Source organism: Salvelinus fontinalis, chromosome 16, assembly GCF_029448725.1.
Source record: "Salvelinus fontinalis isolate EN_2023a chromosome 16, ASM2944872v1, whole genome shotgun sequence".
Taxonomy (NCBI): domain Eukaryota; kingdom Metazoa; phylum Chordata; class Actinopteri; order Salmoniformes; family Salmonidae; genus Salvelinus; species Salvelinus fontinalis.
The window spans coordinates 34,909,337-34,981,425 of NC_074680.1; the positions used below are offsets into that span (position 1 = coordinate 34,909,337).

At 45.1% G+C, this 72,089-nt stretch overlaps 3 protein-coding genes across 4 annotated transcripts; 2 read left to right on the forward strand and 1 right to left on the reverse strand.

The window, feature by feature from the left end:
• Window positions 1–1,667: 1,667 nt before the first annotated feature.
• LOC129813068 (26S proteasome regulatory subunit 4-like) lies at window positions 1,668–6,833 on the forward strand. The gene is made up of 11 exons (XM_055865224.1): window positions 1,668–1,738; window positions 2,037–2,090; window positions 2,269–2,365; window positions 2,551–2,675; window positions 3,104–3,289; window positions 3,665–3,793; window positions 4,167–4,263; window positions 4,500–4,689; window positions 5,506–5,657; window positions 5,821–5,975; window positions 6,436–6,833. Exons 1-11 carry the CDS (start codon window positions 1,736–1,738, stop codon window positions 6,568–6,570), a joined length of 1,323 nt encoding a protein of 440 aa, XP_055721199.1. The 5' UTR covers window positions 1,668–1,735; the 3' UTR covers window positions 6,571–6,833.
• A 1,208-nt stretch (window positions 6,834–8,041) lies between these two features.
• On the reverse strand, window positions 8,042–38,032 carry LOC129813067 (nuclear exosome regulator NRDE2-like). 2 transcript variants are annotated; one of them, XM_055865221.1, is made up of 15 exons: window positions 37,896–38,031; window positions 37,252–37,368; window positions 36,445–36,547; window positions 35,959–36,147; window positions 34,851–34,994; window positions 30,822–31,308; window positions 30,228–30,636; window positions 26,889–27,022; window positions 25,321–25,444; window positions 24,977–25,149; window positions 24,464–24,853; window positions 23,248–24,224; window positions 22,947–23,088; window positions 13,408–13,479; window positions 8,042–13,282 (listed from the first exon to the last, which is right to left on the reverse strand). In XM_055865221.1, the coding sequence occupies exons 2-15, from the start codon at window positions 37,310–37,312 to the stop codon at window positions 13,157–13,159; spliced, it is 3,531 nt and encodes a 1,176-aa protein (XP_055721196.1). In that variant the 5' UTR covers window positions 37,313–37,368; window positions 37,896–38,031; the 3' UTR covers window positions 8,042–13,156. The 2 variants fall into 2 exon arrangements, with proteins under 2 accessions (XP_055721196.1, XP_055721198.1); XM_055865223.1 differs by having other exon boundaries at window positions 35,959–36,144; window positions 37,252–38,032.
• A 2,381-nt stretch (window positions 38,033–40,413) lies between these two features.
• On the forward strand, window positions 40,414–56,108 carry LOC129813069 (calmodulin-1). Its single transcript, XM_055865225.1, has 6 exons — window positions 40,414–40,528; window positions 46,364–46,394; window positions 51,083–51,226; window positions 54,025–54,131; window positions 54,302–54,437; window positions 54,947–56,108. Exons 1-6 carry the CDS (start codon window positions 40,526–40,528, stop codon window positions 54,973–54,975), a joined length of 450 nt encoding a protein of 149 aa, XP_055721200.1. The 5' UTR covers window positions 40,414–40,525; the 3' UTR covers window positions 54,976–56,108.
• The last annotated feature ends 15,981 nt before the right edge of the window (window positions 56,109–72,089 follow it).

A 72,089-nucleotide genomic window follows, 5' to 3' on the forward strand; every position in this document is an offset into this window, starting at 1 on the left:
AATACCACTGAGCAGTCCTAGACACGTCACGTGTATAGATGGGCAAAGTATACATATTTTTACAGTAACACATCCCCATCTACTGGAGAAATGATTTAGCACAACATGACGCGGGAGTGAGATATACAAACCAAACCAGGACGTTTATAGAATTCTCTCCCCTGTTGCCGACCTCAATTCTCAGATGATTACATTGTTTAAAAGAAGCTCTCTCCCCTACATATTTTCTCATCCCTCTGTACTTTGCTCCAAGCTGCAGGACAAGACAGCAGAAGAACAGGTGTGAAAATGTCTTCCAGTTAATTAGTTACTTCCTAATGAGAATATGACAAAGTGCATCTGTCTAGACCAATTCTCCCCCTAGCCTGTACATGGTCTATTATAATGTATGAACATCCATATGTCCTCATAAAAGAAAAAGGGTGGGTTGGATAGCAGGTATATGACTCCCAAAAATCTTATTTATCAATCACAGAAGTTTTCATTTTAAATGTCCCTCAGATTAATAGGCTTGCAGTGGCTTAATGTTGGGAAATGTCTGCAGCAAACGCAGACCTCACTGAACAAACGAGGCATTTCCATATTTCATCAGTTTGGAGGTGTACCTACTTACCGTATCGTAGAGCATTATTAGGTTTTATGTCCCTGAAGGCTTTGAAAAGATAAATGTGATGCTGCCGCGTCTCACTGACAGACTCTCATTATGAAATGCTAATGCTTTCAACAAATCTCCCAGTTTCACAAGGTGGAGAGGCACTTGTGGTAAAAAAAATAGAGAGGTAAAAAATAAGTACATGTGCCATGAGCATAGAGATACCCTTCATATTTTAATTAACTTGCACTTGCAGACTACAGGATTGACACTGATTGGGCTATAACACACATATTTAAAGCTGATATCCGCATAAGGTGAAACAGTACCACTGGCCCAGGCGCATCTATTGTTTTTGGCACGGGGCAGGAGCATCATAGTATATACTCTACGGTTCGAATGAAACGTGTCTAGAACATCAATATCTTATATTCTGAGAACCATGTTCTGTGTATGTTTGGTGTGACGTTGATTAAATATTTGCCTAACCATCAGAAAACTGGACACGTGAATGTTCTTTCAATGAAACGTGTCAATTCTGAGAACATGGTGAGTTCTGTTTGACATTAAAGGAATGTTATCTAATGCCAAAATATTCTGAATAGGTTCTTAGGAGGTTTTTGTTAACATATGTACATAGAATGTTTCCGTAACTAACGGTAAACTGGACACAAACATCAGGGGACCATTACGGGTAACATTACACAAACTGGCTGGCTAGCTAATACACTGTGAAGATCATCTTCAAATGCATCTTATCACAGCACACTGGCTGACCAAGGTTGACTAACTCCCAGACCAAAATGGCTGACCTTTTATTCTGTCAGACCTTTCATGTCCTTTCTAAAATTCCTAATCCTTTGATAGGCTTCATGAGCCGATTGAATGTAGCGCCTAAACAGTTTTATAGACCTAGTTGGATGTGTTGGAATTGGTGTAAAACTTAAATTAATCTCCATGAAGAACAACTTATTGATAGCTTCATATATCTTGGTTATAGTGTCTTCACCAATGATTTGGTCCTCACAGAACAGCCACAACAGGGTTTTCATCTGCGTTTTTCTTCATTTTGAAACGCTTCACTTGCCGTACTGTGACGTATTACGTGAGCGACGCTGATAGACTGTCTGATAGCAAGCAGCTATGGTAAGTGAGGCAGCAGTTTATCAAAATCAATATTTCTATAATTTTAAAGGATTTAATGACTATTTAACCTTAATTGATGATCATATTACGGACTGTCGTATTTTGTTGAACGTGTTTACAGCATTTCAACTACAATCTGCCATTTGTAGACAGTAGAAAGCTGTCAGCTAGCGTGTTAGCACTGCTAACTAGCTTGATGTCTAGTAAATTGTTATTGTTTTGGACTCCAATCAAGTTACTGTTACCAAATGCCTTTGAGTGTATCATCACTGTCTGTCCGACGTGATTTATTTGACAGGGTCAAAGTCAGAGTGGAGGACATGGACCCGGAGGAGGAAAGAAAGACGACAAGGTAAACAATCTATACTAGCTAACTAGCTACTATGTCTCAAGTCTAGTAGCTAATGTTGCTAGTTAATAATACTAACCTTCTGAAAACTTTAATATTCATCTTACCAGTTTGGTACACACCGACCCTTCCTGTTGGATAGGTGATCACAGTGTCCTGTAACTTTTGCTGCACTTTCCAGGATAAGAAAAAGAAATATGAACCACCAATCCCCACCAGGGTTGGGAAGAGGAAGAAGAAGAGCAAGGGACCTGATGCTGCCAGCAAGCTACCTCTTGGTAAGTTTAGTTGGGCTACTATTAACCTTAGACTTTTCACGATGTCATGGCAGAGTTCCTTTCTATCTACTGATGTTGAATTGTAAACCATGACAGAAAGTTGTTTACAATTTTACAACTGCCGTTTTTCCTGGACTGTTACCCATTGCATAGAACTGACTGCTCTAACTCTCTTTCTCTTTCAGTAACTCCCCACACACACTGCAGGCTGAAACTGCTGAAGCAGGAGAGGATCAAAGACTACTTGCTGATGGAGGAGGAGTTTATCAGGAACCAGGAACAGATGAAACCCCTGGAGGAGAAACAGGAGGTACTCATCACGTGACAGAAAATAAATTCAAATGCTTAGATATTTATTGTTTCCCGAAGGACACTTCATGTGCAGGCAGCGTAAGTCCTGTGTGGCACAGTCGGTAGAGCATGGCGCTTGCAATGCCAGGTTTGTGGGTTCAATTCCCAGTACATAAAAAATAATAAAAAATATACCCGCTCACTACTGTAAGTCGCTCTGGATAAGAGCGTCTGCTAAATGACTAAAATGTAAATGTAAGGAAACATAAAAATAAACACAGGACCATAGGCTATATGAACAGTTTGTATCCTATCAGTAAAATGTAATATATCAGTCGATCTCTTTGCATCACTATAAAACATAGCACTATAAAACCTTCACACTGCACCTTTTCATCTAAATATGAATTAATACACCCATCCGCTCTGCCTTCTGTTGTCCTGCAGGAGGAGAGGTCTAAGGTAGATGATCTGAGAGGGACTCCCATGTCAGTGGGGAACCTGGAGGAGATCATTGATGACAACCACGCCATCGTTTCCACGTCTGTGGGCTCTGAGCACTATGTCAGCATCCTCTCCTTCGTAGACAAAGATCTGCTGGAGCCGGGCTGTTCCGTCCTTCTCAACCACAAAGTACTAACTGAGTCTGCCATTAAGTGAATTGAATCCTCAGTTCATTGACCGATCGTGTTTCAGTCAAGTGAATTTGCTGTGTTTAGTTGTTGCCTTACTGTCATTAGCATTAATTGAAGAGCTCATCTTTACTGTGCAATGCCATTGAGTGACATGTGTGTGCATGCCTGGTTTGGTTCTAAAATCTCAAAGTCCCCACAAGGAAAATTCTCCCTCGTGGGGACCTTTCCCACATCCCCATGAGGACAAAGGCTATTTTAGGCATAGGGGTTACGGTTACAATTATGGTTAAGGTTAGGGAAAATAGGATTTTTAATGGGAAGACATTTTAGGTCCACACAAGGATAGAAGAACGTAACATGCGTGTGTTCACAGGTCCATGCCGTCATTGGCGTCCTGATGGATGACACCGATCCTCTGGTGACCGTGATGAAGGTGGAGAAGGCTCCACAGGAAACATACGCTGACATTGGTGGACTGGACCAGCAGATCCAGGAAATTAAGGTGACATTTTCAGACATAGAGATCGTAGAGAATTAGAATACACAGCAAACTTTATTGTTAATGCTCTACTTAAGCACATTGTTTTATTGCGTGAGACTCCCAAGATCTTTCCAAACTAACTGTTCTGTATGCACAATGTTAATGTAAATGGATACAGCTGGGTCAGTGGAGGTTGGTGTCACTGAGTGAGAGAGATTTTGCTAGCTGCTCCTGTAGACTTCCAGTCATAGCACTAATGCTAGTAATTTGACAAATCTCGAACTATCCCTTTAAATCGGAAGACTGGAATGGCTGGATTGGAACGATATCCAACACATGGTAACCATTTCTACTGATTGACAACTGTACTTGTGGTTCCCTATGTCCCTCTCAGGAGTCTGTGGAGCTCCCTCTGACCCATCCAGAGTACTATGAAGAGATGGGCATCAAGCCTCCTAAAGGAGTCATTCTGTATGGAGCACCAGGGACAGGTAAGACAACTGAAACAATGATGGACAAAAATAAAGACAGAACAGAATTTGGATATCTTTATTTTCTCTGGTAATACTCAAAGGGGTGGTTTCCCATGCACAGATTAAGCTTAATCCTGGACTGAAAAGCATTTTAAATGGATATTTTCCATTGAGCTTGCTTTGTAGTCCAAAACTAATTAGAGAAACCGCCTCTAAACGTGCCATAGATTGACACTGTTCCTATGGTGTGTTAGGGAAGACCCTACTGGCCAAAGCAGTGGCTAACCAGACGTCGGCGACCTTCCTGCGTGTGGTGGGCTCTGAGTTGATTCAGAAGTACCTAGGGGATGGGCCCAAGCTGGTCCGAGAGCTGTTCAGGGTGGCTGAGGAACACGCACCCTCCATCGTCTTCATCGACGAGATCGACGCTATCGGGACTAAGAGGCAAGGCTAGCTGTTCTTTAGTCAGGCCGTGGTCATTGAGGTCGTGTGCAGAGTGTGTGTAATTTGTTGACGAGGAGTAAATGAGTTATAGTGAAAAAAATACAGTAGGCTCATTTCATGCAAAAAATCCTCTATAGACTACTTTGCTACATTATTGAACATAGGGAGAAAGTGCAAACAAGTACACACTAACCCACATTCCAACCGCCATGCCATCCCCCCCAATACAACAGTTGTCAGTAAGTGTTTTACATTATCTTGAGGTTATGACTGCATTTAGACAGGCTGCCCAATTCTGATATTTTTTTTCACTAAAAGATCTGATGTGATTGGTCAAAAGACCAGTTTAGTGGAAAATATCAGAATTTGACTTCCTGTCTAAATGCAACCTATGTCAAAATAAGAAAACAATGCTATTGCACAAACTCAGTGGCCTTATTAGTGTCCGCCTTGATATTGGCAGGTTGGGGGTTCAATCACCGGTAGAGTCATACCAAAGACTCCAATGCCTCTCTGTATGCCACTCAGCATTGTTGGGTTGGGGGGAAGCGTCCTGTCCAGAGGGTGTACTGGTAGGCTGAAATCACGTTGCCTATCTCTACAGAAACAGGAGACAGGCTCCTAACGGCACTTCTGGCTTGGACAAGGCTTACTAGCTTCACTATTGCTTAGGTATTAAATTAGCAGTACAGTGAACACTGTGATTACAGTACGTTTTGTAAACTTCGATGAACTTCCATGTATAGGAGGACATCTCTACAATAGTATGGTGTGTCTCAGTGGTTGAGGCTGTGCTGAGTGCCGTGTCCTCTGCAGATATGACTCTAACTCAGGAGGGGAGCGGGAGATCCAAAGGACTTTGCTGGAGCTTCTCAACCAGCTGGATGGCTTTGACTCCAGAGGAGATGTTAAGGTCATTATGGCCACCAACAGGATAGAGACCCTGGACCCTGCACTCATCAGACCAGGTACACAATAACATGATCATATGGCTATGAATCTTCAACAGAAAATACAATACTGGCTATGCCCACCTAAATGAAGTAATGATTGGAGAGATCTTATGTGATTGCCCCATGTAGCATCTCCTCTGATTTTGATATATCTTTGTGTGTGTCCCCTACTCCTCAGGCCGTATTGACCGAAAGATAGAGTTCCCCCTGCCGGATGAGAAGACCAAGCGAAGGATCTTCCAGATCCACACCAGCAGGATGACTGTGGCAGACGATGTGATTCTGGACGACCTGATCCTAGCCAAGGATGACCTCTCCGGAGCTGACATCAAGGTGCAATACTGACGTTACAGCAACCAGCTGGGGCATAGTAATTGGACTAACTGTAAAAATGCAGCCTACTGTATATACCTCTATCTGGAAATTGTACGAATATTTTAAGATAATACACAACGCAGAGGACTAGGGGTCAATAGGGAATTAATGATCAATGGAAATAGTTGTTTTTCAGTTCCAACATCTGGTTAGAATCTGTGTAGGGGCCTCCTGAGTGGCGCAACGCACTGCATTGGGGGGTTATAAATTACATCCTGTCTGTTTGTTCTGTGGAGAATCACTGAGGACAGGGAAGAATGAACATCTACCATCTACTTCTCAGCATAACTATGATTTGTTCTCTTTGAATAAACCTATTTTTATTTTACTTTCACCTTCTGGTTTTGCTGTCATCCTGTGGTACCTCAATGCATTTTCACTGTTAGTGTTTGTAACTTTGTCTCTCTCTCTCTCTCAGGCCATTTGTACAGAGGCAGGGCTGATGGCTCTGAGAGAGCGCAGGATGAAGGTGACTAATGAGGACTTTAAGAAGTCAAAGGAGAACGTGCTGTACAAGAAACAGGAAGGGACACCAGAGGGCTTGTACCTCTAAACATGGACAGAACTCACCTCGGCAACATTCTAGTCTTTCACTTACTGCTTCGAAACTGTTATCTTCTAGTAAAACTTTCCATATGTGTTCATTGTATCGTTGTGTCTAGATGTAGCCAGCTGTTTGGTAGTCAATTCTGCAGCTATTAAATAAAAGTTGGATTTCTGAACAAATGAATGAACTGTATTATTGTCTGTTACAATAACCTTCTAAGTATTACCTCTTGAAGTACAATAATAACAAATAAACCATTTGGGAAACTGTTCTGTATTTCAGATTTTTATTTTAAGTAAAGTATATATTGATCTTTTTTTAGTTAACCATGGTCAATTCTTGTTTTACTATTTGATTAAATGAACAAGTTAGAATTCATGTTAAGAAAAACAATTTGAATATTTCCATAATGTGCAGCTGACAGCTGTTGTTTCAATCAGTGAGGAAGCAGATAAGTGGATAACAACTTTGCATGTAAATGAACTGAGCGATAACTAAAACACTTAGACAATTAACAAAACTACTACAACCAACAAAACTATTAAAGTACAATGCCACATAGTGTGTCATGGTAGCTTCTTGCTGCTCCAGGTGGTTGTCCTGCCCTTGAACCTGCATTTAAAAAATGAGAGTACCATAGAGGACATTACATTATAAGAGGTCAGATTTACTGTATCAGTCATTGTTTCTTCCCAACTGCCTCAATGACTTCAAACTGGAATCTCCTTTTCTCCAGCTGAGCTTTCTTTCCTAGCAATAGTGATGGACCAAGAGATAGGGAAAAGTTATGATGAGAGGGTAGCAGTGATATTGTACTGAATCTAGTGTAAAAGGAGTTTTGCACAGAAACACCAATAATAATGGCCAGAGGATGAGGGCAACAAAGCCTGGATTGATGGTCTTCATGTCCATGTGTGGGTGCTCATAGTGAAAGAATAGGACCTTGATGGAGTCCCTCGCCACCTCTAGTCTCCGACCATCCGTCTCGAGCCCAAATGTTTTGCTTTTCAAATAGACGGGATGGCAACATGGTTACATTTCACAGCGTAGTTAAACGAAAATATCACCAGCCAAACCAGCTTGACCAGACCGATGTACAAAAACATTACGTTGAATTATTTCTTAAAATATGAAGCCCTTGAATAGAACGCTACAAAGAGATATTCAATGACTTTACAATCAAACAGAGAACCTTTTCGAAGGTTCTGAAAGCAGATAAAGCTCTTACAATAAAATGTCTCACATCTCTCTCAATTTAGTAGGCCACAGTTGCTATGTTCAACAGCTCTTTGTCTGTCCTGTTGTCAGTCAGGCGGATGGACACTTCCTGGTGCAGCTCCTGCACTTGAGGGGGCTGACTGGCACACATTCATAAATACATCTATCTCTCACACACACAATCCCAAACAATAATGTATTAGAAAGCGTGCCTGATTACTCACACATACACTACCGGTCAAAAGATTTAGAACACCTACTCATTCATGGGTTTCTCTTTATTTGTACTATTTTCTACATTGTAGAATAATAGCGAAGACATCAAACCATGAATTAACAGATGGAATCATGTACAGTTGAAGTCGTAAGTTTACAAACACTTAGGTTGGAGCCATTAAAACTTGTTTTTCAACCACTCCACACATTTCTTGTTAACAAACAATAGTTTTGGCAAGTCGGTTAGGACATCGACTTTGTGCATGACACAAGTCATTTTTCCAACAATTGTTTACAGACAGATTATTTCACTTATAATTCACTGTATCACAATTCCAGTGGGTCAGAAGTTAACATAGACTAAGTTGACTGTGCCTTTAAACAGCTTAGAAAATTCCAGAAAATGATGTCATGGCTTTAGAAGCTTCTGATAGGCTAATTGACATAATTTGAGTCAATTGGAGGTGTACCTGTGGATGTATTTCAAGGCCTACCTTCAAACTCCGTGCCTCTTTGCTTGACATCATGGGAAATCAGCCAAGACCTCAAAACATTGTAGACCTCCACAAGTCTGGTTCGTCCTTGGGAACAATTTCCAAACGCCTGAATGTACCAAGTTCATCTGTACAAACAATAGTACGCAAGTATAAACATGGGACCACGCAGCTGTCATACCGCTCAGGAAGGAGACGTGTTCTGTCTCCTAGAGATGAACGTACTTTGGTGCGAAAACTGCAAATCAATCCCAGAACAACAGCAAATGACCTTGTGAAGATGCTGGAGGAAACAGGTACAAAAGTATCTATATCCACAGTAAAACGAGTCCTATATCGACATAACCTGAAAGGCCGCTCAGCAAGGAAGAAGCCACTGCTCCAAAACCACCATAAAAAAGCCTACGGTTTGCAACTGCACATGGGGACAAAGATTGGACATTTTGGAGAAACGTCCTCTGGTCTGATGAAACAAAAATGGAACTGTTTGGTCATAATGACCATCGTTATGTTTGGAGGAAAAAGGGGAAACTTGCAAGTCGAAGAACATTATCCCAACCGTGAAGCACGGGGCTGCTTTGCTGCAGGAGGGACTGGTGTACTTCACAAAATATATGGCATCATGAAAGAGGGACAATTATGTGGATATATTGAAGCAACATCTCAAAACATCAGTCAGGAAGTTAAAGCTTGGTTGCAAATGGGTCTTCCAAATGGACAATGACCCCAAGCATACTTCCAAAGTTGTGGCAAAATGGCTTAAGGACAACAATGTCAAGGTATTGGAGTGGCCATCACAAAGCCCTGACCTCAATCCTATAGAAAATGTGTGGGCAGAACTGAAAAAGTGTTTGTGAGCAAGGTGGCCTACAAACCTGACTCAGATCAGCTCTGTCAGGAGGAATGGGCCAAAATTCACCCAACTTTTTGTGGGAAGCTTGTGGAAGGCTACATAAAACGTTTGACCCAAGTTAAACAATTTAAAGGCAATGCTACCAAATACTAATTGAGTGTATGTAAACTTCTGACGCACTGGGAATGTGATGAAAGAAATAAAAGCTGAAATAAATCATTCACTCTACTATTATTCTGACATTTCACATTCTTAAAATAAAGTGGTGATCCTAACTGACCTAAGACAGGGAATGTTTACTAGGATTAAATGTCAGGAATTTTGAAAAACTGAGTTTAAATATATTTGGCTACGGTGTATGTAAACTTCCGACTTCAACTGTAGTAACCAATAAAGTGTTAAACAAATCTAAATATTTTAGATTCTTCAAAGTACCCACCCTTTGCCTTGATGACAGCTTTCCAAACTCTTGGCATTCTCTCAACCAGCTTCATGACGTAGTCACCTGGAATGTAGTTCAATTAACAGGTGTGCCTTCTTAAAAGTAAATTTGTGGAGTTTCTTTCCTTCTTAATGCGTTTTAGCCAATCGGTTGTGTTGTGACAAGGTAGGGGGGGGGGGGGTATACAGAAGACAGCCATATTTGGTAAAATGATTATGGCAAGAACAGTGCAAATTAGCAAAGAGAAATGACAGTCCATCATTACTTTAAGACATGAAGGTCAGTCAATACAGAAAATTTCAAAAACTTTGAAAGTTTCAAGTGCAATCGCAAAACCATCAAGCGTTATGATGAAACTGGCTCTCATGATGACCGCCACAGGAAAGGAAGATCCAGAGTTACCACTACTGCAGAGGATAAGTTCATTAGAGTTACCGGCCTCAGAAATTGCAGCCCAAATAAATGCTTCACAGAGTTCAAGTAACAGACACATCTCAACATCAACTGTTCAGAGGAGACTGTGAATCAGGCCTTCATGGTAAAATTGCTGCAAGGAAACCACTACTAAAGGACACCAATAATAAGAAGAGACTTGCTTGGGCCTAGAAACATGAGCAATGGACATTAGACCGGTGAAAATCTGTCCTTTGGTCTAATGAGTCCAAATTTGAGATTTTGTTCCAACCGCCATGTCATTGTGAGACGCAGAGTTGGTGAACGGATGATCTCCGCATGTGTGGTTCCCACCATGAAGCATTGAAGAGGAGGTGTGATTGTGCTTTGCTTGTGACACTGTCTGTGATTTATTTATAATTAAACGCACACTTAACCAGCATGGCTACCACAGCATTCTGCAGCAATACGCCATCCCATCTGTTTGGCGCTTCGTGGGACTATCATTTGATTTTCAACAGGATAATGACCCAACACACCTCCAGGCTGTGTAAGGGCTATTTGATCAATAAGGAGAGTGATGCATCAGATGACCTGGCCTCCACAATTACCCGACCTCAACCCAATTGAGATGGTTTGGGATGTGTTTGAACGCAGAGTGAAGGAAAAGCAGCCAACAAGTGCTTACCATATGTGGGAACTCTTTCAAGACTGTTCAAGATTCCAGGTGAAGCTGGTTGAGAGATTGCCAAGTGTGTGCAAAGCTGTCATCAAGGCAAAGGGTGGCTATTTTAAAGAATCTCAAATATAAAATATGTTTAATACGTTTTTGGTAACTACATGATTCCATATGTTATTTCATAGTTATGTCTTCACTATTATTCTACAATGTAGAAAATAGTAAAAATGAAAGAAAAACCCTTGAATGAGTATGTTTTCTAAAACTTTTGACTGGTACTGTAAGTATTCAGACCCTTTGCTATGAGATTCGAAAATGAGCTCAGGTGCGTCCTGTTTCCATTGATCATCCTTGAGATGTTTCTACAACTTGGATTGCACCTGTGGTAAATTCAATTGATTGGACATGATTTGGAAAGGCACACAGCCGGTCTATATAAGGTTCCACAGTTGACAGTGCACGTCAGAGCCAAAACCAAGCAATGAGGTTGAAGGAATTGTCCGTAGAGTTCCAAGACAAGATTGTGCAGTATTGAAGGTTCCCAAGAACACAGTGGCCTCCATCATTCTTAAATGGAAGAAGTTTGGAACCACCAAGACTCTTCCCGAGAGCTGGCTGCCCGGCCAAACTCAGCAGTCGGGGAAGAAGGGCCTTGGTCAGAGAGGGGACCAAGAACCCGATGGTCACTCGGACAGAGCACCAGTGTTCCTCTGTGGAGATGAGAGTACCTTACAGGAGGACAACCGTCTCTGCAGCACTCTACCAATCAGGCCTTTATGGTAGTGGCCAGACGGAAGCCACTCCTCAGTAAAAGGCACATAACAGCCCGCTTGGAGTTTGCCAAAAGGCATCTAAAGGACTCTCAGACCATGAGAAACAAGATTCTCTGGTCTGATGAAACCAAGATTGAACTCTTTGGCCTGAATGCCAAGCGTCAGTTCTGGAGTAACCTGGCACCATCCCTACGGTGTAGCATGGTTGTGGCAGCATCATACTGTGGGGATGTTTTTCAGCGGCAGGGACTGGGAGACAAGTCAAGATGGAGGCAAAGATGAACGGAACAAAGCACAGAGCTCCTTGATGAAAACCTGCTCAGGACCTCAGACTGGGGCGAAGGTTCACCTTCCAACAAGACAACGACCCTAAGCACACAGCCAATGCAGGAGTGGCTTCGGGACAAGTCTCTGAAGTCCCTTGAGTGGCCCAGCCAGAGCCTGTACTTGAACACGATCGAACATCTCTGGAGAGACCTGAAAATAGCTGTGCAGCAACACTCCCCATCCAACCGGACAGAGCTTGAGAGGATCTGCAGAGAAGAATGGGAGAAACTCCCCAAATACAGGATGTGCCAAGCTTGTAGCGTCATACCTAAGAAGACTTGAGGCTGTAATTGCAGTCAACAAAGTACTGAGTAAAGGGTCTGAATACTTATGTAAATGTAATTTCAGTTTTTTATATGCCAAAATGTATAAAAGCCTGTTTTTGCTTTGTCATTATGGGATATTGTGTGTAAATTGATGAGGGAAAAAAACTATTCAATCAATTTTAGAATAAGACTGTAACCGAACAAAATGTGGAAAATTTCGAGGGGTCTTAATACTTTCCGAAGGCGTTGTATATTTCACTAATGAAATATTACATCATAGCCTGAGTAGTATGTAGTAGATAGAGGCCAATCCAGTAAACTGACAGAGGAACATCATCATAGGTTAAAGGTCATCAGAAGCATCACTCACCCGAGACAGCCAGAGTAGATGCTCTACTACTCTGAAGGACAATCATTAAAAAGACTATACAAAGCTCCTCTACCCTCGTGTGTTTCCTCTCTTCTTCCCGGCTCTGAAGTGTACACTCAGGTGTGCTCCTTTCCACACTGTTAAGCTGTGATGATGTCGTTATCCACGCAGGAAATGCACACAAGCATCCCTCAGGGTTCACATTGGCTGAAAGCTCAGAGCTCATTCTTGTTGATAGGCCAGTAAGGTTTATTTCAGTCCATTCAAAAAATATATGTTTCAAAACAAATCTTTGACATAAAAATAGGATATTATATCCATCAAAATATGGATTAAGAATCCATAAAAAGCTGGAAATATAAAAATATGGATTTGCAATCCATCAAAATATTGAATTAACACTAATAAGTGTAACATCATTTATTCACACGTCTGTTTGAAAAGTAAAATGGTCTTCTTCATGAGGACACTTGGTTGTTCTATTGGTCAGTGCACAACTTCGGGTATCCACAGTGGAGTGTCTGAAGAAGCCAGGCCCACGGTGGGAAGGGTTTTAGAACCTCAGTCCTCCAGCAGTATGTCCACCTCCTCCATGGGAACCCTCAGTCTGAGCTCCTTCTCTGTCATCAGGTCCAGGAACTCCTGCACGTGCTCAGGGAAGAGTTGCACCGCGTCCATGTATAAACCCTTTGGATGGACAGGCGTGAGCACACACACACACGTCAGAAACCATGTCATATATTTTGACCAAAACACACCAAAGAGCTAACTAATTATCACCGTTTCATAATTTCATCAGTCACTGTGCTCACCTTGGCCCATGGGACGTCCTGTAGAGCCTTGTAGAAGATCCCTCTTCCCTTCTCCACCTTCCCCTCTGACACCTACAGCACACAACAAAACACCAGACGTCAGCTACAACACACAACAAAACACCAGACGTCAGCTACAACACAACAAAACACCAGACGTCAGCTACAACACAACAAAACACCTGACGTCAGCTACAACACAACAAAACACCTGACGTCAGCTACAACACAATAAAACACCAGACGTCAGCTACAACACAACAAAACCCAAAACGTCAGCTACAACACAACAAAACCCCAGACGTCAGCTACAACACACAACAAAACCCCAGACGTCAGCTACAACACAACAAAACACCAGACGTCCGCTACAACACAACAAAACACCAGACGTCAGCTACAACACACAATAAAACACCAGACGTCAGCTACAACACACAATAAAACACCAGACGTCAGCTACAACACACAATAAAACACCAGACGTCAGCTACAACACACAACAAAACACCAGACGTCAGCTTCAACACAACAAAACACCAGACGTCAGCTACAACACAACAAAACACCAGACGTCAGCTACAACACAATAAAACACCAGACGTCAGCTACAACACACAATAAAACACCAGACGTCAGCTACAACACAATAAAACAACAGACGTCAGCTACAACACAACAAAACAACAGACGTCAGCTACAACACAATAAAACAACAGACGTCAGCTACAACACACAATAAAACACCTGACGTCAGCTACAACACACAACAAAACACCTGACGTCAGCTACAACACACAACAAAACACCTGACGTCAGCTACAACACACAATAAAACACCTGACGTCAGCTACAACACACAACAAAACACCAGACGTCAGCTACAACACACAACAAAACACCAGACGTCAGCTACAACACAACAAAACACCAGACGTCAGCTACAACACAACAAAACACCAGACGTCAGCTACAACACAACAAAACACCAGACGTCAGCTACAACACACAATAAAACACCAGACGTCAGCTACAACACACAATAAAACACCAGACGTCAGCTTCAACACACAATAAAACACCAGACGTCATTTACAACACAACAAAACACCAGACGTCAGCTACAACACACAATAAAACACCAGACGTCAGCTACAACCCACAATAAAACACCAGACGTCAGCTACAACATAATAAAACACCTGACGTCAGCTACAACACACAATAAAACACCAGACGTCAGCTACAACACAATAAAACAACAGACGTCAGCTACAACACACAACAAAACACCTGACGTCAGCTACAACACACAATAAAACACCTGACGTCAGCTACAACACACAACAAAACACCAGACGTCAGCTACAACACACAACAAAACACCAGACGTCAGCTACAACACAACAAAACACCTGACGTCAGCTACAACACAACAAAACACCAGACGTCAGCTACAACACACAACAAAACACCAGACGTCAGCTACAACACAACAAAACACCAGACGTCAGCTACAACACAACAAAACACCAGACGTCAGCTACAACACAACAAAACACCTGACGTCAGCTACAACACACAATAAAACACCAGACGTCAGCTACAACACACAATAAAACACCTGACGTCAGCTACAACACACAATAAAACACCAGACGTCAGCTACAACACACAATAAAACACCAGACGTCAGCTACAACACACAATAAAACACCAGACGTCAGCTACAACACAACAAAACAACAGACGTCAGCTACAACACTCAACAAAACACCTGACGTCAGCTACAACACACAATAAAACACCTGACGTCAGCTACAACACACAACAAAACACCAGACGTCAGCTACAACACAACAAAACACCAGACGTCAGCTACAACGCAATAAAACACCAGACGTCAGCTATAACACAACAAAACACCAGACGTCAGCTATAACACACAATAAAACACCAGACGTCAGCTACAACACAATAAAACACCAGACGTCAGCTACAACACAACAAAACACCAGACGTCAGCTACAACACAATAAAACACCAGACGTCAGCTACAACACACAACAAAACACCAGACGTCAGCTACAACACAACAAAACACCAGACGTCAGCTACAACACAACAAAACACCTGACGTCAGCTACAACACAACAAAGCACCTGACGTCAGCTACAACACACAATAAAACACCAGACGTCAGCTACAACACACAATAAAACACCAGACGTCAGCTACAACACAATAAAACACCTGACGTCAGCTACAACACACAATAAAACACCAGACGTCAGCTACAACACACAACAAAACACCTGACGTCAGCTACAACACACAATAAAACACCTGACGTCAGCTACAACACACAACAAAACACCAGACGTCAGCTACAGCACAACAAAACACCAGACGTCAGCTACAGCACAACAAAACAGCAGACGTCAGCTACAACACAATAAAACACCAGACGTCAGCTACAACACACAACAAAACACCAGACGTCAGCGACACAACAAAACACCTGACGTCAGCTACAACACAACAAAACACCAGACGTCAGCTACAACACAATAAAACAACAGACGTCAGCTACAACACACAACAAAACACCTGACGTCAGCTACAACACACAATAAAACACCTGACGTCAGCTACAACACACAACAAAACACCAGACGTCAGCTACAACACACAACAAAACACCAGACTTCAGCTACAACACAACAAAACACCTGACGTCAGCTACAACACAACAAAACACCAGACGTCAGCTACAACACAACAAAACACCAGACGTCAGCTACAACACACAACAAAACACCAGACGTCAGCTACAACACAACAAAACACCAGACGTCAGCTACAACGCAACAAAACACCAGACGTCAGCTACAACGCAATAAAACACCAGACGTCAGCTACAACACAACAAAACACCAGACGTCAGCTATAACACACAATAAAACACCAGACGTCAGCTACAACACAATAAAACACCAGACGTCAGCTACAACACAATAAAACACCAGACGTCAGCTACAACACAACAAAACACCAGACGTCAGCTACAACACAATAAAACACCAGACGTCAGCTACAACACAACAAAACACCAGACGTCAGCTACAACACAACAAAACACCAGACGTCAGCTACAACACAATAAAACACCAGACGTCAGCTACAACACAACAAAGCACCTGACGTCAGCTACAACACACAATAAAACACCAGACGTCAGCTACAACACACAATAAAACACCAGACGTCAGCTACAACACACAATAAAACACCTGACGTCAGCTACAACACACAATAAAACACCAGACGTCAGCTACAACACACAACAAAACACCTGACGTCAGCTACAACACACAATAAAACACCTGACGTCAGCTACAACACACAACAAAACACCAGACTTCAGCTACAGCACAACAAAACACCAGACGTCAGCTACAGCACAACAAAACACCAGACGTCAGCTACAACACAATAAAACACCAGACGTCAGCTACAACACACAACAAAACACCAGACGTCAGCTACAACACAACAAAACACCTGACGTCAGCTACAACACAACAAAACACCAGACGTCAGCTACAACACACAACAAAACACCAGACGTCAGCTACAACACAACAAAACACCAGACGTCAGCTACAACACAACAAAACACCTGACGTCAGCTACAACACACAATAAAACACCAGACGTCAGCTACAACACACAATAAAACACCAGACGTCAGCTACAACACAACAAAACACCTGACGTCAGCTACAACACACAATAAAACACCAGACGTCAGCTACAACACAACAAAACACCAGACGTCAGCTACAACACACAATAAAACACCAGACGTCAGCTACAACACACAATAAAACACCAGACGTCAGCTACAACACACAACAAAACACCAGACGTCAGCTTCAACACAACAAAACACCAGACGTCAGCTACAACACAACAAAACACCAGACGTCAGCTACAACACACAATAAAACACCAGACGTCAGCTACAACACACAATAAAACACCAGACGTCAGCTACAACACACAATAAAACACCAGACGTCAGCTACAACACACAACAAAACACCAGACGTCAGCTACAACACACAACAAAACACCAGACGTCAGCTACAACACACAACAAAACACCAGACGTCAGCTACAACACAACAAAACACCTGACGTCAGCTACAACACAACAAAACACCAGACGTCAGCTACAACACACAACAAAACACCAGACGTCAGCTACAACACAACAAAACACCAGACGTCAGCTACAACACAACAACACACCTGACGTCAGCTACAACACACAATAAAACACCAGACGTCAGCTACAACACAATAAAACACCAGACGTCAGCTACAACACACAATAAAACACCTGACGTCAGCTACAACACAAAAAAAACACCAGACGTCAGCTACAACACACAATAAAACACCAGACGTCAGCTACAACACAATAAAACAACAGACGTCAGCTACAACACACAACAAAACACCTGACGTCAGCTACAACACACAATAAAACACCTGACGTCAGCTACAACACACAACAAAACACCAGACGTCAGCTACAACACAACAAAACACCAGACGTCAGCTACAACACAATAAAACACCAGACGTCAGCTACAACACAACAAAACACCTGACGTCAGCTATAACACACAATAAAACACCAGACGTCAGCTACAACACAATAAAACACCAGACGTCAGCTACAACACACAACAAAACACCAGACGTCAGCTACAACACACAACAAAACACCAGACGTCAGCTACAACACAACAAAACACCAGACGTCAGCTACAACACAACAAAACACCAGACTTCAGCTACAGCACAACAAAACACCAGACGTCAGCTACAGCACAACAAAACACCAGACGTCAGCTACAACACAATAAAACACCAGACGTCAGCTACAACACACAACAAAACACCAGACGTCAGCTACAACACAACAAAACACCTGACGTCAGCTACAACACAACAAAACACCAGACGTCAGCTACAACACACAACAAAACACCAGACGTCAGCTACAACACAATAAAACACCAGACGTCAGCTACAACACACAACAAAACACCAGACGTCAGCTACAACACAACAAAACACCTGACGTCAGCTACAACACAACAAAACACCAGACGTCAGCTACAACACACAACAAAACACCAGACGTCAGCTACAACACAACAAAACACCAGACGTCAGCTACAACACAACAAAACACCTGACGTCAGCTACAACACACAATAAAACACCAGACGTCAGCTACAACACACAATAAAACACCAGACGTCAGCTACAACACAACAAAACACCTGACGTCAGCTACAACACACAATAAAACACCAGACGTCAGCTACAACACAACAAAACACCAGACGTCAGCTTCAACACAACAAAACACCAGACGTCAGCTACAACACAACAAAACACCAGACGTCAGCTACAACACACAATAAAACACCAGACGTCAGCTACAACACACAATAAAACACCAGACGTCAGCTACAACACACAACAAAACACCAGACGTCAGCTTCAACACAACAAAACACCAGACGTCAGCTACAACACAACAAAACACCAGACGTCAGCTACAACACACAATAAAACACCAGACGTCAGCTACAACACACAATAAAACACCAGACGTCAGCTACAACACACAATAAAACACCAGACGTCAGCTACAACACACAACAAAACACCAGACGTCAGCTACAACACACAACAAAACACCAGACGTCAGCTACAACACACAACAAAACACCAGACGTCAGCTACAACACAACAAAACACCAGACGTCAGCTACAACACAACAAAACACCAGACGTCAGCTACAACACACAACAAAACACCAGACGTCAGCTACAACACAACAAAACACCAGACGTCAGCTACAACACAACAACACACCTGACGTCAGCTACAACACACAATAAAACACCAGACGTCAGCTACAACACAACAAAACACCAGACGTCAGCTACAACACACAATAAAACACCTGACGTCAGCTACAACACAAAAAAAACACCAGACGTCAGCTACAACACACAATAAAACACCAGACGTCAGCTACAACACAATAAAACAACAGACGTCAGCTACAACACACAACAAAACACCTGACGTCAGCTACAACACACAATAAAACACCTGACGTCAGCTACAACACACAACAAAACACCAGACGTCAGCTACAACACAACAAAACACCAGACGTCAGCTACAACACAATAAAACACCAGACGTCAGCTACAACACAACAAAACACCAGACGTCAGCTATAACACACAATAAAACACCAGACGTCAGCTACAACACAATAAAACACCAGACGTCAGCTACAACACACAACAAAACACCAGACGTCAGCTACAACACACAACAAAACACCAGACGTCAGCTACAACACAACAAAACACCAGACGTCAGCTACAACACAACAAAACACCTGACGTCAGCTACAACACACAATAAAACACCAGACGTCAGCTACAACACAACAAAACACCAGACGTCAGCTACAACACAACAAAACACCAGACGTCAGCTACAACACAACAAAACACCAGACGTCAGCTACAACACACAATAAAACACCTGACGTCAGCTACAACACAAAAAAAACACCAGACGTCAGCTACAACACACAATAAAACACCAGACGTCAGCTACAACACAATAAAACAACAGACGTCAGCTACAACACACAACAAAACACCTGACGTCAGCTACAACACACAATAAAACACCTGACGTCAGCTACAACACACAACAAAACACCAGACGTCAGCTACAACACAACAAAACACCAGACGTCAGCTACAACACAATAAAACACCAGACGTCAGCTACAACACAACAAAACACCAGACGTCAGCTATAACACACAATAAAACACCAGACGTCAGCTACATCACAATAAAACACCAGACGTCAGCTACAACACACAACAAAACACCAGACGTCAGCTACAACACAACAAAACACCAGACGTCAGCTACAACACAATAAAACACCAGACGTCAGCTACAACACAACAAAGCACCTGACGTCAGCTACAACACACAATAAAACACCAGACGTCAGCTACAACACACAATAAAACACCAGACGTCAGCTACAACACAATAAAACACCTGACGTCAGCTACAACACACAACAAAACACCTGACGTCAGCTACAGCACAACAAAACACCAGACGTCAGCTACAGCACAACAAAACACCAGACGTCAGCTACAACACAATAAAACACCAGACGTCAGCTACAACACACAACAAAACACCAGACGTCAGCTACAACACAACAAAACACCTGACGTCAGCTACAACACAACAAAACACCAGACGTCAGCTACAACACACAACAAAACACCAGACGTCAGCTACAACACAACAAAACACCAGACGTCAGCTACAACACAACAAAACACCAGACGTCAGCTACAACACAACAAAACACCTGACGTCAGCTACAACACACAATAAAACACCAGACGTCAGCTACAACACACAATAAAACACCAGACGTCAGCTACAACACAACAAAACACCTGACGTCAGCTACAACACACAATAAAACACCAGACGTCAGCTACAACACAACAAAACACCAGACGTCAGCTTCAACACAACAAAACACCAGACGTCAGCTACAACACAACAAAACACCAGACGTCAGCTACAACACACAATAAAACACCAGACGTCAGCTACAACACACAATAAAACACCAGACGTCAGCTACAACACACAACAAAACACCAGACGTCAGCTTCAACACAACAAAACACCAGACGTCAGCTACAACACAACAAAACACCAGACGTCAGCTACAACACACAATAAAACACCAGACGTCAGCTACAACACACAATAAAACACCAGACGTCAGCTACAACACACAATAAAACACCAGACGTCAGCTACAACACACAACAAAACACCAGACGTCAGCTACAACACACAACAAAACACCAGACGTCAGCTACAACACAATAAAACACCAGACGTCAGCTACAACACAATAAAACACCAGACGTCAGCTACAACACAACAAAACACCAGACGTCAGCTACAGCACAACAAAACACCAGACATCAGCTACAACACACAATAAAACACCAGACGTCAGCTACAACACACAATAAAACACCTGACGTCAGCTACAACACACAACAAAACACCAGACGTCAGCTACAGCACAACAAAACACCAGACGTCAGCTACAACACACAATAAAACACCAGACGTCAGCTACAACACACAATAAAACACCAGACGTCAGCTACAACACAACAAAACACCTGACGTCAGCTACAACACAACAAAACACCAGACGTCAGCTACAACACACAATAAAACACCAGACGTCAGCTACAACACACAATAAAACACCAGACGTCAGCTACAACACAACAAAACACCAGACGTCAGCTACAACACAACAAAACACCAGACGTCAGCTACAACACACAACAAAACCCCAGACGTCAGCTACAACACACAACAAAACACCAGACGTCCGCTACAACACAACAAAACACCAGACGTCAGCTACAACACACAATAAAACACCAGACGTCAGCTACAACACACAATAAAACACCAGACGTCAGCTTCAACACAACAAAACACCAGACGTCAGCTAGAACACAACAAAACACCAGACGTCAGCTACAACACACAACAAAACACCAGACGTCAGCTACAACACAATAAAACACCAGACGTCAGCTACAACACAATAAAACAACAGACGTCAGCTACAACACACAACAAAACACCTGACGTCAGCTACAACACACAATAAAACACCTGACGTCAGCTACAACACACAACAAAACACCTGACGTCAGCTACAACACACAACAAAACACCAGACGTCAGCTTCAACACAACAAAACACCAGACGTCAGCTTCAACACACAACAAAACACCTGACGTCAGCTACAACACACAACAAAACACCAGACGTCAGCTTCAACACACAATAAAACACCTGACGTCAGCTACAACACACCAGACGTCAGCTACAACAGAACAAAACACCAGACGTCAGCTACAACACACAACAAAACACCAGACGTCAGCTACAACACACAACAAAACACCAGACGTCAGCTACAACACACCAGACGTCAGCTACAACACACAACAAAACACCAGACGTCAGCTACAACACACCAGACGTCAGCTACAACACAACAAAACACCAGACGTCAGCGACAGCACACAATAAAACACCAGACGTCAGCTACAACACAATAAAACACCAGACGTCAGCTACAACACACTAAAACACCAGACGTCAGCTACAACAGAACAAAACACCAGACGCCAGCTTCAGCCATACTTCCAAGTCTCCTTCATCCCTCGGCTGTCGGAACAAACCTGAGGTTCTGATAACTGCAATGATTTAAGGGTGTTTTAAAGAGGTGTCTTAACAGGAAGTTCATGTTTTAAAGAGGCGTCTTTTTTACCAGGAAGTTCATGTACATCCTCCACAGCAACGGACAGTGGACCCCGTGCTCTGTTGCTATGGCATTCTCAAACAGCGTGCGGATACGATTGCTCAGGCCGTTCTCTGGCAGGGTGGAGAGGGTGTCGCCATAACAACCAGACCTGCCAAGAAGAAAACAATAACTAATGAAAAGACTTCCACAAAATGAATCTAAATGTCAGCTACTACAGTAGTTCTATTCCTTTTTTGTGTTTGTGTGTTCTGTTATTGACATTAGATTAAGTGATACTGATTAGAGCCTTCATCTTCAGTGTTCTCACCTCTGAACAGAGTCCACTAGCTGCTTCCTTTGCTGCTCTGCGCTGATGGCGAACAGGCGTGGCACGACACTGGCACTAGCCTTGGTCACGCTGTGGAAGAAGCGGCGAGCCCTGCCGGCGCTGTGGTAGCGGTTCTCCACCTGCACATACAACTGCCACAGAGAAGTGCTGGAGGCAAAGTGGGCCAGGGCCGAGGTCAGCGCCAGTCTGATATGGCTAAGTGGGTACACGTTGGTGCTGGTGTGGTAGCGCAGCAGCGCCACCTGCTGGACAGCCAGGGCCTCACACTCTGAGACAGAGCTCAGTGTCTGTATGTCACACATAACTTCACTGCTAGCTGACTCCTGGGCTGACAGACTGGAGTGTTGCTCCAGCCTCTTCCTGGCCAGGTTGTAGACAGCATCAGCAGCATCGACCCCCACAGTCAGGTACTGGAATAGGGCGTAACACCCCACCAGACCTTTGACCCGCCTGGAGTTCTTGGATTGCCCCTGCCCCGCAGCCCCCTCCTCCAGCCCAGGCAGGGAGCTCACCACAGCCTGCTCATAGGCCTTCCTGGCCTTCAGCACGGCCACTGGAGCCAACTGTCCCAAGAAGGGGGCATACGAACTACCCTCTGCTAGCTTGGTGAGGATATAGACCGCTGGTGAAGACATGGCGGTCCTAACAATCGTCCCTGCCCCGCCCGTATCCCTTCGCCCGGCCTCCTCCACCTCCAGCTGGGCGTAGAGCAGGCAGAGGTCACACAGGGCAGGGTCTGCCAGCCCTCCTGCCACGCCCAGTCCCAGGGCTGTGTCAAACACCTTGTGGGCTTCGTCCAAATTCCCTAGCAGCCACTCCAAGTGGGCGTACTCCCTCCACAGGCTGAGGCGGCCCCGGTTCTCTGGCTCCTTCAGCAGGCGCTTGGCCAGGCGCTTGCTCCTCTTCCCCTGGGATTTCACACGCTTCTTGTTCCTGCCGCGCGCGCACCTCAGCACCTTAATGTTACATACAGAGAGGAAGGACAGGAGAGACATGAGCATTAGAGGGAGAATCTCAATGGAGAATGAGAGGGGGAAGGACACAAAGTTCAGCAATACAATGGAATGAAAATACGTACATTTCATCCTGACTACAATTAACTTAAAATTCCTTCACGATTACCAAAGTAATTGAACTTGGCTGAGCATATGCTTGCCTGGCTCTAAAGCTTATAGCTGGGGTAACCTGGGTTTACCTTGAGCTTCTCATACTGGATCCAGTGTAGTGAGAGGACAGCTCTCTCCTGAGCAGAGAACAGAGGCAGAACCATCTGGAACACGTTGTCTACAAACTCCTCTCCCTGCTTACACAGCCCCACCCCCCTCCTGGCCCCCTGCAGGGAGGTCATGTGACCCACGGGGCTGACCCCAGGAACAGGGAGGGCATAGGAGGTCAGTGGTGAGTCAGGGTGGTGAACGTCCCCCAGTAGATCCTGATCATCCAGCAGCAGGCTACAGGAGGGGGCGCTGTAACACGAAGTGTCAGCAGGCAGACCCAGGAAGTGCAGGAAGGACAGAAGAAGACATAGCTGGAGTTCTGGGCGGACAAGCCGGATCATAGACGGCCCAATGTCATCAAACAGCACCTACATAGAACACACACATGCAGGCAAGTGGTAAGACATAAATAGCAACAGTAAAAACCCATTTTGTAATGGTAGATATATCCCAGTTTTGGCACCACTATCACCAGTAATCACACCCAATACCTGTCGGTCCGGGTCCTCACAGTCCTCCACCGATTGGCCCTTGGTTTTGTCCGGCCTCCACGGCAGCCAATGGATGGCCTCACGTGACGTCTCCACATCCAACCAGATCCTCCACTTGGGCCAGGTTTTATCCTTCACCTCCAATTCCTCCTGATCTTCTTCATCTCCATCATCTGTCACACAGAGGTTCCAAAGGTTAACATTACAACACTATGACTTACGTCGTCAAAACATCCTAATGTTATGCTGCTACTAGCGTAATTACGGTGTTATAACACAGACATAAGAGCAACCATGTAAAGTGTTAGCACAGGTTTTAGTACAGGCAAGGCTATAAAGTAAACCTTGTTCACTGGGTTGGAGCCAGCCCCCTCTCTCCTGCTGGGTCATCCAGGCTCTCCATCCCCTGGCCCCTCTCTCCCCGACACGGGGCTCCCCACTGTCCCAGAATGGCTCAAAGAACTCCACCTGGAGGACCACAAAGGGCAAAGGCCAAAGGGATGGTTTAATACAACACAGATATTTATATCAATCACTCAATACTACAGTAATTAATACTGTATAATCACACAGAGGGTGGAGAAGAGGGAATGTTGGGTATTTCAATTTCATTTGTAAACATATCATGTTTGATGGGTTGATGGGCAGTTGTCTCCATCTGCGCTGAGGTCAGCAGTTCCCCTGACAGGAAGAACAACAGACTGAACTGCAGGACAGCCTGCAGGACAATAACTAGATGGAATGAATTAGTCCCTCCATGGTAGTGCATGCCTCTCTCTGCCGTCAACACAGTGCTGCAGTGATCAGCAGACCAGACCTCCATGGAGAACAGCAGAAACTCATTACAGTGTGGAATAAAAGGTGGTCCTGTTTAATACTGCATTCGTTTCCGGAGGACACATTGCTTGGATCATTTTCTAATAATCAGATGATTACAGAGTACAGCCACATGGAGTCTCTCTCGTCATCGTTAAGATTCATTTATTTTGCCTGAAAAGGAGATCTTCTAATTACTTGGTGACGAATCCAAAAGCTGAAGGATTTTATATATCCATATAGTAATGTTAGATTTAGTGGCAGCGTTGGGATCCAACCTATTTACATTCTTATTAAATATCACTGTCTCTGAGACAAAAGACAGACAGAGCTTTGGGCATGTGTACTTCCAAATTCGGTAGAGAAATCCTGTATGGTGTGATATCTTAACAATACAAAGCTCAATTGACCTAGACTATTTTCCAATAGCCACACTATCCATACCACTTGAAATGCATAGCCAATACTTATTGCTTCATTATAGCGCTACGCTAGTATAGGCCTTGGAACAGAGACGTAGTGTTAAGGGACGGTCTCTCATCAACAAATACAACCCTGATCAATTAAAACAGTTAATTAAAGCTAATGCTGTGTTTACCATGCGGACACACACCTAGCAACATGCCCTTGCTTCATTTGAGGTATTATACATTTAGAATTATTTCTCCATTATGTAATGTTGCTGGTGCTGGGAGGACAGTGAGCTGTGAGCCACTGCAGAATTTCTGACAGAAGAGCAAACAGGCCATTATGTGTTCTCTCGAATTAGAATGCCCCACTGCTGGAAAAATGTCTCTATTAAAACCTGGTCATGCATTTTAAACCGACCCCCTTTGCAAAGTTTCCATGTAGTGTGTAAAGTGACAAGGCCCAGACCAGTCTGAAGGGCACTCTCTGGAGGGCCCCAGCACTGCTTTAATGCCAGTGACAAAAAACAAACAGCATTGGTGCACTGGCTTTGGATAAACAGCCAATACAGTAACACCAATTCATCGTCAGTCTATTCTGGAGGGAGCTACCAGCTGTATATGAGTACATGTGTTGGAACATGTGTGTTCTTTGCAGAGGAATTTGGGGAATGACTGTGTGTGTGTACCTGTTGTCTGGTGGGTAGGTCCTTGACAGTGTCTGGCTTGAAGAAGGTGAAGTCTAGTAGGCCCTGGAACAGACACACAGCTTTCTCTGAGTGGCCAGCCTGCCTGAGGAAATGACACTGCTGGAGGAAGATGGCTGCAGAGAGAGGAGAGCATACAATACCACATCATTAATTATAATTCCTCACACAGAGCACCCAGTTCAGTTCCACCTATTAGAACCAGCAAGTGTGCATTAGTTTAGTATGAGCTCTTAAAGATGAATTCATTGAAAAATCCTCAGACTTTGAGAGAAAAAAATAGTATGATTAGGAAGAAAGTGAGAGATATCTTTTTTTAAAGTAATAACAGATAGATAATCTTCCCTGAATGAAAAATTCAGCAGGCGAATTAAAGCTGCACATCCCTGAGGTTACATGATATGTCAGCTTCTCAAAAGCTGTTTATTGCCCCTCACAGTAGTCTTCATTATTCTGAATAATTATCAAGTTATAATTAATGCAGCCGTCTCCTGCAGATGTTCCCTTTAATTTGGGGTTACATTGCCCTGACTTGTAACCTGGTCCCAGATCTGTTTCTGCTGTCAATGGCCATAGGAGTTGGCAAGACAGCACAAACAGATCTGGGACCAGGCTACCTGCCTTGTACTGCCAGTACAGAGACCGTCTGCAATTTCTAAAAGGAACCAAACAGTCAAAAAGACCAACAGTCTTCCTCAGAGGTCAGGTGGAGATATATGCTCAACACTGCAATGTAAGCAGAGGCTATGGTCAAATTCTAGTGCATACGGCGTACATCTCCCACACTGTTTGATCCGTCCACAGTGCAGCTTCAGATATGCAAGAAATATGTACTATTCAACCACAAGAGGGAGTCTGGGACCATCATCTTATAACAGTAAAATCACACAAAAATTGAAGAGCTTCTGTATCTATTAGGTCGAGTTGAGAATACCAAAGATGTCATGAGTGATGACATACATGGATTGAACCTGAAACAGCTAGCCTATTTTCTATGGTTGAAACAGCTAGCCTATTTTCTATGCCTGAAACAGCTAGCCTATTTTCTATGGTTGAACCTGAAACAGCTAGCCTATTTTCTATGGTTGAACCTGAAACAGCTAGCCTATTTTCTATGGTTGAACATAAATCAGCTAGCCTATTTTCTATGGTTGAACCTGAAACAGCTAGCCTATTTTCTATGAGTTGCAGTAGCTGAGCTATAAACCTAAATAGTTCCAGTATGTTCAATAAAATTCCAGGTGATTTCAATAAGCGAAGCATCACTGGATAACATCAAATCCATAACAGATTTTTCTACCCTTACATAACAGTTAGCTGTGGTCAACAGATAGGACTGTTTGAGTGGGCTAAAGCAAGGTCCTGGGACCGAGTTTGGGAAACCCTGGGCTAAAGAATGTGAGGAACTCGCTTCTGTTTCTGATTGTTTAAACCTTCTCATTACCTTACCATTATTTTTCATTAAATTAAGGCTGTATTCTAAATGCTCCTGGAGTGCATCCCATCCTTATCATTGTTCAGCAGGCTAAAGCCCTGACAAGACAGTTCCATGTCCAGCCCAGCAGCCCAGACTGACCACTGGCCAGCTAGTCTAACTAGATGATAGATTCATTAGGCTAATTGAGGGGCAGATGCCAGAGGGCCAGGAGGCTAGTCCAGGACTGTAGTACTCATATCATGGCTAAGCAGCATGGACACTGGAGTGGACATCCATGATCCTCTCTCCCTTTCTCACCCTCCTTCTCCCCTAGTCCATCTGTTCCTCATCTCCTGTCAGTGGTCAGAAACATTACGCAGCACAAACCTGTTTAGGGGTCTGTTCAAGAGAATGAAAGATGTTATAGAACATTGCAGATAGATGTGTACTGTGAAAACAGATATAATTATCAGTCATTGGGAAAAAGGAATCTTGTCAGTTCTATTTATGACATTTCTAGCTGCAAAATTCCACATTTGCCTACTGAACGAGGCCCTGTGCCACACCCACAGACATCTGGCAATGACATCATGATACATATAACCAGTTAGCTAGCCAGCTAACTAAGTTTAGTCTGTCACGACAGATTATAACCACATCAAATCCATACCAAAGACTTCTGAAAGGAGTTTAAAGGAGATACAGTGCCGTGAAAAAGTATTGTCCCCTTTCTGAATTTCTATATTTTTTATACTGAATGCTATCTTCAACCAATATCTAATATTAGATCAAGGGAACAGAGTTTACAAATAACACCCCAAAAAATGTATACTTATTTAATTAACAATATTATGCAACACTCAATTCCCCCGTGTGAAAAGGTAATTGCCACCTTACACTCAATAACTGGTTGTGCCATCTGACATTCTCCTGTAGAATTATCTGATACAGAGCAGAATTCATGGTTCCTTCTATTAAGGCAAGTCGTCCAGAACCTGAGGCAGCAAAGCATCTCCAAACCATCACACTACCACCACCATGCTTGACCGTTGGTATGAGGTTCTTACTGTGGAATGCAGTGTTTGGTTTTCGTCAGACTTAATGGGACCCATCTCATCCAAAAAGTTGAGTCACGTTTCCCAAAAAACACCTGGAAGCACCTGGATGATCATCAAGGCTATTGGAAGAATGTTCTATGGCCAGATGATTAATAGCGTAACTTTTTGGGTGTATGGGGGCAATTACTTTTTCACAGAGCAAATTGGGTGTTGCATAACTTTGTTATGTGATACATAAAATAAGTAGCACTTTTTTTGTTACTTGCAAACTTAGGTTCGCTTTATCTAATATTAGGTTTTGGTTAAAGATCTGATAATTCAGTTTGAAAAATATGCAAAAATAGGGAAAATCAGAAATGGGGCAAATACTTTTTCACAACACATAAACACACACACACTCCAGCAGAGACAACAGCACCTTTCACTTCCAATAGAATGACAACTAATCCACTCTTCTCTTCAACTCTTATGGTCACAGACACAGTCCAAACATGCATAATGAACCACATACAGTTCAATACAGCAGCAGGACAGGAAACAATGAAAAGGGGAAACCTGAACCATAATACTCGCTCTCTGCTCGCCTCTACAAATATTTACATTGGCTAATGCTTCTCAAGTTTCAGACCCTCTGCGAGCCAGCCATGTGCCAGTGAATAAAAGATGAGAAAGCAAAAACCAATGACTTTCCATCACAACCAAACAGAACAAGTTTGTGAGTTAGTGCACATATCAGTAGTCCTCTGTCTATAATGTAGAAGCTATCTCTGGGGAAAAGTCCTTAATAAGTTATTCATACATACATTATTATATATAAAGTATATAGTATGTGTCTTGGACCATTACCCAGCATGTGTTCATCAGTGCCCGGCAGCACCTGGTGAGAAACCATGCTCCCATCCTGCACCGCCGCCAGAGTGCTCAGACACTTCCCGTATACCGTATTGACCTTTGACACGGAGAAGGTACTGAAGTGGCTCTGCATGAACAGCAGGTACTTCCTCCACAGGGGGGCGCTGTTGGGGTGCAGGAACACCAGCTTTTTCCACTCCTTCAGCAGGGCTGCCGGCTCCCACAGCTCCCTACAGAGCCGCAGTCGCTCAAGCTTCAGTTCCACGCAGCTCGGGTTATTCTCCACTGCTCGATCCAAAATGGCTACCTTCTTCTCTAGCGTCGCCCGCACTGACCTCTTCCGCCGCTCGTTCTCGTTCTCAGAGATGTCACCAAACACCCCAGGCGCCCCAGCTACCTCGTCCTGTAATACAGTTATGGAAGTTATTATGTGATTTGTTGTATCAAGATACATGCCAGGGACTGGAATTTTTCTTGACACGTTGAAATGTCCCGGAAAAACTCTTGGCCCTACTAAAATGTAATGTGATTTGAAGGGACTGATTGGTGTGGTGTGTAATTATGGCGTTTTAACATTGAGTAGTGTACCTGGAAGAGGACAAACTGAAGCCAGGTGTGTGTGTCTGTGGGGGTTTCCCTCAGCCTCCTGTTGAAGTCCTCCACCCGTTCAGCCAGCATGACGGCAGCATTGTCCCTGGGAGTAGAAGGTTGTTCCTCTGCCTTGCCATGCTCTGCCTTTCCCTTCCCCTGGAGCCACAGGGAGGTGGAGGAGTCATACACCCCCAGGGGGTTGATCCAGGAGCCCTGGCCTTTGGCAGAGGCACCCCCCTCTGCCTCACCTTCCAGACAGGAGGGCACAGGGATGAAGGGTAAGGTGGTGGTGGTGCACTCTTGTGGAGGTCTGGGCAGCGTGGGTTTGCCATCAGACATCAGCAGCTGGCGGTTGGTGGGGGAAAAGTAGCGGTTGGGTCTCTGTCTCCTGTCCACTCTCTTCTTCTCTGAGCCAGACTCAGCCCAGCTCACGGCCTGAGACCGTAGGTCCAAACCCAGAGAGGAAGAGCCTTTCCTTTTGTACCTTTAAAGACATTACAATCATTACAGTCATGTGTAGAATCCCTGTTATGAGAAAAGGCAATGTATTGAGAGTGTTTTGAACTGGGGTGCAGCTCAGTAAGGGAGGGCAGGGTGAGAAAGAGAGAGATAAGTAGAAATAAACAGAATTGTCTGCGTCACCTGACCTCCTCCAAAAAGGAAGTCCCTTTGCAGCAATACACCAAGCACCAGTCCAATCATGGCTATATTGATCACATTTCACTTAACTTGCTGTGGTGTGTGTGTGTATTGACTACACATTAAACCCGATATCATCTGAAACTCAATTTGTTGCCCTTGTGTAGTTAATAAAAAGATCAGTGGGTCCTACTACACCGCTTCTGTGGACATGCATACGTATATAGACACATACTTAGAAATATGCTAATGAAGACAACTATACTCAGAAGCAAACTGAGTTAAAAGAAGACACTACATGGCCAAAAGTATGTGGACACCTCCTCGTTGAACATCTCATTCCAAACTCATGGGCGTTAATATGGAGTTGGTCCCCATATGCTGCTACAACAGCCTCCACTCTTCTGGGATGGCTTTCCACTTGATGTTGGAACATTGCTGCAGGGACTTGCTTCCATTCAGCCACAAGAGCAATAAGGATGTCGGGCACTGATATTGGGCGATTAGGCCTGGCTCGCAGTCAGCGTTCCAATTCATCCCAAAGGTGTTAGATGGGCTGGAGGCCAGGGCTCTGTGCAGGCCAGTCAAGCTCTTCCACACCGATCTCGACAAACCGTCTCTGTATAGACCTCGCTTTGTGCACAGGGCCTTGTCATGCTGAAACAGGAAAGGGCATTTCCCCAACTATTGCCACAAAATTGGAAGCACAGAATTGTCAAGAATGTCATGTATGCTGAAGAGTCAAGATTTCCCTTCACTGGAACTAAGGGGCCTAGTCCGAACAATGAAAAACAGCCCCAAACCACGATTCACTATGCCACTACGCATTCGGCAGGTAGCGTTCTCCTGGCATCCGCCAAACCCAGATTCGTCCATCGGACTGGCACATGGTGAAGCGTGATTCATCACTCCAGAGAACGCGCTTCCACTGCTCCAGAGTCCAATGGCTGCGAGCTTTACACCACTCCAGCCGACGCTTGGTATTGCGCATGGTGATCAGAGGCTTGTGTGCGGCTGCTCGGCCATGGAAACCCATTTCATGAAGCTCCCGACAAACAGTCATTGTGCTGACGTTGCTTCCAGAGGCAGTTTGGAACTCGGTAGTGAGTGTTGCAACTGAGGACAGACGATTTTTAAACGCTACGTGCCACCAGTGCCATTCTGTGAGCTTGTGTGGCCTACTACTTCGCGGCTGTGCAGTGTTTGCTCCTAGACTTTTCCACTTCACAATAACAGCACTTACGGGTGACCAGGACAGCTCTAGCAGAGCAGAAATTTGACTGACTTGTTGGAAAAGGTGGCATCCTATGACAGTGCCATGTTGAAAGTCACTGAGCTCTTCAGTGAGGACATTCTACTGCCAATGTTTGTTTATGGAGATTGCATGGCTGTGTGCTCGATTTATACACCTGGTGTGGCTGAAATAGCCAAATCCACTAATATGAAGGGGTGTCCATATAGTGTACAGTGCATTCGGAAAGTATTCAGACCCCATCCCTTTTTCCACATTTTGTTTAGTTACAGCCTTATTCTAAAATTGATAGTGCATGTCAGAGCAAAAACCAAGCCATGAGGTCGAAGGAATTGCCCGTAGAGCTCCAAGACAGGATTGTGTGGAGGCACAGATCTGGGGAAGGGTACCAAAAAAATGTCTGCAGCATTGAATGTCCCCAAAAACACAGTGGCCTCCATCATTCTTAAATGGAAGAACTTTGGGATCACCAAGACTCTTCCGAGAGCTGGCCGCCCGGCCAAACTGAGCAATCGGGGGAAAAGGGCCTTGAACCCGATGATCACTCTGATGTAGCTCCAGAGTTCTTCTGTGGAGATGGGAGAACCTTCCAGAAGGACAACCATCTCTGCAGCACTCCACCAATCAGGCCTTTATGGTACAGTGGCCAGACGGAAACCACTCCTCAGTAAAAGGCTCATGACAGCCTACTTGGAGTTTAGCAAAAGGCACCTAAAGGACTCTCAGACCATGAGAAATAAGATTCTCTGGTCTGATGAAACTAAGATTCAACTCTTTGGATGAATGCCAAGTGTCACATCTGGAGGAAACTTGGCACCATCCCTATGGTGAAGCATGGTGGTGGCAGCATCATCATACTGTGGGGATGTTTTTCAGCAGCAGGGACTGGGAGACTAGTCAGGATCGAGGGAAAGATGAACAGAGCAAAGTACAGAGAGCCTTGATGAAAACCTGCTCCAGGGTGATCAAGACCTCAGACAGGGGTGAAGATTCACCTTCCAACAGGACAACGACCCTAAGCACACAAACAAGACAATGCAGGAGTGGCTTCGGGACAAGTCTTTAAATGTCCTTGAGTGGCCCAGCCAGAGCCAACTGAAAATAGCTGTGCAGCGATGCTCCCCATCCAACCTGACAGAGCTTGAGAAGATCTGCAGAGAAGAATGGGAGAAACTCCACAAATACAGGTGTGCCAAGCTTGTAGCTTCATACCCAAGAAGACTCAAGGCTGTAATCACTGCCAAAGGTGCTTCAACAAAGTACAGAGTAAAGGATCTGAATACTTATGGAAATTTGATATTTCTTGGGTGGTTTTATAATAAATTTGCACAAAATAATTTATGGGGATTTGTGTGTAGATTGATGAGGGGAAAAAACTATTTAATCAATTTTAGAATAAAGCTATAATGTAACAAAATGTGGAAAAGGGGTCTAAATACTTTCCCGAATGCACTGTACGTATGGCAACAATATATACCCCACGGCGAGCGTACATCCTAGGCACGTCATTATTCAACTCACTAAGTATGTAGGGCATAGAGTGCGCTCTGACATGAAGGATGGAATTTACAGCAGTTAAGAGCTTTGATTTCAGCACCCTGACTGTGACTACGGGCTGAGGGCAGTCAGAGGGCTGAAGTAGTAAAACCACCTGTGAGAGATGGATTACTGCAGCTCTGCAGACCCAAAACTCTGTGCAGCTTTTATTATCACCCCCCCCCCAACCCCGCCCCCACCCTCTGGCCACCCAAGCCCCCGTGTGATGATGTGTACTGTAATGGAGCTGACTGACTCCCTCTCTGACTGACCTTGCGTTGGGAGCAGAACCAGGCTGGGGGGTAAACTAAACACTGCTGGCCAACAGATACCCTTTCAACACTATCGTGCCAACCTGAACCGTATGGTTATTTTCGCATTGTCCTTTCCAGCGCGTGTCCAGCAACAGTGGTGGATGCGCAGCCAGGCCAGTGCAGTATAGCTCAGCTCTGTCCAAGTCAGTGGTGTGGACAGGGTAAGAGTGGGTTGATGATGGCTGATGGACAGCTACACCAGAGCTGAGATGGCAGTAATGGTGGTGGTGCAGAGGTGAGGGGTGTTAGAGTGGGGAGGCGGAGGGCGGAAGGAAGATTACATACCTAGCGATATCTCCTCTGTAAAGTGATTTGTACTCCCAGTTGGCACGGTCTGCTCTCCTGTCCACGCAAAAGGGCCGATCGGTGGGGGTCTGGAGGTCATCCAACCACATAAAAGACCCCTCCACCTGAAACTGCGCCTCCTCACTACAGACAGAGATAGTCAGGATCAATGCAGAGTATAGGGCACACCTCTAAAGAGGGGTGGGTGATGTAGCGAGCCAGCGTTTTCATGATTGGAACAAAAGACAATATAGGGTTAGTGGTGCTACCTCACACAAATATGATGCCATAATGGAAATTGATAAGAAAGCTTTTCGTAAAACAGACATAATCGTTAAACATTGACAGTACAGTAACAGATTAGTCGTTAAATATTGCCAGTATAGTACAGATAAAAAATAATGGCAACATTAGGATAATTTGACTTTAGCTTGAAGGATAAGTTACACAAGTCTCCTGTGGAGGAGCCAGTCCTTGAATTGAGAGAAAGAGAGACAGGTGTGTGTGTGTGTGTGTGGACGTGTTTAACTATTCTTGTGGGGACCAGAAGTCTCCACAAGAATAGTAAGCCGAACAAAAATTTGACCAACTGGGGACATTTTGTTAGTCCCCACGAGGTCAAATGCTATATCTAGGGGGTTTAGGGTTAAGGTTAGAATTAGTGTTAGAATTATGTTAAGGGTTAGTTTTAGGGTTAAAGTTAGGGTTAGGGTAAGAGTACGGGTGGGGGGTAATTTCATTGGCAGCTCAGAGACTAGCCAGGCTTGCTGTCGCAGTTGAATTCTGAGGCAAGAAGAGCTACTCCAACTGGCAGTCAGGCAAGACCCCCAGAGTATACCTCCCCTAACGCACTGAGACACAGACAATGAATCTCCCTCCTACCTGGCAACACTTACACCCTAAAACAGAACAACTACTACAGTAATACCAGCCATGGGCAAGTATTTAAAAAAGCATCTTACGGTAGGAGTGCTGGTCTAGGATCAATCCCCCCCCTGTCCAAACACTCTTATTCATTAAGATATAAATTGCAAAACTGATCATATATATATTTCTACTAGAGCATGTATCCTGGGTGTCACTGGGAACAAAATTAGTGAGGTCATACCTGGGAGGAGTGCTCTCAGCCTTTTTTAGGAGGTCACTGGGGTAGATAGTATCTGAATCTGAGCCACTGCTTGCTGTAGAGGGTTCTCCACTCTTCTTCTTGTGCTTCTTCTTTTTCTTCTTCTTCTTCTTTTTCTTCTTGTTGGATTGGACGTCATTCTTATCCTCCCTCTCTGGTATAACGAGTCTGCTGAGAAATGTTAGTAGTATACATTTAAGTACAAATATCACAAGCTGTTGATTTTGGGGTGAAACTACAACCGAGTCAATGCTGAGATCATATGTTCCCACAAAAGTATAAGATATTTGGAGGTAAACTTCTTATAATTGTGTAGTAAAATTCAAAGCTACTCAATAAAATCTCCAGTGCTTCTCAAAGGGGCAGAATGCCTTATCCTGTCTCCTGTACAATGGAGCATGTAATACTATTGAGTCACAGTGAAAGGGAAATAATTGAATAACGATTAAACACGTATGATAATAACACCTTGTTTCTGCCGATTGTGTTTCGTTGGCTTTCTCAGTGGCTCGTTGGTGAAGAGAGAGAGCGTCGTCAGTGCGGAAACTTTGATTGCTCAGCCATTCTAGTTCTGAGGAGAGAGAAGAGGAATGTCAAATCAATCGCAATCAGTTCTCTAGGGCTTTTAAGCACAGGAATTAATCAGGTTTAGCGACAGCTTTTTTCAGAAGGAAGCCCACTGATACAGTAAATGCACTAAAGATAAAATAGTTCTATGTCAAAGAGTTGTCATATCGCATTGTGCCAATGGGTTTAGAGTTGAATGTTATAAGGACATTATATAGTACACCTTTTTGGTTAGATTAAGGTTATGGTGAGGGCCCAATGGGCCAATGCACTGCTGACCTACAGTAAGTGAGTGTAGGTACATTGTTTATCATGCTTACTCACTTGGCCACACCAAATCAAATCAAATGTATTTATTCTTACATCAGCTGATATCTCAAAGTGCTATACAGAAACTCAGCCTAAAACCCCAAACAGCAAGCAATGCAGATGTAGAACCACTGAGGAACTAACGTTAATGTTTATCAAATTATAGTTACGGATGCATATTTTGGGGGATGTTATGTTACGAGCAAAGACACTTAACTAGCTATAGTATAATTGTGTTGTGACCAATGAAGCTAGCAAAACTAGGACACTGACACTTTCAAGCAGGAACGTTGCACTTACGTTTAATTTCACTAGATCTCTCTTTGAAAAGCCGTCACAGAACGGTGACTAACTGGTTGACACATCCACTAAACATAAATAAACATTTGTGGGTCTTACCTTTAGGTGCATTCTCAGCTTTTGTATTTGATAATCCTGCAAAAGCTGGAAATAGTGCCATGTTGATAGCCTCTGCGTGTAAACAGTCGCATTAATATGACGTCATCTCGAACGCGCCTGTGGTTTGTTGGAGAGGTAGAATTTTAGGAATCGCATAATTTTAGGCTGCTAAAATCCTGTTCTCTTGAATGCAAATTGTATGATTTAGTTTGGCTTATTTATTCTTGAGCATGAGCACACAAACTCACTTCCATAGACTGATTAAACCGTGAATATGCCTGGGACATATTAATTGTTGCAGACTGCGAGATTATTGCCTAAAAGTAAATCTTAGTTTGAATGCAGTAGTTTAATTCACAAAATAGACTCAATCAGCACAGGATTTCTAATATTTTAATTATATATTCCCTCATTGATACACCTGTCATTTTCAATTCCGCGACTAAAAGTAAATAGTTCCGTGTATGCTTGCGGTGACCAATCTCCGATCACCACCATTCCTCCCAAAAAACGAATCGAGCCCCTGCCAGATGAGGATGTATGATTTTGAGGAACTAGACAGACTGAAAAAAACGTCTTGTCGACAGCAATAATTATAGTATTACAAAATGATCTGTGATACAAAGTAGACTGTCCGGCCATACCGTTTTCCTAAACCACTCGGGTAATATTAGGCGCCATTGCTTGACGCATTGCAGATCCAACGTAGCCAATCCTGGGCTCCCGTACAATGAGCAAAATATTGCAGGTCCACTGTATCCAATGAGAAGCGCCGTCTCAAAAACAACTGCAATTTCTCCAGCGTCAACAGACACTGGCCAGTGTATTTGAGTATTCTTCCGCAGAGATAAAACACTGCGTTGCATAAAGTAGAGCGCCATGTTCCAGCTCGAGCGCATCAGAAACCTGTAAATACATAGGCACGGGATGCAGTGAGTAGTCACTGGACAGACCGGAATGTGTCGAATTATACTACACCTGCACTGTTGGCCACATGACCAAAGCCAATGTCACAACTTATTGTGTGCCTATGTATGTCAATCATTTACAGATTTTTGTATTTACTGTTTCGTTTGTAAATATGACACCTTATTAGGTTTTAGTTTTTTTATAATCACAAAACAGCATGCAGAATTTGGATAATCAACCTAGCAATTATTTTCATAACCTGATCAATTTACAAATGCATGAACTGAATATATGCTTTTCACTTTATTTGAGAATAATAAAATATAGGCTATAGATATTGAATAGTGATCCCCTGAAGGTATGCTCCTTGTAATTTCATTATTAGAAGAAATTATATATTTCGGATATCATGACAAATGCTGAAACAAGTTGATTCTGAGTTTGAAAAAACATTGGAAATAAATATGACATTTTCATCAGTTTTATACCCAAATAGTCCAACTACAAAACTGCATTATTGGTCGTTTTTGTCAATGACTGATATTGGGTAATTAATATTAATTCAATATGACAAATAGGCTAGCCTAAATAAATCTCTTATTATCACCATCGGCCTATTTGTTTTAATGTAATAATGTAATGCACATTTCATAGCTTCAAATATCATGAAGTGATGATTGAATGCCAGCTATTCTACCAACAACATCTTATGTGCGCTTTTTATTTTTAATACTCTGTCTGGTGTTGCTTATCTCCAATGCAACAATAACTCAAGGAATGGCTGGTCAAATGCAAATGTATTAATATATGAGTAGGAGTACTTGTACCAGTAAGTGTCAGATACTGTCTGTATGAAATAATAAATAAACACATGTGGTGAGTGCTTATATTTGTCCTATTTCACATATGTAGGCTACAAGTGTGTATTATATGCATATGTGAATTGGAAATGTTTCTTTTTTTTGTGTATCCTAACTCCCATGAGACACTCTTGGAGAGTATATCAACAGCTACCCTGGAGCAATTAGGGTTAAGTGCCTTGGCAGTTTGTTCACATTGTCGGCTCTGAGATTCAAACTAGTGACCCTTTGGTTACTGGCCCATTGCTCTTACCGCTAGGCTTCCTGCCGCCAAAGGCAAATTGTCACTGGTCTGTGTTGTTCTGTGTGTGGCTTTAGGTTTTTGTGCCACTGCACTGTACACTGTCCTTCTCTCAGCACATATCAAAGCTGCAGGCTAAAGTAAAATCTAGACTTGGTTTCCTCTATCGTAATCGCTCCTCTTTCACCCCAGCTGCCGAACTAACCCTGATTCAGATTGCCATTTTACCCATGCTAGATTACGGAGAAGTAATTTATAGATCGGCAGGTAAGGGTGCTCTCGAGCGACTAGATTTCCTTTACCATTCGGCCATCAGATTTGCCACCAATGCTCCTTGTAGGACACATCACGACACTCTATACTCTTCTGTAAACTGGTCATCTCTGTGTACCCATCGCAAGACCCACTGGTTGATGCGTATTAATAAAACCCACTTAGGCCTCACCGCCCCTATCTGAGATATCTACTGCAGCCCTCATCCTCCACATACAACACCCGTTCTGCCAGTCACATTCTGTTAAAGGTCCCCAACATCTCTGGGTCGCTCGTCTTTTCAGTTCACTGCAGCTAGCGACTGGAACGAGATGCAACAAACACTCAAACTGGACAGTTCTATCTCAATCTCTTCATTCAAAGACTCAATCATGGACACTCTTACTGACAGTTGTGGCTGCTTTGTGTGATGTATTGTTGTTTCTACCTTTGTTCCCTTTGTGCTGTTGTCTGTGCCCAAAAATGTGTGTACCTTGTTTTGTGTTGCTACCATGTTGTTGTTATATTGTGTTGCTTTCATGCTGTGTTGTCATGTGTTGCTGCCATGCTATGTTGTTGTCTTAGGTCTCTCTTTTTGTAGTGTTGTGTTGTTTCTCTTGTCGTGATGTGTGTTTTGTCCTATTTTTTTATTTAATAGATTTTTTATTTTTAATCCCACCCCCCTTCCCCGCAGGAAGCCGTCATTGTTAATAAGAATGTGTTCTTAACTGACTTGTGTAGTTAAATAAAGGCTTTTTTTAAATACAAAAAATAACAACTCTGTCAGGCAAGTTTTCTGAGAAGGGAGGGTGGGAGGGATACATGCTGCCTGTCCTGCAGTGGGAAAATGCGGAAGTGAGTGAGGAGGGTTTTCAGCGGCGGAGGAATACACCAAGCTATATAGACAGAGATCGCGAGAGATACACACCTTCAACCCATCAGTAGAGGTCCCGGGAACTGGTCAATCTCGTAGTCTAGTTTTAGAAAACTAACACATTCAGCGCCGACAGACATGGTGAGTATTATATCATGTGCCACGTTGGAAATATTATTTTGAATGAAATATAATTTAAGCAAGCAATGGTAAGGTTTCCTCGTTGCATGAATGCATGCTTTTCCTGCAGAGGAAGATTCGCGTGAACCGTTGAGTGACGGTCGGAGTGATCGTGCGACGACGCTAGCTTGTCAGATTTTTGGGTGTTACATTATTGATTATAGGATCCGTCCTACAATTCATATGCATTGCTGATTGTGTTTTTGATGGATCGATATTTAAGACGAATGATGATAACTCAAAGTATATCTTTGTCTGATGATCGAGGCAATTACTTCATGTCAGCGAGCCAGACCTGACTCCATGCGCCTGTGAAACAGTAGCATTTTACGGTTTTAATGTTAAACAAAACCCGTGTACTGAGCCGGTAATGGAACGTGTTAAGATTCTGTAACATAATATATGTGTAATATAGAATGTGGGCATTCCAATTTTGATCAAAATAAAGCTGAAAAACCATTGAGATTTATATATTTTCCAAATGTACAAGCGGACCGCTCAATGCAGCGAACAAATATCTGTTGATGCGGTTAGAGGGAGCAGTGCATACAATCTACCGCTGTACCTACCGTACACCCGCCCCCTTAAAATCACTGTAATTCAGAATTATATACAATATTCTAGGAATTTTACAAGATATTGCGTTTATATTAGGCCACTATGACCAGGCAGTTCACCAGATCGTTATCATTTTTACTATGATCAGTCTTTTTCAGGTTCTATTACAGTTGTATGATGTAGAATGCATAGTTTCATTTATTTTTCTGCCTCAGGAGACATTAGGGAGAAACCACATCTATGGAATTGAAGTCTCCATATTTGCAATATTAACGGAGTTTGATTCATGCTGTCTGTCACTTTTTTTCTATGGTAATTACAAATAATTTATAGACCTGTTATAGGATTTCTAAACACTAATGGCTTCAATTTGATTGAAAATGTTATCTCTGTGACATTCTTGTACTCTTGGACTAACTGTAGCTGCCCTATCTCTGACATGACATCTCTGGCATGTTTGATTTATGCCTTGCTCTTACCACTTTTTATACACAGATGATCTACATTCTTCCATATATCATGTTGTTTTTCAGTTAGTAATTACCATTGTCACAGGAGGTTCAACCTCCAAGATACTTTTCTATCGACTGTCTCTATGGGAGGGATTGGGTTGTATAGCAGCGGGAGAACAGCGTTAAAACATGAATCTCAAAGTAAGTTATGTTCTTGTGCTCAATGCACACATTGATTCTCCAAAAGCATGGAAGTAATGTCTCCACCAATGTGGGGATTACAAAGCTATGGATTGTAGTCTCTGAATCAGTGTGTCCACTGTTTCGGCCCTCGCTTGAATGTTTGATTGGTTGTGGTGGACAATGATAAGAAGGAATCTTTTTAGATGTGTGTTGCTGTGCTGTGAAGGCGTGTACTAAAAGGTTGTGTCGACTCCACTCCTCTGCTCTCGTCTGTAGTAATGCCTCAGCAGATGGGTGGGTCCCCTGCTCTCGTCTGTAGTAATGCCTCAGCAGATGGGTGGGTCCCCTGCTCTCGTCTGTAGTAATGCCTCAGCAGCTGGGTGGGTCCTCTGCTCTCGTCTGTAGTAATGCCTCAGCAGATGGGTGGGTCCTCTGCTCTCGTCTGTAGTAATGCCTCAGCAGATGGGTGGGTCCTCTGCTCTCGTCTGTAGTAATGCCTCAGCAGCTGGGTGGGTCCTCTGCTCTCGTCTGTAGTAATGCCTCAGCAGATGGGTGGGTCCCCTGCTCTCGTCTGTAGTAATGCCTCAGCAGATGGGTGGGTCCTCTGCTCTCTGCTGTAGTAATGCCTCAGCAGATGGGTGGGTCCTCTGCTCTCTGCTGTAGTTGTGGGGACATTGACCCTGCCCCGCTCTAAATCAAATCACATTTTCAAATGTATTGGTCACGCCACAGGATCCTGCTGTGTGCCCTAACAAGGAAATGAACGTGCTAGAAGACAGCCCCAGTGTATTGAGCTGATTTGCTCTATCAGAGTTAATGTGGTGACTCCATGTAGAAAAGGCCATTGCATTATCTGACTGGATTCTTGTTATTCTCGCTTTACTCGCCACAACCTTCATGTTATTATAAATGCAGGGTGCCTGACAGCCTTGGCAGTGCCCGGGGGGGTGCTTGTCTGTCTAGACCTACCATTCTGTAACAATAAGTTACAAATTCAACAATAAGCAGCATAACCAATTGATGCCGATGTGCTGAATATTGCTGCAAGAGATTTATGAGCAAGGTTGGGTGGAGGCTATATGAATCTATAGACGATGACTAGGCACAATATCACTGCACATTATGTTACATGCTCATATGTAGGGGTAGTGTCTGATTAACTCCATCCCTCTGCTGTAGCCCTATGTTGGAGTCTGGTGCAAAGCATCACTTCTCATTTCTGAGATGTTGTACATTGTCCCTGTTCTAATAAACTGAAATAAAAGTGGAGCTCCAGTCATGTGGGCAGACAGACACAGATGCACACAAATGGGACATAGCGGTGACAGGAAGCCCTCACTCCCAATCCTCTGTGTGTCACTACACTACCACCACATGGCCCTCAGGGACCACTTGTCAATGTGATGTGAAAGTGGCAATGCCACGCTGTAGCAGCTATGGTGTTTTTAGGTCTCTGGGCCAGGATAGGATAGCTGCAGCTATGGCAGCAAGCGGTGCTCTCTCATACCGAGGTTGTGCATTTCATGCAAATCCAGGCCAGATTTATGGCAGCCATGTGTGTTGTGTGTGTGTTGGGGTCTCGTTCCCTGCCCGAGGGGCCACAGAGAGGGAGGTCCTGGCTGTGTTTCAGCAGTGCCTCATGCTATAGGCTGGGGTTACAGTGGGCTGGCCCTGAGGATCCAGTAGGGTGAGGAGCAGGAGGAGGACCTCCCTTCTGGACACACTGCCAGAGAATGCTGCTGCTGCCACTGCTCAAGGAACCCATCAGAGGGAGAGAGATAGAGGGAGCCACAGACAAGAAAAAAAGTACAGTACAGGACCGGGAAAGAGTGTACAAACATACAGAGGTAAAGAGAGGTGTAGGTAATACCAGAGAAACAAACATACAGAACCCTGTATGGTGACAAACAAACAAACAGCAAGTAAAGACAAACCGATAATGCCAAAGTAAAGATGGGTGAAGGCCTACAGGTTCAGGGAGAGAGAAAGAAGCTAAGGGCCTAAGGATGGTTCAGAGAAAAACAAAGCCATTGTATAGCCTAGCCCTAAATGAAAGCCAATGTATCACAGTGAGGCACCGTGTTTCCACTAGGATTTTCTTCAACAGCAAAGGGGTATGCGGCGGATTGGTTCATCTTGTGGGGCACTTAGCCATCAGCTTAAGCATCTAGCCTCTCTGACCCTGGATGCTCTGGCTCTGTCGTCTGTCCAACTAGCCTGGCAGGGGACCCTAAGCATCATGTGACCAGGCCCTAATCACGGAAATTATCCTTTAGACCCCCTCGTTGATTTTTGTAACTGTACCACTGCGCTGACAGTCCGTATTGTGGTCGGCGGGGTGGCGAAAAGCAAAACACGATACATTAACCCCAGAGCTTCTGTTGAAACGTCCCATGTGGAAGTTAGGATTTCCAAAGATATCCAATGCAGACAGCAGCCCTAATGTTCGATTGCTGCTACAGTACAGGGGAGGTAGCCAGTCAGTCACATCACTCCATCCCTGCCACAGTACCTCAGGCTTCAGGTCAGGTAAACCCTGCTTCTTTATCAGTCTAGTCCTCCTCTCTGTCTGGTGCTTAGTTCAGCCAGCTGAGGCCCACTCACAGAGACTTGACACAGCTCCCCACGGCTAGCAGCCAGAGACCTGACCTGCACAGCTCCAGTCATCGACAGGCAGGCTGAGGAGCCCGAGGAGAACCATGTTGCCCAAGAAGGCACCCTGCTACCAGGTCGATGACCTGGTTTCTCTGTCCATGGTATATGAGCTTCTGGACCACCAGCAGTTCTTCTATAAAGAGTTGATTGAGCAGCAGGAGAGGAACTACAAGTCCTTCCTGCAGATGCTGGTGGACTTTACCAATAGTCGCATCGATAGCGTGGTCAAAGAGGTACAGGACATGAAGAATGGTTTGCAGATCACCAAGACCGAGCTGCGGGACGTCAGGCGCCAGGGCAACATAAACACCAAGCGTACGGAGTGCCTGGCCGAGGGGCTGGTGATGGTGCGAGAGGCCATGGATGTCGTCCCCTCCAAGGCCAGGGGGTCCAATGGGAAGCCCAAGAAGGGTAATCTACTTCTGGACAGCAAGCCAGCAGATACCTGGCAGGACCAGCCTAAGGCAAAGAGGCTAGTGGCCGACCTGACCGACCTGCATTTTGACGAGTTTCAGGTCCCAACGCTCTGCTATGCTCTGCTATGCCTTCTCTATGAGTGATGGGGAAGCTGAAATTGGTTGAATACTGTATGAGTGATCTGATGGGGTAGCTGCTGTGGTGTGCTCCGGTTACTGTATGAGTGGTGGTGGGAACGAAGATAGTAGAACAGGCTCTAATTTTGGACAGTTCTCTTTAGTAGGCGTGTAGAGTGAGAGCAGATTTTGTGGGGAACGTGGCTGGTTGGGTGTGAAGTGTTCTCTAAATGTGACTACCAGTGTCTTTACTGTCCTCATTCATTGTGTGTGTTTACTGTAGGCATATATTAAATTAAAGTGGGAAATGTGTCCGGCATACCTCCGTAGGGGGAGGTGAGGAGGTTTCATCCCGATGTGATCATTGCATTCATATCTCGTCAGCAGATGAGTCGTGTTGCTGAAATGTAAATATGCGATCCAGTGTGTGGTGACTCGTAGAGAACAACCGATAATATCGGCACGGACGATTTCCCCATTATAGAGCGAGCACACTGTTCTCTCATGAAACTCCTGCAAATAGGCCTATCTGGAGGCGAAACAAACGCACACCTGTTTAGGCGAGGTGCTGGCTAGCGGAGTAGAACACTTTAAAAAGAAAAGGAGAGCCGCACACTAGGAGCTCAGAAGCAATCATTTAATAACCAATGTTTTGACCGACAAGCTGTCTTCATCAGGGTATAATGTTCAGTAGGCCTAACATGGACCCAAATGAAAAGGAAACTGTTTGTCATGTGTAGCCTCAAAGACCACTGGAATCAGCCAAAACAAGCTCAATAACTCAATGCATGCATACACTCCTATTGAATATGATTTCACCTGACCCATCTTGATTTACCCAGTTTATCAAGAGATTGATCATGTTAAATAGATTACCGTTATGTAGTTAACTTGTTAAAAATAAAGTCAAATACATTGCATGGTTGTATAATTGATTTGTTATTGCATACATGGTTGTCTCTGGAAAAAGTTAGTGTAAACATTTTATTATCGGCATAAAGTATTGTCCATGGACCTCCTTGACCCGCAAAAATTGCCATTGGTTGTTTTCTAGGGATGAGCAGAGCGGCAGAGGAACCAATCAACATGCATGTTAAACTGCTGTGCAATGATTGGCCTGGCCTCTCCTCCATGGCATTGTTGTGCACTGTAATTTAACAGCACAGACAGACGGGGTGTCTTCTCCATCAGGTTACTGTATTCTCTGCTCTGCCTTAGCTGGATCGTTACCTTGGCTACATAATATCTGATCTGTTGCTCAGAGTTCACTGGCTAATATCTGCTGCTCAGAGGTGGGCTAGGATGGAAAAAGGAAGAAATTGGGCAGTTTTCTGTAGTACTGCTTGTGTTCAGTCGTTAGCCAAAATACAATGGCATTGATCTTTTTTCCCCCCTCTCCCTCTTTCTGTCCTCAGGCTGACCAACTAACAGAGGAGCAGATTGCCGGTAAGCAGTTCAGCACACACACGCACACACATTTGAGCTGTGTATGAATATTTAATGTGAGTGAGGCATGTCTGCTAGCTCCTGACCACTGATGAAAACATGACATTAGCATCATCACTAACGGCTACACAGTGGTAGACCAACGCGTGCACACAGAGGGACATTCCTGTGCTGTTGCCTCTTCAAAGAGTGGACGGAATATACACTGCTCAAAAAAATAAAGGGAACACTTAAACAACACAATGTAACTCCAAGTCAATCACACTTCTGTGAAATCAAACTGTCCACTTAGGAAGCAACACTGATTGACAATACATTTCACATGCTGTTGTGCAAATGGAATAGACAAAAGGTGGAAATTATAGGCAATTAGCAAGACACCCCCCAAAACAGGAGTGATTCTGCAGGTGGTGACCACAGACCACTTCTCAGTTCCTATGCTTCCTGGCTGATGTTTTGGTCACTTTTGAATGCTGGCGGTGCTCTCACTCTAGTGGTAGCATGAGACGGAGTCTACAACCCACACAAGTGGCTCAGGTAGTGCAGTTCATCCAGGATGGCACATCAATGCGAACTGTGGCAAAAAGGTTTGCTGTGTCTGTCAGCGTAGTGTCCAGAGCATGGAGGCCCTACCAGGAGACAGGCCAGTACATCAGGAGACGTGGAGGAGGCCGTAGGAGGGCAACAACCCAGCAGCAGGACCAGTACCTCCGCCTTAGTGCAAGGAGGTGCACTGCCAGAGCCCTGCAAAATGACCTCCAGCAGGCCACAAATGTTGTAGACTCCGTCTCATGCTACCACTAGAGTGAGAGCACCGCCAGCATTCAAAAGTGACCAAAACATCAGCCAGGAAGCATAGGAACTGAGAAGTGGTCTGTGGTCACCACCTGCAGAATCACTCCTGTTTTGGGGGGTGTCTTGCTAATTGCCTATAATTTCCACCTTTTGTCTATTCCATTTGCACAACAGCATGTGAAATTTATTGTCAATCAGTGTTGCTTCCTAAGTGGACAGTTTGATTTCACAGAAGTGTGATTGACTTGGAGTTACATTGTGTTATTTAAGTGTTCCCTTTATTTTTTTGAGCAGTGTACAAATCACTTAAGCATTTTGTTCATGTCTTATGGTAATTATTTTGTAATAAGTTCAATACATTTAGTTAATTTCCTACCAACTTGAATACATTTTTGAACATTGTTGAATTGCGTTTTAATGTCTGGATTTCATGATTCCAGCCGCGTTCTCCACAACGCAAATTTTATATGGCCCTAATAATAGGCAGATGCCTCACCAATGGCAGACAGAGACCTAGCAGACACACCTGTTGTTGACAAGACTTTTATCCGCTCACCTTTACAATTAACAAATGTAATCCTTTCAAGTCATTCCATAGCCCAGGAGGTCAAGCTTAGGTGTGATTATTACTGGTTGAAACCTTAACCTAATTAAGTAGCCTACACTCTTAGGAAAAAAATGTTTCTTACAGAACCAAAAAGGGTTCTGTTGCTTTCATCTATGGAACCCCTAAAAGTGTATATACTTAGAACCCTTTTATAGGGTTCTTTGATCGGAACACGACGGGTTCTTCTTGACTGAACCAAAATTGGAATACAGAACCCTGTATGGTGACAATTATGGCTACTACTTATAATCAGTAATAATTTTAGCTAAGCATATAATATAATGGACAAAAGACCAGCATAATTTTGAGATTTTTAGTTATATGCAAACATACTTTGGAAATATGCACTGGTAGCCAGTCTCTTTGTTTGAACGATTGCCCACGTCAGTCTTTGTACCAACTTTAGCTGACTCCTTTATGGAACAGCACAATATGTATTGGTTGTTGCCTGGCGGGCTCCTGGGAAGAAGAAAAAAGTAGCAAAAACATGAGTTAATGTAGACAAAATGCTATGCAGACATAACTGTTCTGATGTAGATTAGAAGAACAATTTACATGCAGTTGTCAGCAGCAGCAAAAGAGCAAAACATGGTGTGTTAAAAGTCATGTCATGATTAACTAGGCTATTGAATCACCAAGACTTATTATAAATAATTTAGATACATACCTCTTCTCAGTCAGCCCACAGCCCATCACCTGCATTCAACAAGGGTCATCAGCAGTCTTCAGATGGCTTCATGAAACACAGTCTCCTCATTTGACTCCATACTGAAATAAAGTAACATTTAGCTAATTGCCAATGTCAGGCTAGGTCTGTAGCTCTATTTGGCTTGTTCCATAATGTTTATTTGCCAGCGTTAGCTCGCTAGCTTGTAAAGTGGCTAATAAAAGTAGCCTAGCTTTTTCCTGTCTGGCTAGATGGCTAGCTTACATACAGTGCTCAAATTCTAATTACTTTAGTTATCTAGCTATAGCTTATCATGTGACTTTAGCTTCATGTATTTGAATGAAATCATAAACTTTGCTTACCCTTTTTAATGTAAAAAAAAATATGTGCTTATTTGTAAGCTACACTACATGACCGAAAGTATGTGGACACCTGCTCATCAAAAATCTCATTCCAATATCGTAGGCATTTATATGGCGTTGGTCCCCCCCCCCCCCCCCCCTTTGCTGCTATAACAGCCTCCACTCTTCTAGGAATGCTTTCCAGTAGATGTTGGGGACTTCCATTCATCCACAAGGCCTGGCTCGCAGTCGGCGTTCCAATTCATCCCAAAGGTGTTTGATGGGGTTGAGGTCAAGGCTCTGTGCAGGCCAGTCAAGTTCTTTCACACTGATCTTGACAAACCATCTCTGTATGGACCTCGCTTTGTGCATGGGGACATTGTCATGCTGAAATGAAAGGGCCTTCCCCATACTGTTGCCACAAAGTTGAAAGCACAGAATCGTCTAGAATGTGGACACCCCTTCAAATGAGTGGATTTGGCTATTTCAGCCACACCCGTTGCTGACAGGTGTAGACAATTGATTTCACAGCCATGCAATGTCCATAGAAAAACATTGGCATTGGAATGGCCTTACTGAAGAGCTCAGTTTGTCAAATTTGAAAAAAAATCTAAAATTCTGATTTTGCTTTGTCATTATGGGGTATTGTGTGTAGATTGATGGAACAAAACTATTTAATCCATTTTAGAATAAGGCCGTAACCTAACAAAATGTGACGTTGTCTGAATACTTTCCAAGTGCACTGTACAACCCCAAAGAACCCTTTTTTTCAGAGTATAGATAAGATAAAAGTAAAATCAAAATGCACATGCGCCAAATACAACAGGTATGCTTACTTACAAGCCCTTAACCAACAATGCAGTTTTCAGAAAAATGTGTAAAGTAACAAATGATTAAAGAGCAGCAGTAAAATAACAATAACAATAGCGAGGCTATATACAGGAGGTACAGGGGCACTATTTAGTCAAGGTAATTGAGATATGTACATGTAGGTAGTGTTAAAGTGACTATGCATAGATAATAAACAGAGTAGCAGCAGCATAAGAGGGGGACAGGCAATGCAAATAGTCTGGGAAGCCATTTGATTAGTTGTCTTAAAGCTTGGGGGTAGAAGCTGTTAAGAAGCCTTTTGGACCTAGACTTGGCGCTCCGATACCACTTGCTGTGCGGTAGCAGAGAGAACTAGGGTGGCTGGAGTCTCTGACAATTTTTAGGGCCTTCCTCTGACACTGTCTGGTATAGAGGTCCTGGATGGAAGGAAGCTTGGCCCCAGTGATGTACTGGACCGTACGCACTACCCTCTGTAGTGCCTTGCGGTCGGAGGCCGAGCAGTTGCCATACCAGGCAGTGATGCAACCAGTTAGGATGCTCTCGATGGTGCAGCTGTAGAACCTTTTGAGGATCTGGGGACCCATGCCAAATCTTTTCAGTCTCCTGAGGTGTGTTTGGACCATGATTAGTTTGTTGGTGATGTGGACACCAAGGAACGTGAAGCTCTCAACTTGCTCCACTACAGCTTCGTCGATGAGAATGGGGTGTGCTCGGTCCTCCTTTTCCTGTAGTCCACAATCATCTCCTTTGTCTTGATCACGTCGAGGGAGAGGTTGTTGTCCTGGCAACACACGGCCAGGTCTCTGACCTCCCTTTTAGGCTGTCTCATTGTTGTCAGTGATCAGGCCTACCACTTGTGTCATCTGCAAACTTAATGATGTTGTTGGAGTCGTGCCTGGTTGTGCACTCATTAGTGAACAGGTAGTACAGGAGGGGACTGAGCACGTACCCCTGAGGGACCCTCGTGTTGAAGATCAGTGTGGCGGATGTGTTGTTGCCTACCCTTACCACCTGGGGGCGGCCCGACGGGAAGTCCAGGATCCAGTTGCAGAGGGAGGTGTATAGTCCCAGGGTCCTTAGCTTAGTGATGTGCTTTGAGGGCACTATGGTGTTGAACACTGAGCTGTAGTCAATGAACAGCACTCTCACGTAGGTGTTCCTTTTGTCCAGGTGGGAAAGGGCAGTGTGGAGTGCAATAGAGACTGCATCATCTGTGGATCTGTTGGGGCGGTTTGCAAATTGGAGTGGGTCTAGGGTCTCTGGGATAATGATGTTGATGTGAGCGATGACCAACCTTTCATAGCACTTCATGGCTACAGACGTGAGTGCTACGGGCCGGTGACTAATTGTCTAATCAAGTTTTTACTGTAGCTCAGATGTGATATTTTTCCTTGTATTTATTTTGGACACACAAATAGGCTAACTGTTGCTATCTTCTTTTCTGCAGAGTTCAAGGAGGCATTCTCCTTGTTCGATAAGGACGGCGACGGCACCATCACAACCAAAGAGCTGGGCACCGTGATGAGGTCGCTGGGACAGAACCCCACAGAGGCAGAGCTGCAGGACATGATCAACGAGGTCGATGCTGATGGTGAGTTCCGCCTGCTGGGGTCCAGCAGTGTAGGGTGAAGTTGCCCCAGATGCTGATCTTGGTTCAATTTCTCATTTTCACCTGTAATGGTTAGGATTGGGGGAGGGGAAGCTGATCCTAACTCTATACCTATGGTGAAACTTCACCCTGGAGTGTGTCCAACTAGGGTTGTAAAGTTTTAGGTTTTCCAGAAATCCTAGGTGGTCGATTCCTGGAATAGGGTGGGAATCCTCCAACTGGGATTTCTGGAGAGGCTGGGAATGTAAGTAAGGAGTGGCAGAAGTACTACTCTATTTCCTTGGGCCGTGTGTCGGTTCAGTCACTAGAGTTAACCAGCATGTAGTCCTAAAAAAAAACTACCCTCTGGTTCGTTCAGCCATTCCTATGGTGAAAGAATAGGGTTTTGGGTTAAACGCTGAAAATAAGGTCTGAGGTTAACACAGGCTTAGGAGATCTTATACATTTTTCTCTGAGATATCAGTCAACATGACCTTTTTATGAATTATGAGGCCTTTTATGTGCTTTTTTTGATTATATAAATCTTTCAAAATTCACTAAGTTACTTTAGCTGATGAAGATTATTTCATTGATCAAATTTTTTAAGCACTCCTAAGCCTGTGATTAACACAGACCTTATTTTCGCAGTGTATCCAAAAACCCTACAAAAACTAAACTTTCAACAAACTTATCCAACAACTTATCCAACAAACCATGGTGGAGTTGGTGCCTACAAAAAGATGCCATTACTATTGCTCTCTATACTACTATCCCTTCTGGAAGTCAACCTGATGGTGATGAGTAGTGATTCTTATTGACCAGTTATTGATAGAGTTCTTGATGCGTATATCCACGGCCTAACTTGTGTTAGTGCTTGGACTGGAAGTGTTCTCATTGAACACCATGTCTCCTCTGACTGTCTGTCACTATCTAGGTCAGGCAGACCGAGTGACTGGCTGCAACAAAGCCAGTTAAATAACCGCAGTAGGTAATAATGGCCTAGTGAAATCCATGACATAATCCACTCTGAGCTCTGCTCTGCTGGGCTGTACATTCTCTGAGGGAATGTACAGGGAAATAGTTCACATCAGCTGTGGTAGACCCTGCCTACACACAAACAACAACAACATTACAGCATTATACGGCCGTATGTTAGTAATGGAATAGTCAGACACCCACACTAGGGACATGCAGAGTGGAGAACAGAACAGACTTGCATTGATTCACTGGGGAACTGTATGTCAGCCATGTACCACCAGGGGAGGGGACAGCTGTGTGCTCAGGAGAACAGTCTTCCCCAGGAATCACACACATGATCTCACACTTAAACAGCTGGGGGTTGTACCTGGAGACCTCTTGGTTACACACACACACCCTCCTGACAAGCCCAGACTAATCCAGGTTAATTATGATCGGTGTGAGTGTCTTCTCCAAAGGGTTTAACCAGGTCCTGGAAATACACACAAGGTGTGCTATTTTTCTGGGGGGGCTTTCACACAAAACAATTTAGGCAGCATGGATCTCGACGCAAACGGGAAATTGATTGTCTCTGCTGTAACTAAGAAGCTTGATCATGCCATCTAGCCACTTGGCTAGCAAGTTAGCAAACCAACTGCATAGCTAGTGCCCTGAGCTGAGTATAAGTTATTTGGCACATCTTAAGGTAGTTAACTTAGAGTTATAAGCAGTGGTGTCACACGCATCCCGCAGCCTCCGCAAGGCGAGGGAGTCCCCCAAACTCAAAATATTATAATATAGATTTTTTTTTACAGTATTGAAAATCATACTGTGTATGTGTAAATACCATATACTGGGGTATTTACACATCGCCCAAGCCTACTGCCCTGTCTATGTAATGGAATAGTCACACACACACACACACACACACACACCCACACTAGGGACATGCAGAGTGGAGAACAGAACAGACTTGCATTGATTCACTGGGGAACTGTATGTCAGCCATGTACCACCAGGGGAGGGGACAGCTGTGTGCTCAGGAGAACAGTCTTCCCCAGGAATCACACACATGATCTCACACTTAAACAGCTGAGGGCTGCAGGGATTTTTCAGCCATTTAAATACTTGGGCCTAATAGTTTTGTTTTGGGACGCTTAAGTCGAAACAATGTATAAAAAAAAATTAAAGGGGGGGGGGGTAGAAAAACGTTTCAATGTAAATAGCTAAAACCAGATATAAAGTATGTAGAAAAGATAATGGACTTATAGTTTTTTATAATATAACCTTTTGAGAAGTGACAATCACTTAAATAAAATCTAGTCAGTGAGAATTAGAGAAATTCCAAAAACAATGAATTTAGAAGTATTGATTTTTATGTTTGAGCAAAATAACACCGCATTAGCCATGGCAAAATGCATAGAATTGCAGGAAATTTGCTTAAACATGCCTAAATGTCTCTACACTACCAAGATGGGGGGGCCTCAAATGTTCTCAAATTCTGCCACGCTGACTGCGCCCATTGGCATGCCCCCTGCCACGCCCACCACCTAAGCCCCTTTTTGATAAATAAAAAACCCTTCCTACGCCCCTTAAAAATAAAATAAAAAGTTATCCAGAAAAATCCCTCGACTGTACCTGGAGACCCTCCTATTACACTGTTGTAGTGGTCTACAGTACACAGCCCACTCTAGACAACGCATGGCCCATTGCAACTGGGGTTTTAATCCCAGATAAGTAACTATCAATTCTGCCTATCCACTTCTACTGGTCTCCCCCTTTTCCAACGGTCTACAAAAAGCAAGCTAAACCCTCTCTCTCCACTTCCTCTCTCCATCTCCCAGGCAATGGAACCATTGACTTCCCAGAGTTCCTTACAATGATGGCCAGGAAAATGAAGGACACAGACAGCGAGGAGGAGATTCGCGAGGCTTTCCGGGTATTCGACAAGGTAAGGAGTGTGTGTGTGTGATTTTTATTTTATTTTATTTATTCACCTCATGTATACATTGCCACTTTGTTTGTCAAGCAGTATATGGTCAGTGATAGTCCCTTTGTAAAAGGCAGGTGTGTTTACTGTGAGGTCACACACTCACACACCTCACATCGTCTCCCCTGCAGGATGGGAATGGTTACATTAGTGCAGCAGAGCTCCGTCATGTCATGACAAACCTGGGAGAGAAGTTAACAGACGAGGAGGTCGATGAGATGATCAGAGAAGCCGACATCGACGGAGACGGACAGGTCAACTATGAAGGTAAGAAGAGGACAATGGAACTTTTCTCTCTCCCTATCTTGTTCTGCTGTGAGTGAGTGTACAGTAGTTCTCAGCAGTGTCCCTATTGGGGGCCTTGATTCAGGACAGCTGTCACCCACTCAGTCATCTTCACCATGCTACTGTACAGTAGAGCCAGTGTTTTGTTTCTACTGCTCCCTGCATCCCTTCTCTACAGCTCCAATCCACCTCTTCTCTCATCACTTTGTACTGCCTGATCCCCCTCTTCACTCTCATCCCTTTCTACCATCCTGAACCCCCTGTTCTTTCTTATATAATTGGTCCATCTCTCTGTAATGGGATATTGGACTTATGTAAACAGTCTCCATGACCGATAACAGTTTAATTTGTTTTATGATCTGTATGTCTTGATTTGTCTGTGACAATTATGTCTGGATCTGTGAAGTGTAATTGCTGGTTTGATCAGTGGTTGGTTGGTTTCTGTTCGTTCTCATGTCTATTTTGTTTTTGCTTTGCTCTTTTGTCCACAGAATTTGTACAAATGATGACAGCAAAATGAAGCTCTCCTACCCTTCTCCTGGCCTCCTTAGAAGACAAAAAAAAAATCAGTCACATGTTTTACTTACCTCTTGCAAAAATCATACTGTTTCTGTATAGAAAACATAACTGAATGTTGAAAAATGACAAATCTGTCCACATAAAATAAGTTAAAAAATATTAAGCAAAAACAAATGATCTGCATGTACTGGTTAGTGGTCCTGTCCCCAAAGATGAGTTTAGACATCAGTAATAAGATAAATAATACCTGTAAACAAAATGTCAACAACTAAAGAAAGCACTTGGTGAACTGCCTATTGTTTCCAGTTGCTAGTGGTAATGTTTGTGCTGGCCAATTTTATATTTTTCTCTGTTTCTGTTCTTCATGCATGCAGCTTGAGACTGGTGCCGCAGTCTGGCCAATGGGTTCACTCTGATTCCACAGCGGTGCCGTGGGTACCGTTGGTGGGTTTTGGTGCAGTCTATATTGCGAGACGAGCTCACAAGAGATAGGGATGGGGAGTCATACTAAACCACCGGAGGTTGGTGTACCTTAATTGGGGAGGATGGGCTTGTGATAATGGCTGGACCGGGATATGTGGAATGGTATCAAATGGCTCAAACACGTGGTTTCCATGTCTTTGATGCCATTCCATTCACTCCATTCTAGACATTATTATGGGCCGTCCTCCCCTCAGCAGCCTCCACTGTACTAAACTCACATAGAGATGGAATTAATGGGACCTTTGCAGTTTGCTTAATTCATTACAAAAAAATATTTTTATGATGATGAACATTTACAAAATAAATACATTTAGAACTATGTTTGGCATGTTGGGAATATTTGGAGTTCTGTTTCCTTGTTGTGCGTGAAACTTTGGGTATGATTCAAGGGTGGGAGGCGGGCTGGAGATCTTTTTACCTGCTAGGGAAGTCTTTGTGTTTTGGCAAGGGAATGCGGATGTACTGTCAATGTTTCTCGACTCTGACCATGGTTGTGTGTGGGTTTTGAGTGACCTACAGCGCATCATAGGGTCTTCAACACCAGAGTCTTCTCTAGACTGTTCATCTTGAGTTCAGTTTACCTTCATTCCAAGTTGTACATGCTAGTCTTTGATTATAATTTTTTTTTTCAATAAAATACCATGAACTTAACCCTCCCACCCTTTCCTTTGTGTGCTTTGTGCATGCACATCTGTCGGTTGCGATACTGAGTGAATTTGTATTACATTAGAATGGGACAGGTTTGATCATCCAAATGTCTCTCCTTGAAGATTGTCCTTTAACTTACTAACCTCAAAGTCTTAAGCCATGTATGGAATTGTTTTAAGATTGTCATACCAAGGATCATTTAGCTATTTGATTTAGAATTTTAGGACTCCTTTTGGTATAAAGCTAAAATATTGAATTTGGCCATTACTACTATAGCCCATAGAAACGCATTGAATAACAGATTCTTTAATGTCAAATGTATCATAAGCTTTTGAGGTGTCTGGCCTATATCTAGGAGTTCTAAGAAAGCTCAGGAAATGTTGTTATTATTTTTTGACACCTATTTAACCCTTATTTTTGTTGGGATAAACCTACCTCCATACTTCCATTCGTTTTGTATGGGTTACCTTCAGATGAGTCCCGTGACCCTTGTGGGGGTCGTAGAGCAAAACTGAGTGGGGTGATATTAGTTTGTAGCCCAAACTATTCGGATGCTACAGACAGAAGTTGGCACATCAGCGTTACGGGCTTCAGACGAGTCCAGTGGGACCGCTCGGCCACCTTCCACCGCAGATGCAGAAGCCCGACGTGGGCAGATGCGGTGGATTGGGATGCAACAAAAAAACATTAAACTAGAGATATATTTTTTATGTTACTTAGATTCAATTGACTCTTAGGGATTTAACCTTTATTTAACTAGGAAAGTCCGTTAAGAACAAATTCAATATTTTACGATGACGGCCAAACCCTCCCCTAACCCGGAAGACGCTGGGCGAATTGTGCGCCGCCCTATGGGATTCCCAATCACGGCCAGGTGTGATACAGCCCGAGCTCGAACCAGGGTCTGTAGTGACACCTCTAGCATTGAGATGCAGTGCCTTAGACCGCTGCACCACTCGGGATTAATGCTCAACCTACCTCTTCACTGATATTTAATTACCACATTCGGATAATTGCCAGGCCTATGATTTGATGACTCATCTAATTTTAGATAAAAAGATACAGCCCATGTTTCATCGTGTTATACCAGAAGGAGATCACTATCCAGGCAGTTAACAGTGGCTGAATGGATTGGTGTGAACCCCCTCATCCCTCTCCATCCTATACCAGATGGTGACACGTTAGCTTGAAACTAATGGCTGTCCTCAAAGTCTAGCAACGATCCTGAGCGGAGCATGCTTCCCTTCCCGGCCAACCCAACGATCCTGAGCGGAGCATGCTTCCCTTCCCAGTCAACCCAACGATCCTGAGCGGAGCATGCTTCCCTTCCCAGTCAACCCAACGATCCTGAGCGGAGCATGCTTCCCTTCCCAGTCAACCCAACGATCCTGAGCGGAGCATGCTTCCCTTCCCAGTCAACCCAACGATCCTGAGCGGAGCATGCTTCCCTTCCCAGTCAACCCAACGATCCTGAGCGGAGCATGCTTCCCTTCCCAGTCAACCCAACGATCCTGAGCGGAGCATGCTTCCCTTCCCAGTCAACCCAACGATCCTGAGCGGAGCATGCTTCCCTTCCCGGCCAACCCAACGATCCTGAGCGGAGCATGCTTCCCTTCCCAGTCAACCCAACGATCCTGAGCGGAGCATGCTTCCCTTACCAGTCAACCCAACGATCCTGAGCGGAGCATGCTTCCCTTCCCGGCCAACCCAACGATCCTGAGCGGAGCATGCTTCCCTTCCCGGCCAACCCAACGATCCTGAGCGGAGCATGCTTCCCTTCCCAGTCAACCCAACGATCCTGAGCGGAGCATGCTTCCCTTCCCGGCCAACCCAACGATCCTGAGCGGAGCATGCTTCCCTTCCCAGTCAACCCAACGATCCTGAGCGGAGCATGCTTCCCTTACCAGTCAACCCAACGAACCTGAGCGGAGCATGCTTCCCTTCCCAGTCAACCCAACGATCCTGAGCGGAGCATGCTTCCCTTACCAGTCAACCCAACGAACCTGAGCGGAGCATGCTTCCCTTCCCGGCCAACCCAACGAACCTGAGCGGAGCATGCTTCCCTTCCCGGCCAACCCAACGATCCTGAGCGGAGCATGCTTCCCTTCCCAGTCAACCCAACGATCCTGAGCGGAGCATGCTTCCCTTCCCGGCCAACCCTCTCTACCGCCCACTGCTGCCTACACTCTAGGAACCACTTACAGCAGAGAGAGACTGGGATCACCATAGCAACACATGTCTTTTTTGGGAACCGTGTTACTCAATATGATTATGTGTGTTATGTTTCATGAGGACTTCTCTCCCAAGCCGAACAGTTGGTCGTCGAGAACGTCTGCTTTCAGAGAGAGCGAGCGACCGTGGGTTGCCAAGCAACCGCAGGCGCATGCTGGGATGACGGGAGGGAAAGGGAGCGGGAGAATATCTATCTGCTGTTCTGCAGGGCCCTCCGCTCACAAAGCCACAACATCAATTGATTTCTCACCCCACCCCCTCGAAGTGATGTAGGGAGGTGTGTCTCAGCTTCTAGTGTTGTAGAGTCAGAACGACTTGACTTCCTCCTTTTCAGAAGTGATGCTTATGCAATGGGACTTGTTTTAATATGCTAAACCCCAGTCATCATTCCTCAATATGCTGCAAAGGCTTCTAAAGCTTCAAGATGGCTACACACGGTTGGCCAATTAGGGAAGCTGTAGACAACCATGGATGAGCATTTCTCTGCCGTGCGTGTGTTCACTGGAGCTGTGCTGTAGAGTGGTGGGGAACAGAGAGCAGTGACAGGCGCGTGGGATGAAGAGAGGGGAGGAGAGAGGCTCAGCGTAGCGTGGTGTGCCAGCAGCCCACGCCTCCTGGCCTCTCTGGCAGACAAGCCGCACGTTGCCCGCTGTGTGTATGTATCAACTGATCATTTCAGCTTCCCTGTTTAAGGCACACTAGCACTCACAAACCAAACCCAGGGAAAGAATTCAGAACTGACAAGCAGATATGCTCCCGTAGTTTTTTGTGCAAGGTTTTGACCCAAAGGTAACCCTAACACTACCATTTCCTTCACTGGGGGCAAGGAGGGGACCTGTCCCATTTCCTTCACTGGGAGCAAGGAGGGGACCTGTCCCATTTTCCTTCACTGGGGGCAAGGAGGGGACCTGTCCCATTTCCTTCACTGGGAGCAAGGAGGGGACCTGTCCCATTTTCCTTCACTGGGGGCAAGGAGGGGACCTGTTCCATTTTCCTTCACTGGGGGCAAGGAAGGGGACCTGTCCCATTTCCTTTACTGGGGGCAAGGAGGGGACATGTCCCATTTCCTTCACGGGGGCAAGGAGGGGACCTGTCACATTTCCTTCACTGGGGGCAAGGAGGGGACCTGTCCCATTTTCCTTTACTGGGGGCAAGGAGGAGACCTGTCCCATTTCCTTTACTGGGGGCAAGGAGGAGACCTGTCCCATTTCCTTCACTGGGGGCAAGGAGGGGACCTGTCCCATTTTCCTTCACTGGGGGCAAGGAGGAGACCTGTCCCATTTCCTTCACTGGGGGCAAGGAGGGGACCTGTCCCGTTTTCCTTCACTGGGGGCAAGGAGGAGACCTGTCCCATTTCCTTCACTGGGGGCAAGGAGGAGACCTGTCCCATTTCCTTCACTGGGGGCAAGGAGGGGACCTGTCCCATTTCCTTCACTGGGGGCAGGGAGGAGACCTGTCCCATTTCCTTCACTGGGGGCAAGGAGGGGACCTGTCCCATTTCCTTCACTGGGGGCAAGGAGGGGACCTGTCCCATTTTCCTTTACTGGGGGCAAGGGGGGGGACCTGTCCCATTTCCTTCACTGGGGGCAAGGAGGGGATCTGTCTCATTTTCCTTTACTGGGGGCAAGGAGGGGACCTGTCCCATTTTCCTTTACTGGGGGCAAGGAGGGGACCTGTCCCATTTTCCTTTACTGGGGGCAAGGAGGGGGCCTGTCCCATTTTCCTTTACTGAGGGAAAGGATGGGACCTGTCCCATTTTTCTTTACTTGGGGCAAGGAGGGGACCTGTCCAATTTTCCTTTACTGGGGGCAAGGAGGGGAACTGCCCCATTTCACGGGACCTGTAGGCCCCCCACTTTTATCCTCCAACTCAATCCCACCCCCACATCATCTCATCCCCTATCCCCAGCCAGTCTATGGTGCTTGGGTGACAGCATGCTCAGAAGACATCAGAACCTGGAGCTGAGCCTAGCCGAGACTGACTGACTGATTGCACCAATCAGATGCGCCCGAGTTGGCTTTCAGCGCTGGAGGAGACTTCATGGACTACTGCCTCCCTCATCTGCTTCCCTCTCTCTCTTCGCCTCCTGCTGTCTTTCTGCCTCTCTCCATCCTTTCACCCCCCATCCCTCTGCATCTGCCCAGCACTAACCCAGCCAAGGAGATGAAACCGTCACCCACAATGACAGAGGCGCTTTGTTTAAAAAAAAAAAATAGGCACCAAACACAGTGAGCGATGCAGTCAGAGAAATGACAGGCTTGAGAGGGTTTAGTTCTTGTTCTAGCCTGGTAGAGGTAGGGAAGCTTATTGTTGACCGGACTTTCCTAAGACCTGGGTAGGGACTTAAATGGCACCCTAATCCCTGTAAAGTGCAGTAATGTTTAACAGAGCCCTGGTGAAAAGTAACGCACTATAAAGGGAATAAGGTGCCATTTGGGATGCAGCTCCTGGGTGTGTCACCTCGTGGGTATGGGTGAATGACCCTGTCACTGTCTCCCTCCCTAACACCACAATACTTAAATATGGCACTTGATACCATTGGCTCCTGAATGAACTCTGTGTGTGTGTGCGTACGTGACAGTGTGCTTCGAGGGCCTATTTCATTCATAAATGATTGAAGGTTGCGATCCCTTAACACCCCTCTCATATTCGAGCCGATGGAGCGCACTGGACAATTAAAGCTCTCTCTCTCTCTTTGTCTATGTCTCTGTCTCTCTCTCTGTTGTTCTCTGTCTCTTTTCTATCTCCTCTCTCCTGGATGTGAGGCGAGGCGCAGGCAGCGGCCCATGCTAAATCATTATGTAAAGATCTCTGTGTGTTGGTGTCCAGTGGAGCGGAAGAGCATGGTGCATGGTGGGGGAAGGATTGAATATCCATCTCTCTGCTGCTTGACACCTTGCCAATTCTCCTAATGACGATACATACAGTATATAGACTAGGCCTATACTATATACTGTATATGCAGTGTGTATGAGTGTGCTTGTGGTAGGAGGGTTAATTTCCAAATAAAATAAAATGTGTTTGTCACATGCTTCGTAAACAACAGGTGTGGACTAATAGTAGAATGCTTAATTATGGGCCCTTCCCAACAATGCAGAGAGAAAGAAAATAGAGAAATAATAGAAAAGTAAAACACTTAATAAAAGTAATAATAAATACACAATGAGTAACTAGAACTATTGCTATATGCAAGGGATACCAGTAGCGAGTCGATGTGCAGGAAAATGTAATTGAGGTAGACATGTATAATAAAGTGACAGATCGTAAACAATAGCTGCATATGTGATGAATCAAAAAAGTGCCAATGCAGGGGTCAATGCAGATAGTCCGGGTAGCTATTTGGTTAACTATTTTGCTATTTATCAGTCTTATGGCTTGGGAGTAGAAGCTGTTCAGGGTCCTGTTGGTTCCAGACTTGGTGCATCTGTACTTCTTGCCATGTGGTAGCAGAGAGAACAGTCTATGACTTGGGTGGCTGGAGTCTTTGACAATTTTTAGGGCTTTCCTCTTACACCGCCTGGTATAGAGGTCCTGGATGGCAGGGAGCTCAGCCCCAGTGATGTACGGATGCCAAGTAGTTGCCATACCAAGTTTTGATGCAGCCAATCAAGATGCTCTCAATGGTGCAGCTGTAGAACTTTTTGAGGATCTGAGGGCCCATGCCAAATCTTTTCAGCCTGCTGAGAGGGAAGAGGCATTGTCATGCCCTCTTCACGACTGTGTTGGTGTGTCTGGACCATGATAGATCCTTAGTGATGTGGACACTAAAGAACTTGAAGTTCTCAACCCGATCCACTACAGCCCCGTTGATGTGAATGGGATGTGCTCTGCCCTCAGTTTCCTGTAGTACACGATCAGCTCCTTTGTCTTGTTAACTTTGAGCAAGAGGTTGTTGTCCGGGCACCACACTGCCAGAGCTCTGACTTCCTCCCTGTAGGCAGCCTCCTCGTCGTCAGTGATCAGGCCTACCACCATCGTGTCGTTGGGAAACTTAATGATGGTGTTGGAGTCGTGCTTGGCCACGCAGTCGTGGGTGAACAGGGAGCACAAGAGGGGACTAAGCACACACTCCAGAGGGCCCCGGTGTTAAGGGTCAGTGTGGCAGACGTGTTGTTGCCTACCCACACCATTTGGGGGCGTCCCGTCAGGAAGTCCAAGATCCAGTTGCAGAGGAATGAACAGCATTCTCACATGGGTGTTCCTTTTGTTCAAGTCCAAATAGCAAGTGTGGAGTGCAATAGAGATTGCATCGTCTGTGGATCTGTTCGGTCAGTTTGCGAATTGGAGTGGGTCTGGGATGATGGTGTTGATGTGAGCCATGACCAGCCTTTCAAAGCATTTCATGGCTACAGATGTGAGTGCTACGGGGCGATAGTCATTTAGACATGTTACCATGGCGTTCTTGGGCACAGAGACTTTGCTGGTCTGCTTGAAACATGTAGATATTACAGACTGAGTCAGGGAGAGGTTGAAAATATCAGTGAAGACACTTGCCAGCTGGTTAGCGCATGCTCTGAGTACACGTCCTGGTAATCCGTCTGGCCCTGTGGCCTTGTGAATGTTAACCTGATTAAAGGTCTTACTCACATCGGCTATGGAGAGCGTGATTACACAGTCATCCAGGACAGCTGGTGCTCTTACGCGTTGCTTGACTCGAAACGAGCATAGAAGGCAATTAGCTTGTCTGGTAGGCTCGAGTCATTGGGCAGCTCGTGGCTGGGTTTCCCTTTGTAATCCGTTATAGTTTGCAAGCCCTGCCACATCTAAAGAGTGTCAGAGCCGGTGTTGTGAGATTCGATCTTAGTAATGTATTGACGCTTTGCCTGTTTGATGGTTTGTCGGAGGGTATAGCGGGATTTCTTATAAGCGTCTGGGTTAGTGTCCTCCTTGAAAGTGGCAGCTCTAGCCTTTGTGTCTCTGTTTGAGGAGTAGAAGTGATCTAGAGTTTTTTTCCCTCTAGTTGCACTGGTGACATGCTGGTAGAAATTAGGTAAAACGGACTTCAGTTTTCCTGCCACTAGGAGCGCTGCCTCTGGATGAGCATTTTCCTGTTTGCTTATGGCCCTGTACAGCTCGTTGAGTGCAGTCTTTGTGCCAGCATCGGTTTGTGGTGGTAAATAGACAGCTACGAAAAATATAGATGCAAACTGTTAGTAAATAGTATGGTCTACAGCTTATCATGAGGTATTCTAACTCAGGCTAGCAGAATTTAGAGACTTCCTTAATATTAGAGTCTGCGCCCCAGCTGTTGTTATTGAAGAGACACACACCACCCCCCAGGAGCTTACCCGAAGCTGCCTGTTCTGTTCTGCAGTCACATAGAAAAACAAGCTATAATATTATCCATGTCCTTATTCAGACAGGTTTCTGAGAAACATAGTACATAACAGTTCTTCAGGTCCCATTGATAAGATCTCGAATGGAGCTAGTCCTGTTTGTTCTCCAGTGATTGTTCATTCACCAATAGAACAGAGGGTAGAGGCAGTTTATTTACTCGCCACTGTAGTTTAATCAGGGTACACACACCTCGGACTCTATAGTGCTATCGCTTTCTCTTCCAAGAGTCGGGGATAGGACCTGGTCTGGGGTGAGCAGATTGTCCTGCGCTGTTCTGGGGTGAGCAGTATGCCCTGTGCGCCGACTCATTGAACTAGAAATCTTCATCCAAATCAAGCTTAGTGATCGCTGTTATGATGCCCAGAAGCTCCTTTCGGTCATAGGAAATGATGTCGGAAACATAATGTACAAAAAAAAGTTAAAATCAGAGCAAAGAAACTCACAAATTGCAGAATTGGTCAGGAGCCGTAAAATGCCCGCTATTCCTTTGCCCTTCCAGTCTCCAAAGTGCCCTTTTTGCTGGTAGTATCACCCCCCATTAGTTGTGATTGTTCTGAACCCGCTGCCTGCAAGTCGTCGTTAAATTCTCATTTATGCTTCAGGGCCAGAAGTTGTGCATCTTGATGGTTGACCAATGACCAGTCATCAGCGTTGGCGTGAAAAGGCGGGCGCGCAAATCCAGATTATTGACCAGAAATAACTTGTTTGATCTCCTTCAATTTTGCCTGGTAAAAACAGAGTAGGGCTACGTTTATCATCCATATACAGTTTAGCATTCTACTACTGACTCATCTTAGCTATAACAATAGGCCACCTGGGGATTTGATTGATCCTTGTCATCATTTCAGGCAACTGTTCAGGGAAGTCAGGAACCAATACACGCAGTCAGTCAGGAAAGCAAAGGCCAGCTTTTTCAAGCAGAAATTTGGATCCTGTAGCTCTAACTCCAAAAAGTTCTGGGATACTGTAAAGTCCATGGAAAACAAGAGCACCTCCTCCCAGCTGCCCACTGCACTGAGGCTAGATAACACGGTCACCACTGATAAGTCCGTGATAATCGAAAACTTCAACAAACATTTCTCAATGGCTGGCCATGCCTTCCTCCTGGCGACTCCAACCTTGGCCAACAGCCCCGCCCCCCCCCCCGCTGCTACTCGCCCAAGCCTCCCCAGCTTCTCCTTTACCCATATCCAGATAGCAGATGTTCTGAAAGAGCTGGAAAACCTGGACCCATACAAATCAGCTGGGCTTGACAATCTATACCCCCTATTTCTGAAACTGTCCGCTGCCATTGTCGCACCCCCTATTACCAGCCTGTTCAACCTCTCCTTCGTATCATCTGAGATCCCCAAGGATTGGAAAGCTGCCGCTGTCATCCCCCTCTTCAAAGGGGGAGACACCCTGGACCCAAACTGTTACAGACCTATATCCATCCTGCCCTGCCTAGCTAAGGTCTTCGAAAGCCAAGTCAACAAACAGATCACTGACCATCTCGAATCCCACCATACCTTCTCCGCTGTGCAGTCCGGTTTCCGAGCCGGTCACGGGTGCACCTCAGCCACGCTCAAGGTACTAAACGATATCATAACCGCCATCGATAAAAGACATTACTGTGCAGCCGTCTTCATCGACCTGGCCAAGGCTTTCGACTCTGTCAATCACCATATTCTTATCGGCAGACTCAATAGCCTCGGTTTTTCTAATGACTGCCTTGCTTGGTTCACCAACTACTTTGCAGACAGAGTTCAGTGTGTAAAATCGGAGGGCATGTTGTCCGGTCCTCTGGCAGTCTCTATGGGGGTACCACAGGGTTCAATTCTCGGGCCGACTCTTTTCTCTGTATACATCAATGATGTTGCTCTTGCTGCGGGCGATTCCCTGATCCACCTCTACGCAGACGACACCATTCTGTATACTTCCGGCCCTTCCCTGGACACTGTGCTATCTAACCTCCAAACGAGCTTCAATGCCATACAACACTCCTTCCGTGGCCTCCAACTGCTCTTAAACGCTAGTAAAACCAAATGCATGCTTTTCAACCGTTCACTGCCTGCACCCGCACGCCCGACTAGCATCACCACCCTGGACGGTTCCGACCTAGAATATGTGGACATCTATAAGTACCTAGGTGTCTGGCTAGACTGCAAACTCTCCTTCCAGACTCATATCAAACATCTCCAATCCAAAATCAAATCTAGAGTCGGCTTTCTATTCCGCAACAAAGCCTCCTTCACTCACGCCGCCAAACTTACCCTAGTAAAACTGACTATCCTACCGATCCTCGACTTCGGCGATGTCATCTACAAAATAGCTTCCAATACTCTACTCAGCAAACTGGATGCAGTTTATCACAGTGCCATCCGTTTTGTTACTAAAGCACCTTATACGACCCACCACTGCGACCTGTATGCCCTAGTCGGCTGGAAGGCTATGTCATCTACAAGGCTATGCTAGGTAAAGTGCCGCCTTATCTCAGTTCACTGGTCACGATGGCTACACCCACCCGTAGCACGCGCTCCAGCAGGTGTATCTCACTGATCATCCCTAAAGCCAAAACCTCATTTGGACGCCTTTCCTTCCAGTTCTCTGCTGCCTGCGACTGGAACGAATTGCAAAAATCTCTGAAGTTGGAGACTTTTATCTCCCTCAACAACTTTAAAAATCTGCTATCCGAGCAGCTAACCGATCGCTGCACCTGTACATAGTCCATCTGTAAACTACCCACCCAATTTACCTACCTCACCCCATACTGCTTTTATTTATTTACTTTTCTGCTCTTTTGCACACCAGTATCTCTTCTTGCACATGATCATCTGAAGATTTATCACTCCAGTGTTAATCTGCTAAATTGTAATTATTCGATTTATTGCCTACCTCATGCCTTTTGCACACATTGTATATAGATTCTCTTTTTTCTACCATGTTATTGACCTGTTTATTGTTTACTCCATGTGTAACTCTGTGTTGTTGTCTGTTCACACTGCTATGCTTTATCTTGGCCAGGTCGCAGTTGCAAATGAGAACTTGTTCTCAACTAGCCTACCTGGTTAAATAAAGGTGAAATAAAATAAAAAAAAATAAAAAAATTCAGATAGGCCTAGTTTGTGTGCCTACTGGATATATTTCTAAAAATATAAGCAGCTGTAACATCGCACTGACTTCAATATTATGGGATGAAGATGTAACATATTCTGGTGAATGTATTATGTTTGTATGAGAGAACAGGGCTACACCGCTGGCAACGAGCATCTATGAAGGCACGCTGCCCCCCCAAATGATGGTGAGGTGCAGACAGAACATCCTTCCCTCCGATCCTGCGACCTCTGCTACAAGTAGGCCATATGATTGAGCTTCTTCTGGACTCCAGAGAAGTGACATGATAAATCGCTAGTTGATATTGGCTGCTAACATGAATGACTTTCAGCTCCAAATCCAGGTGTAAAACGCAGTTTATTTTGTAAATGCATTACCATTTATGGCTGCGTGCATGTTCGCGTTTGCACACGTGCATGTGAGTGCGCGGGGGTCTCAAGTTTTGTACCACTCCTTTTTAGGGGTCCAGGGTCAAAAAGTTTGCAAACCACTGGGATACATAGTGGCAACACATGGACTTGGGTTGGATATAGTAGTGGTAGGCTACAATATTCAATTGTCACTAGAATTGTGTTGGTCATTCTTAATAAATGCAGCATTTATTCCAGTTAAAAAGTTTTGCAAAATACTTTACTCATCAGATTGGGCTGCTCCCCCCCCTCCCTTTTATAATACTTTCTCAAGGAGTCTGACTCTATAACCTATAGGAGTCAGGTAGAGTTTAGATTGCTTAAGGAACATCCTAACCGACTCTTCCATGTTGGGACAAACCCTCCCTGCTGGATTATTCATAGAAACAAGGATAAATCTTGTGTGTCAGAGAGCCATCCACTTGGTTCCCACTATATTGCCAAGCTGGGAAGTGGAAAACAATGGTTGTTGTGTGGTGCACAAACACACAGCGACAGCCAAGTAATTAGAACCAACAGAGACAGGGTATTTAGAGGTACTATATAATTCAGCTGGCCAGTAACCTGTCCATTTCTTGGAGTTACGTGTAAAGAGAGTCAGTCAGTCCAAGAAAGGCTGCTGCTTAGATTCCAGTGGAAGGAGGCGGGGCCTGTTGGATGAGTGACAGCCCACCTCCCTCCCAGGGTTAAATTAAGCCTGGTGGAGAGACATCAATATTTTACATGTAGGGTAGAGGTGCACAGTGCAGTGGGAGCAGTAAGTGAAGAGGTGTGTGTGTGTGTGTGTGTGAGCAGCAGTGCACAGTCAACAAGATCTCACGGTTTGACTTCAGTATTCAACGTTTGTCCGGGGATGGGGGGATAAATGTCAAATTTCGACGGTTAAGGTAAGGGTTATGGTTCGGGATAGGTTTAAAACCACCCAAAATATAAACAAGTGCCTAGCACAGGAATTGAACACACAACCCTCGGAGCTGGAGCTCGCGGTTTACGCCCATCCACAACACCCTAGCAAGCCGACAGGGCCTACTTGACAGGTAATAGGGCTCAACATTGCCCCTTGAATGCATTTCCCGACGTCCTGGGGACATGGATCGTTGATTAGCGCCTTGGATCTCGAGTGACCTGGCTGCCACACAGGGTTGGGTAGGTTACTTTCGAAATGTAATCCGTTTCAGTTACTAGTAACCTGTCCACATTTTTTATCAGTAATGTAATTTTTGGATTACCAAAACTCAGTAACGTAATCTGATTACTTTCTGTTACTTTTGGATTACTTTCCCCTTAACATGCATTAGAAGAAGACAAAAAGGATCCATCAAACGCATTTTGTGTGTCATCATAGTGCTCTCTGACTTGTGGTCAGACTCGCTCAGGTAGAACAAGTGGCTAAAACAACTGCAAGCTATTTTATAGACACAGCACATTTACTGAGCAACTTCAGTTCATATGTTGACCACAAAATAAGTGCAAGCTATCAACACGTGGTAGAACAAAACCTCTGAGCTTTACATGCAGAAACCCATTCCTTAGGGCCATACACCAGGCCTAACTGTATCATCCATTATTTACACCATGAAAACTAGGACAAACAGGGTACACTTAGTCTTCCTTTTTAAGTTCATCAACTGCATCTCTGATTAAGAAATTGCATGTAGTTAGCCTGAGCCGAGCTGCTAGGGGCAAAATGGGTAAAGTCATTCTCCTTTTCTATCTCGTAAACTCTCTAGTTCATCAGTCTCGCTCATACTGAATTATGTATTTGATTAACAAATGAGCTACTCTGTGCCGACTTGAGAGGGGGCATGAGTTTGCTGGGGTTGCAGAGTACATTACATTAGTGATCCTCAGTGGAGAGCAGCAGATTCATTATTTCATTTCTAACAATAAGAAGGGTTGAAGAGGCTCATGGGAAATTAAAGGGATCCTGCTCCAGAGACAGAGGAAACAGAGGTTACAGGGTCCTCCTATTTCCCTATCTCATAACTGTCCACTACTGTAGCTGTCTGGTTGTTTCTGACACTCTTTGACCTCTGACCCCTGAGCACGGGTTCCCCCTCTTGTTAGCCAACGTACGCACGCACATCACTGCCACACTGCATGACTTCATGTCATGAGAATGATGATGGCGGGTGGGAGGGAGGGAAGGAGGTCGACTAACTGCATGTAGACAAACTGATCATAGATCAGGAAGAGAGGGCAGATTTCAGGAATACCAGCTGACAGCTTTACTTAACACCACCTGCTCCGCCTGCCACGCCCCTGCACATGCACATAGCCCTGTCCCTCCTCAACACGCCCCCCCCAACACACCCCTTTACCCTGCCCTCCCACCCCCCTACGACCACACCAAAATGGGTCAACCTGATGAGGGAAACTATGGTTAGGGTTAGTTTGCAGCTTCTGGAAGACATGAGACATGGTATGTCATGTAAGTTGTACCTAACTCGGTTAGGGACATTCTAATGCCATTCTAGGGATAGGGTTAGGGTTAGCTTCATGTCCACATCCGGCTCAACCCTAACCCTAGAACGGTATTACAATGTCCCTACATTAGCTAGGTACAACTTACATGACGAATCATGTCTTCCGGAAGCTATAGTACCAGGAATGAGCAGCCCAGCCATGTGGGCAGCCAAGGAACGTCAGAATACTATTGAGCAGTGGAGCATCAGAGTTTCGGTCTATCTGCTCAGCTTTCTTCCTTGTTCTCTCTACTCTAGTAGGGGGGAGGCTCTCTCTCCTTTCTCTCTTAGTCTGCTTTGATAAGATTCCCTAGCCGCCCTCCCTCCCTGCCCTCTCCTCCTCCCTCTTCTCCCTCCCTCCCTGCCCTCTCTTCCTCCCTCTCCTCCCTCCCTCCCTCCCTCCCTCCCTCCCTGCCCTCCTCCCTGTTCTCCCTCCCTCCCTGCCCTCTCTTCCTCCCTCTCCTCCCTCCCTTCCTCCCTGCCCTCTCTTCCTCCCTCTCCTCCCTCCCTCCCTCCCTCCCTGCCCTCCCTCCCTCCCTCCCTGCCCTCCTCCCTCTTCTCCCTCTCTCCCTGCCCTCTCTTCCTCCCTCTCCTCCCTCCCTGCCCTTCTCCCTCTCCTCCCTCCCCCTACTCCTCCATCTGCTCATCCCCTCCCCTGCCCTCCCTCCCTCCCTGCCCTCCTCCCTCCCCTCCCTCCCCCTACTCCTCCATCTGCTCATCCCCTCCCCTGCCCTCCCTCCCTCCCTCCCTGCCCTCCTCCCTCCCCTCCCTCCCCCTACTCCTCCATATGCTCATCCCCTCCCCTGTCCTCCCTCCCTCCCTCCCTGCCCTCCCTCCCTCCCTGCCCTCCTCCCTCTCCTCCCTCTCCTCCCTCCCTCTACTCCTCCATCTGCTCATCCCCTCCCCTGTCCCTCCCTCCCTCCCTCCCTGCCCTCCCTCCCTGCCCTCCTCCCTCTCCCTACTCCTCCATCTGCTCATCCCCTCCCCTGTCCTCCCTCCCTCCCTGCCCTCCTCCCTCTCCTCCCTCCCCCTACTCCTCCATCTGCTCATCCCCTCCCTGCCCTCCCTCCCTCCCTCCCTGCCATCCTCCCTCTCCTCCCTCCCCCTACTCCTCCATCTGCTCATCCCCTCCCCTGTCCTCCCTCCCTCCCTGCCCTCCTCCCTCTCCTCCCTCCCCCTACTCCTCCATCTGCTCATCCCCTCCCCTGCCCTCCTCCCTCCCTGCCCTCCCTCCCTCCCTCCCTCCCTCCCTCCCTCCCTCTCCTCCCTCCCCCTACTCCTCCATCTGCTCATCTCCTCCCCTGCCCTCCCTCCCTCCCTCCCTCCTTGCCCTCCTCCCTCTCCTCCCTCCCTCTACTCCTCCATCTGCTCATCCCCTCCCCTGCCCTCCTCCCTCTCCTCCCTCCCCCTACTCCTCCATCTGCTCATCCCCTCCCCTGCCCTCCCTCCCTCCCTGCCCTCCTCCCTCTCCTCCCTCCCCCTACTCCTCCATCTGCTCATCCCCTCCCCTGCCCTCCTCCATCTCCTCCCTCCCTCCCTCCCTCCCCCTACTCCTCCATCTGCTCATCCCCTCCCCTGTTCCTCCCTCCCTCCTTGCCCTCCTCCCTCTCCTCCCTCCCCCTACTCATCCATCTGCTCATCCCCTCCCCTGCCCTCCTCCCTCCCTCCCTCCCTCCCTCCCTCCCTCCCTCCATCTGCTCATCCCCTCCCCTGCCCTTCCTCCCTCCCTCCTTGCCCTCCTCCCTCTCCTCCCTCCCTCCCTCCCTCCCTCCCTCCCTCCCTCCCTCCCTCCCTCCCTCCCTCCCTCCTCCCTCTCTTCCCTCCCCCTACTCCTCCATCTGCTCATCCCCTCCCCTGTCCCTCGGCGTCCATCCGGCTTAGGCACAAGGGCTTGCGTCGCACCACATAAACAATCCAACATATGCCTGGAGAGTGGTCCCACACCCAGCAGATGTGGGATCAAACAGGGCTCAGATGGGTCCATCCAAAAACCACACAGATAGCCATAGACTACAGGATAAGAAAGAACCCCATGGCCCCCGTAATAATCACTGGCCAACCAATTACCCTGACAGATTCTTTCAAATTCCTCTGTACTTACAACTCATTGAAATGGGTCATCAACTCCAACCACATCATCAAGAAGGCCCAGCAGTGACTGTAATTTTTAAGGCAACTGAAAAGTGCAGGGTTAAACAACAGCTGCTGGTTCAGTTTTACACAGCCATCATACAGAGCATTCTCACATCATCCATTACAGTTTAGTATGGGAACACGGACCGTCACACTAAGAAGAGACTAGAGGGTTGTGTCGAAAGCCTCAAAGGTCACTGTCTGGGACCTTCCCTCTGTGAGCTCTCTGTATCCCTATCCCACATAACTGCTCCAGAGATCCCACACTTTATGGACTCTGGATTGTTGATATTTGTGTGGCGATGCTATTCTTG

What these genes read in the sequence shown, in the direction of transcription:
- LOC129813069 (XM_055865225.1), top strand. An exon ending in CTTTCCGGGTATTCGACAAG is followed by an intron (nt 54,132 to 54,301) that starts GTAAGGAGTGTG and finishes TCTCCCCTGCAG; the next exon opens with GATGGGAATGGTTACATTAG. An exon ending in CGGACAGGTCAACTATGAAG is followed by an intron (nt 54,438 to 54,946) that starts GTAAGAAGAGGA and finishes TTTTGTCCACAG; the next exon opens with AATTTGTACAAATGATGACA.
- LOC129813068 (XM_055865224.1), top strand. An exon ending in GAGGAAAGAAAGACGACAAG is followed by an intron (nt 2,091 to 2,268) that starts GTAAACAATCTA and finishes TGCACTTTCCAG; the next exon opens with GATAAGAAAAAGAAATATGA. An exon ending in GTATGGAGCACCAGGGACAG is followed by an intron (nt 4,264 to 4,499) that starts GTAAGACAACTG and finishes ATGGTGTGTTAG; the next exon opens with GGAAGACCCTACTGGCCAAA.
- LOC129813067 (XM_055865221.1), bottom strand. Translation starts at nt 37,312, where the DNA reads ATGGCACTATTTCCAGCTTTTGCAGGATTATCAAATACAAAAGCTGAG. An exon ending in TTCAGTTTGTCCTCTTCCAG is followed by an intron (nt 30,637 to 30,821) that starts GTACACTACTCA and finishes ACTGTATTACAG; the next exon opens with GACGAGGTAGCTGGGGCGCC. An exon ending in TCCAGTATGAGAAGCTCAAG is followed by an intron (nt 24,225 to 24,463) that starts GTAAACCCAGGT and finishes TGTAACATTAAG; the next exon opens with GTGCTGAGGTGCGCGCGCGG.